A 69,280-nucleotide genomic window follows, 5' to 3' on the forward strand; every position below is an offset into this window, starting at 1 on the left:
TCAAAGTTTACAATTTATTAAAGGAATAGAGCTAAGAAAACAGGGCTGGGTGCGTCGGGAGTCTCTGCTCCACCTAGACGCACACCAGTTACATCAAGTAGCTGATTTTTATGCTCCTAGGCTAATACATATTCATTACTACTTCTAAAAAAATCCAGGTTACTATAATTAGCTTCCGGGATCCAAACCCTCCTACTGGAGCATGCGCATCAGTCTCCAGTGGTCCCCCTGGGACCTTTCATGCTGAAGGCTCGTAGTCTTCCTCTCAGTTTTTTTTTCTTGTCCTTCCACTTTGTACTCCTTGGCAGCATATCAAAAGCTTACACAGCGTCCCCTGCAAGTTTTGTCTTCTAGCCATCCTTCAGCTTCTTTCTTTCTTCTCCTTAATCTCCTGTTCACCTGGCCAGATATCAGGATCTTGCATAGTGTCCCATTCAGAAGTCATAACAGTTACTAGTTGTTAGCAGTTGTTCTGAAACCCCCAGACATCAGAGACTTCAAAGAAATAACATACAAATACAAATAGCTCTCTATTGACACTTCACGTGTTGTTAAAACATTCCTCACAGACCATTCACAGGGACACTCCAGTCACATCTATAGCAGTGCTAAATCAACCACAAAGAAGGCAAAAAGGCTGTAAATGTTAGGAATAAGAGTTCGGAATAATAAAAGCAAATACGCTCATGGATTTGAGGAATATTTCTGAAGATTTGATAAAATGACTATAATGAGGGGGAGACTGGGACACTGGTGTAGTGGGTTTACGTGGCAAGGTTTTGGTAGCAGGGGGCCATAGGGGTGGTTTCTGTGAGAAAGATCTAGAAGCCGCCCCATGTTTGGGAAGGGCCCCGTTGTTTTCCAGATCTGAGCCAATAAGCGATGTTGTTTTGCGCCTCTGTGAGAGCATATTTAAGACAGGGAAAAAACTGCTGCACCACACAGCAGCCGGGAGAGTCAAGGGAGTGAGAAACAGCCTTGCAGGTGCCAAGGTCAGTGTAGAAGGAGGGGGAGAGGTGCTCCAGGCGCCGGAGCAGAAGTCCCCTGCGGCCTGTGGTGAGGACCATGGTGAAGCAGGATGTCCCCCTGCAGCCCATGGAGTACCACGGTGGAGCAGGGTTCCACGCTGCAGCCCGTGGAGGAGACCACGGTGGAGCAGGTGGCCCTGCACCGACGGAGGCTGCCGCCTGTGGAAGACCCCTGCCGGAGCAGATTCCGGGCCGGACCTGTAGCCCGTGGAGAGGAGACTACGCAGGAGCAGGTGATCTGGCAGGAGCTGCTGCCCGTGGAGGAGCCAGGTTGGAGCAGTTTTCTCCTGAGGGATGGACCCCGTGGTACGGACCCATATCTGGAGCAGTTCTGGAAGAGCTGCTGCCTGTGGGAAGCCCACGCCGGATCAGTTCGTCAAGGACTGCATCCCGTGGGTGGGACCCCACAGCACAGGGGACGAGAGTGACCGAGAAGGAGCGGCAGAGAAGAAGTGCTGTAGACTGACCATAACCCCCATTCCCCCGTTCCCCTGCGCCGCTCGGGGGGAGGAGGTGGAAGAGGGTGGATGGGGGGGGAGGTGCTTTTGGTTTCTTTCCTTTGTTTCTCACTTCTCTAGCTTGTTAGTAATGAGCAATAAATCTTACTATCTGTCTTCTTATGCTGAGTCTGGTTTGCCCGTTACACTAATTATTGCGTGATTTTCTCGTCCTTATCTCAATCCTTGAGCCCCTTTCACATATTTTCTCCCCATTCCTCTTTGAGGAGGGGGAGTGAGAGAGTGGCTGTGGTGGAGCTCGGCTGCCCACTCGAGCAGAACCACGACAACTGGGAGGAAAAGGAAGAAACCACATCTGTGGAAGAATTAAATTGCCAGTTGTCCTGGTTTCAGTTAGAACAGAATTAATTTTCTTTCTAGTAGCTGGTGGAATGCTGTGTTTTGGCTTAGGATGAGAAGAGTGCTGATAACACCCCGATGCTTTAATTGTTGCAGAGCAGTGCTTATACTAAGCTAAGGACATCTCAGCCTTTTGCTCTGTCCTGCCAACGGGCAGGCTGGGGGTGCAGTAAGAGCTGGGAGAGGACAGAGCCAGGACAGGTGACCCAAACTAGCCAAAGGGGTATTCCATACCATCTGACGTCATGCTAAACAATATATAGGGGTGGCTAGCCGGGGGGAGGGGGCCGGACTGCTCGGGGTTAGGCTGGGCATCGGTCAGCGAGTGGTGAGCAATTGCATTGTGCATCACTTGTTTGTACATATTATTACTTTCCTATTATCACCATTGTATTATTATTATTATTATTGTTATTATTATTTTTGTTATTATTATTTTCCTGTCTTATTAAACTGTCTTTATCTCAACTCACGGGCTTCACTTTCCATTTCTCTCCCCCGTCCCAGAGAGGGAGGGGGGAGGGTGAGCGAACGGCTGCATGGTGTTTAGCTGCCGGCCGGGTTAAACCACGACAGGATGATGTCCAGCCTCTCAGCAGGGAAGAGATGTCCTCCAAACCCCTGTGGGAAGAAGGAGGAGCGAAGACATGCCTCACTGAGTGTCCCAAGGGTGCTGCTTAGCTGAGCAGCAAGGGCAGCTCTGGAGAGAGGGCCCTCGGGGGAAGGGGTGAGGATGGGGCATATGGGGCCAGAGTGCTGGCCCTGCAGGTAACCAGGGCTTGCTGGTGGCCAGGAGGGTGGAGCTGCTGCCGGGACACAGGGGAGCAGCCTTCGCATAGCCCCAGCCTGGGGACAAGAGGAACCCTCTCAGCAGGGCGAGTGAGGCCGTGCCAGCCCCACCGGTTCTGGACCCCTTTGCTCACACGAGATGCCTGCTGATGCTGCGGACAAGATCCCCAGCAAGGCCAGAGCTCATTACCTTGGCAATTTCACGGGGAACTGATGTTATAGAATATGGAAATTTTGAATCCTTCGATATCACACGGTGCAGCCAATAATTTCTCATGTCCTTTGTCTGTGAGCTTTCTAAACAGGGGCAAACACCAAAGAGTCAGTAGGGAAGAGCATCTTTGCCAACAAGCTTGCCAAATGGTGAAAAGCACTTTCACTAGGAATGGCTGAGGAGGGATGCTCAGACCCACGGCGAGGAGAGTGGTGGGCAGGGATGTAAAGCACAAGGTGAGGAGTGCTGGGAGCAAGAGGGACCTCAGGGATGATGCAGAAGGAGGAGAAGCAATGGCGTTGGGTGCCGTGGGGGTAGCAGCGTGTCACAGACCCCCTTCTGCTCGGGGTCAGGATGTGCAGGAAGCCCCCTGACACCTGCCTTTAAGACGGCAGGGAGCAAACAGTCAGGGAGCATTCTGGAGGGCGTCACCATCCCTGGTGATGCACGGCTGGCTCTGCTGTTCACTCCTCGGGGAAGATGCGGTTTGGGAAGTGCTCATCGATTGATGGCTTAGACTGGGGGACACCACAAATCAGTGTGGTAGGTGATCTGGGGAGGGTTGGGAAGGACAGCAGCAGAGAACTGCTCCTGGACGGCAGGTGAGCGTCTAGCTTCTGCGGAAAACGATAGCCAGAATGCTGCGGGAAGCTGCTGTGAGGAGCAGAGGAGGTCAGGGAACCTGGCAGAATTCCCAGGCAGAATAGCCCCAAAGCCAACCCTGAACTTCAGAGGGGCTCAGAGCCAGCTCCTGGGGGTGAGGAGGGCCACAGAAATAATTCGATGCTCTTCTGTCCTCCCTGCAGACTATGGATGCCTTGGACACCATGCTGGTGGCCTTCGTACGCAACTGTCCCAACACCAGTGTCAGCATAGAGTTGGAGAATATGTTGAAGGTTTGGCATTTGCAAAGAATTTCCAAAGAATCCTCTCCGGTCACATTTGCAGACCACTGTCAACCCAGCAACTTCTCTTCTCGCAGGCGCTGCTGGACTTTGCCCACTCCAAAAACCCAGCTGTGCGTGAGAGGGCTGTGAGGAGGGTTGAGAAGCTGGGTGATTTCATCATCAGTTATTTTGTGAGCGAGGTAAGGCACAAGGAACCCTCCACCCTTTCCTGCATCCCAGAGCATCCTGCCAATCAGGGGTGCCTGCGAGGCAAACCTGGATGCACGTGAGTGCCTCAGCACTGTGAAGCGAGGGTCTTCATCCCTTCTTCGCCCCTGCTCTTCCCTCCCCAGGCCCTGCTATCTCAGGGGCTGGCTCTGCCTCCACTAAGCCCTTTGTCTCTCATCCCTTCCTCACCCAGAACTCAGATGACTATGAAAAATACAAGCACAGCTACGATGATTCCAGAGAGCTCTACATCCCCACCCTGGGACAGCTGCTGGGCCACCTCTTCATTTTCTGCAGTGGCAATGAATCCATGAGAAACGCCGCTTTGGATGCTCTTTTTCGCTTCTTCAAAATCTTAAAGGAAACAAGAGGTAAGAAGGTGTGGTGGGCAGCGTCTGTCCGCACACAGACATCTCCTGGTATGTCTGCTTGTTCTCCTGAGTATTGTGAAGGATTGCTTTTGTGCTTGGTGGAGGCTGCGCACGGAATTCTGCCAGGTTCCCTGGCCTCCTCTGCTCCTCACAGCAGCTTCCCGCAGCATTCTGGCTATCGTTTTCCACAGAAGCTAGACGCTCACCTGCCGTCCAGGAGCAGTTCTCTGCTGCTGTGCTTCCCAACCCTCCCCAGATCACCTACCACACTGATTTGTGGTGTCCCCCAGTCTAAGCCATCAATCGATGAGCACTTCCCAAACCGCATCTTCCCCGAGGAGTGAACAGCAGAGCCAGCCGTGCATCACCAGGGATGGTGACGCCCTCCAGAATGCTCCCTGACTGTTTGCTCCCTGCCGTCTTAAAGGCAGGTGTCAGGGGGCTTCCTGCACATCCTGACCCCGAGCAGAAGGGGGTCTGTGACACGCTGCTACCCCCACGGCACCCAACGCCATTGCTTCTCCTCCTTCTGCATCATTCCTGAGGTCCCTCTTGCTCCCAGCACTCCTCACCTTGTGCTTTACATCCCTGCCCACCACTCTCCTCGCCGTGGGTCTGAGCATCCCTCCTCAGCCATTCCTAGTGAAAGTGCTTTTCACCATTTGGCAAGCTTGTTGGCAAAGATGCTCTTCCCTACTGACTCTTTGGTGTTTGCCCCTGTTTAGAAAGCTCACAGACAAAGGACATGAGAAATTATTGGCTGCACCGTGTGATATCGAAGGATTCAAAATTTCCATATTCTATAACATCAGTTCCCCGTGAAATTGCCAAGGTAATGAGCTCTGGCCTTGCTGGGGATCTTGTCCGCAGCATCAGCAGGCATCTCGTGTGAGCAAAGGGGTCCAGAACCGGTGGGGCTGGCACGGCCTCACTCGCCCTGCTGAGAGGGTTCCTCTTGTCCCCAGGCTGGGGCTATGCGAAGGCTGCTCCCCTGTGTCCCGGCAGCAGCTCCACCCTCCTGGCCACCAGCAAGCCCTGGTTACCTGCAGGGCCAGCACTCTGGCCCCATATGCCCCATCCTCACCCCTTCCCCCGAGGGCCCTCTCTCCAGAGCTGCCCTTGCTGCTCAGCTAAGCAGCACCCTTGGGACACTCAGTGAGGCATGTCTTCGCTCCTCCTTCTTCCCACAGGGGTTTGGAGGACATCTCTTCCCTGCTGAGAGGCTGGACATCGTCCTCACAGCCCTTGAAGTTTTACAAGACTCCAGCATCCATGACAAGCAGGGGGCCTGCAGCGTGCTGGACGCAGCCTTGGAGGACCCTGACTACTGGCTGACAGATGTAAGTGGCCTGTGGCCATGGCCCTGCCCTTGAGCTCTTCCAGGCATGGTTCCTCTCTCCGTCCCTGCCCCCCTCCCTGCCTCCCTCGCACATCGGGGTCTCTTGGGCTCCAGAAGCCACCTGAAGCCAGCAGAGAGCAATGGAAGGCGCCAAAGTTTGAGTGGCAGCTGTGGCAATGGCTGCGGTCTGCTGGCAACACCATTCCCACTTTGTCCCCCAAGGTGCCAACGATCATGGAGTGCATCAGGAGAAACCTGGGCAGCATCCACACGGCATCGGCGCGGCACTGCCTGGACTCCCTGCTTCTCGAGCTGACCAACATGATGTCCAGGGAAGAAGTCAAGAACCTGCTGCAGTTCTCTCCGCCACGTGACAGGTCCTGGCCTTAACATCCTTGAGGGCTTGTTCCGCGTCGGGAGATGCACCTGGAGACTCTCTGCTTGCCACACCAATGGCAAAGAGCAGGACATCCCCAAGGAGCACAGCCCTCCTTCCCACCAATGCGTTCCAGCCCTACTGGGCCAGCCAGGGCTGCAGCAGCCCAGCTGTCCAAGGCAGCCCAGAGTCCCCCTGCCCCAAGGGAACACCAGCTCAGCCCCCTCCTGCCTGCCCAGGCTGGGCCCTCAGTGCTCCCCAAGTCACAGGGGCTGCAGGACAGCCTGGGTCCTCTGGGGCTGGCCCAGTTTGTGGCCCTGCGGCTGAGGCAGCCTCACTGACAGAGGATTCTGGGCTTGCAGCACTGACCTGGCCATGTGGGAGGTGATCCTGGCCATGCCGAGGACCTTGGAGAAGATTTTAAACATCATGATGCAAGACTTGCCGATGCGCAACTGGTGCACCGTAGTCACCGAAGACACCTGCATCCGTCGCTTGGCTGTGAGTTCCCAGATGAAACCTTGCTCCCAGCAGGGCTATGTGTGCCCCTTCAGGCACACAGGCACAGCCCTGTGCCCATCTACCCCCAAACTGCCAGCTCCCGCAGGACGTACGGACACATGGTCCCTGGGGCCGGCAAGCCCCCGTAGCTCCCCGCGCCTGGTGCCTCTTTGGTGCCAGCTGGCGCTGCCCCATCCCTGCCCAAAGGTGGGAGAAGAAGAGGCTGCAGGGAGCCCTGCAGGCCCTGCCAGGCTCTCACTGCTCTTTCTTGCAGATGCTGGGCCGGAATCACTTTTTTTTTGGAGGACTTTGGTAACCCAGTGCACCTCCAGAGCTACCTGAGGCACCCAAGCCCAGAGATGCGCTTTTTGGTTCTGAAAGGGCTCTGCACCGTGTCAGAGAGCCCTGAGAAGGTGAGCGGGCCATCGTCAAGCAAAGCCATGTTGGCAGCCTGGGGCTTTGCTCTTCTGCCCTCCCGTCCCTCCCCGCTGCCAGGAAGCAAGGCAGGAGGCTGGTGCTCAGGAACCAGAGCCCTTTGCCCAGGGTGGTCTCTCACTGCCTCACGGAAGGGAAATGGTGTCTTTCCTACAGGCAAGGAAAATTCAGGTCTTGCTGCCAGACATTGTGGAGGCCCTGCAGGACACCAACACAGACATGGTGCTGAAGGCCCTGCTTGTGCTGAGAAACGTGATGGCTCATGTGGAGAGGAGGGAGGCCAGTGGCCTGGCTCTGCAGCTGGCTGAGAAGCTCCTGCCACTCTTTGACCACGTAAGTGTGCTGCGGGAGCCCGAGCCCTCAGCTGGGCCCCCTGTAACGAGGGCTGCCCTTCAGCCCGGCCCTGTGGGCAGCACTCAGGCAGGGCCTTCCCAGTCTCCTCGTCAGCCCAGGCGCTGGGGAGCTCTGCTTGGGCATGGCTGGTGCGGCTGGTGGCGAAAGTGGGGTGGCTGGCGGGCAGCCTGCGATGGCAACCGATTGCGTTGCCCTTCACGGGCACCAGGCCTTGCAGCTGCCCCTGAGCAGCTCCTCTGGGAAGGATCCGGTGCTGAAGCATCTCACAGTGCTGGGAGCTCCCTTCACATCGGCCACGCTAATGCTGAAATTCCTCCTGTCCTCCTCCCTGCCAGGCATCCAGCGAGGTGCAGGAGCACTCCATCTGCCTCTTCCAAGCCGTGGTGGAGGCTGTGCTGCGGCAAAGGACGAAGAAAATGAAGAGGACAGTTCACAGGAGCCTTCTCCCACTCTACTTTCACGTGAGAGACCAGAGTGAGAGCATAGCAAAGGTACAGATCTCAGAGCTGAGCAGTTATGTGGGCAAGGGTGTGCTGATGCCACAGGGTTGCTCTGGGGGATCACAGAATTTCTAGGTTGGAAGAGACCTCAAGTTCATCGAGTCCAGCCTCTGATCTCTTGCTGTGATCTCTGGGATCTCTCTCATTGTGAGCTGCCTCCGATGGTGGCTGTCCCGTGGCCTTGCCTTGGCCACTGAACCCAGTGCACGCTGCCCCCCACCACAGCCTCCCATAACGCGCTGGGAAAGGCTCGCAGCCCTGCCAAGAGGAGGGGACAGAGGGTCTCCTTCCCAAGGCTGTGCTGCTACCTCCCAACCTCTGCTGCTCCGCAGGCCTCTGGGGAAGCTCTCACCGTGGCTGCAGAGTTTCTGCGATGCAAGGAGCTGAAGCGCTTGGCCCAGACAGAACAGACGTGGAGGATCGGGGAGTGCTTGGTAAGGACCCAACTTGGTTTGCCCCAGCTGGGCAAACGCGCCCGGCCAGAGCCCGCTGCCTGCAGCCGCATCCTCGCTCCCTTCCTGCCAGCACAGAGCCCCAGGGGGCTCTTCTGCAGGCCCCTCTGCCCTCCCTGCCCCCAGGATGCTGGAGGAGACCCTGGAGAGGGTGTGCAAGCCCCGTGACCCTGCGTTCTCTCTCTCTCCAGCTGCAGCAGGACAGAGGCAGAGTAGAAGAATACCTGCAGCAGAGCCAGCCCTACCTGAAGGCCACTCAGACCCTTTTGCGACTTGAGGCCGTCAGATTCATTGGTGAGCCCAGCCCCTGGGTCCCTCTTGGGGCAGCCTTTGGCAGCCCCAGGCACTGCCCTGGCAGTGAGGCACAGCCCTGTTGCCCCCAGAGCCCCCCGACTGGGCCCTTGCTCCAGGGTGCAGGAGGGGGCACAGCCTGGCTGGCCAGGCCAGGGGCTGTGCTGCTGGGAGCGTGCTGGGGAGCGGGGCTCTGATGGGGTCTCTGTGTCTAGGTCTTGCTGCGCGCTACTGCAAGGACCAGAGCAAGGAGAAGCTGAATGAAATCCTCAGAGGTGAGTGAGGGCAGTGGGGGGTGTGCTAGGGCTGGGGGGACAGCGGCAGAGGCCCCCGTGCCTTGCCCTGCTCCAGGGAAATGCTTCGGGGCGGAGGAGCAATGCAGCCATAGGAACGAGGGAGAGGAGACGGGGTAGCCTGTGGTGTCAGGGAATGGCCTCCCAGCCTGGAGCTGGGCAGTGCCGCTGAAAGGGTTGAGTGTCCCTGAGGAAGAGTCAGGGGAAAGGGCAGTAAGGCTGACAGAAGGTGGGAGCCTGTTGTAGAGCACGCAACCAGGACGAAGAGGGAGATGAGACAGCCTACAAGCAGCTAGGAGCAGGGTCACGATTGCTAGCCCTTGCTCTCATGGGGAAGCACAATAGCGAGAGGAAAGAGTCCAGGAGATTCCTGGAGTGTGTGAATCCTCCCAAGGGATGGAGGCAGGTGGTGAGGGAACCAGCTTGTGAAGGTGCCCCACTTGACCTGTGGTGCGCAGGTGGGGAAGGACTGGTGGCTGCATTTGGGACATTGCTGAGCAGCAGCTTTCAACGGATTCCTTTGTCCCTCCTGCTCCTCCTGGCCTGGGGAAGAGTCGAGTGGGGCTGGCATGCTCTGCAGGGGATGCCTGGGGATCTCTGCAAGGAGTGGGTTTTCATCTCTGCTCTTTCTTTTGCAGTCCTCCAGCCTTCATATAAAGACCCGGAACCCATGGTCCGTTCCCTGGCAGTTCAAACCACCCTGATCCTGACGTCAAGGCATAAGGCAATGTCAGGACGGAGATTTCCACTGCTGTGTTGCCGCTAGCCCCGCAGCAGTCCTCAAAAGAGCAATATATATTTTAATAGAACTAGGTTGTTGTCTCGTTATTCCAGCAGCTCCTTCACAGTGACTCGGTGCCATGACGCTGAGCTAACTTGGAGGCCACCAAGGACCCTGAGAAGTTCCCTCTGTTCCCCTGAGAAGGCAACTTCCTTGTGAGGGGAACAGAGGGCCCTATTTGTTAGCCTGACCCTACCCGTAGGGAAGTCTGCTGCCTCCCTGGGGCTAGGGTCATGGACGTTGCCAGAAAGCTTCCCAACCTGGTTTTCCCCTCTGATTACTATCGTCTTTTGATAGTCCAGGCCGGCAGTGATAATACTGAAGATAGAAGCCTGAAGACTATCAAGCGGGACTTTAGGGGACTGGGACGGGTAGTGGATGGAGTGGGAGTTCAGGTGGTGTTTTTGTCCACCCCTACAGTGGCAGGGAGGGGTACAGAGAGGAGTCACGACTCACTGGGATCCAGCAACTGCAACTCCTTCTTGCTGTCCTCTGTCAAACCTCTGTTCTCTACCACTAAGCTGTCCTCTGCTGGTCTCCTGTCCTCTGCCAGGCTGCTGTCCTCTACCGGGCTGCTGCCCTTTGACAGCAAGCTGTCCTCTGCTGGGCTTCTGTCCTCTGCCGGCAAAATGTCCTCTACCGGGGTGCTGTCCTCTGCCAGCAAGCTGTCCTCTGCTGGCCGGTTGCTGCCCTCAGAAGACCAGGTCTCCTGCCAGGCCAGCCTGGGCTGCCTGGGGGGCATGCCTGAGAACTCTCCCACTCCAGAGGCTGCTTCTGAAGGGGATGAGGAGGGAGGCATGCCCCCCAGGCAGCCCAGGCTGGCCTGGCAGGAGACCTGGTCTTCTGAGGGCAGCAACCGGCCAGCAGAGGACAGCTTGCTGGCAGTGGAAAGAACCCCAGTCGAGGCCTTTTTGCCGGAAGAGGACAGCAGCCCGGCAGAGGCCATTGCTCAGGCAGCGGGCAGCAGCCAGGTAGAGGAGAGCCAGGACGACGTACAGTGGCTGGATCCCAGTGAGTCAGGGTCTTCGGGATGGGGTGGGGAGGGTTGGGGACACAGAGACCCCTGCCTGACTCCAGGACTCCTTCCCTGGGTAAAGCGGCGCTTGGGCTGACGGGGCCGAGCTTCCTCCGCAGCACCACAGAATGCCGGGACGCTTTGGGCTGGGGGGGACCTCGGCGATCATGATGCTTCCCCCCAGCCCAGGCTGCCCAAAGCCCACCCAGCCTGGCCGTGGGCAGTGCCAGGGAGGGGGCACCGCAGCCTGCGCCAAGGCCTCACTGCCCTGGGCGTGAAGGAGAGAAATCCCTGCCTGTCCGAAAGAAACCTGCCCTCTTTGAGGTTAAAGGTGTCACCCTTTAACCCTTTGGGATGGGTTTGGGGTGGTGATGGGATTTGGGATGGGGATGGGGATGGGATTGGGATCGGGGTGTGGATGGGGACAGGGATGGGCTGGGGATAGGGTCAGGATGGTGCCAAGGTGCAGGGGGGGTGACGCCTCTGTCCCCCCCCCCAAGCCGAGCACCGAGCCCTCTGCCCCCACGGGACCGGCCAGACCACGGGGCCCCAGGGCTCAGCAGCAGGTCAGTGCGGCCGCGGGGGGGGCACAGCGATGGGGCCCCCCCCATTTGGGGGGCTCCCTCCGTTTAGGGACTCCCCCCCCTACTCAGGGGCTCCCCCCTGTATTTAGCGGTTCCCCAATGTTGGGGATGCCCCCCCATTTTGGGGATGCCACCCCTGTTTTGGGGCTCCCCCATTTATGGGATGCCCCCCGTTTTGGGGACTCACCCCCCCTAATTTGGGAATGGCCCCCATTTGGGGGACTCACCCCTCCCATTTTGGGGATGTCCCCATTTTTCAGGGTGCCCCCTCAATTTGGGGATGCCCCCCCTATTTTGTGGGGTTACGCTCCTCCCCTTTTGGGTGCATCCCGCCTATTTTGGGGCAATACCCCCCCTATTTTGGGGTTCCCCTCCTATATAGGGGCTCCCCCGTTTCGGGGGTGCCCCCCCCAATTCCGAGGACCCTCCCCCTGACGTCGCCCCCCCCCTTACCCCCTTACCCCCCAGATGTGGACGAGTGCCGGGTGTTCGCGCCGCAGCTGTGCCGGGGGGGGGTCTGCATCAACGCCGCCCCCGGCTTCAGCTGCTACTGCCCCAGCGGCTACTACTACGAGCAGGAGCACCTGCAGTGCGTGGGTGAGCACCCAGCACCCCCAGCACCCCCCCAGCACCCCCCCAGCACCCCCAGCACCCTGACCTCAGCACCCTAATTGTGCCCTGGGTGCACCCTGCCTGCACCCTGAGCACCCTGAGCACCCTAATTGTGCCCTGAGTGCACCCTGAGCACCCTCTTTGCACCCTGAGCACCCGACTTGTGCCCTGACTGCACCCTGAGTGCGCCCTACCTGCACCCTGAGCACCCTGACTGCACCCTCAGCACCCTAATTGTGCCCTGAGTGCACCCTGGCTGCACCCTGAGCACCCTACTTGCACCCTGGCTGCACCCTGAGCATGCTACCTGTACCCTGCCAGCACCCCAAGCACCCTGCTCACACCCTGCCCACACCCTGAGCACCCTGCCCACACCCTGAGCACCCTGAGCACCCAACTTGTGCCCTGCCAGCACCCTACCTGCACCCTGAGCACCCTGCCTGCACCCAGCCAGCACCCTGAGCACCCTGAGCGTGCCCTACCTGCACCCTGGGTACCCTAATTGTGCTCTGAGTGCACCCTGGCTGCACCCTGAGCACCCTAATTGTGCCCTGAGTGCGCCCTACTTGCACCCTGCCTGCACCCTACTTGCACCCTGAGAGCACCCTGAGCACCCAGCCAGCACGCTGAGCTCCCTACCTGCACCCTGAGCACACAACCTGTACCCAGAAAGCACCCTAAGAGCACCCTGGCTGCACCTTGAGCACCCTCTTTGCACCCTGAGCACCCAACTTGTGCCCTGCCAGCACCCTACCTGCACCCTGAGCACCCTGCCTGCACCCAGCCAGCACCCTGAGCACCCAACTTGCATCCTGAGCACCCTGAGCACCCTGCCTGCACCCTGAGCACCCTAACTGTGCCCTGAGTGTACCCTGGCTGCACCCTGAGCACCCTACTTGCACCCTGCTCACACCCTGAGCACCCTGCCCACACCCTGAGCACCCAGCCAGCACCCTGAGCACCCTGACTGCACCCTGCCCACACCCTTCCAGCACCCAGCCTGCACCCTGAGCACCCTACCTGCACCCAGACAGCACCCTGAGAGCACCCTGAGCACCCTGCCCACACCCTGAGCACCCTGAGCACCCTACTTGCACCCTGCCAGCACCCTGAGCACCCTGCCTGCACCCAGCTCACACCCTGAGAGCACCCTGCCCACACCGTTCCAGCACCCAGCCAGCACCCTGAGCACCCTGAGCGTGCCCTACCTGCACCCTGAGCACCCTAACTGTGCCCTGAGTGTACCCTGGCTGCACCCTGAGCACCCAGCCAGCACCCTGAGCACCCAACTTGTGCCCTGAGTGCACCCTCCCTGCACCCTCAGCACCCCAAGAGCCCCCTGTGCACACCGAGCCCCCTTCCAGCGCCCCCCCCCGTGCCCCCCACCCCCTTGCCGACCACCACCGCCCCCCCCCCCCCCCCAGATATTGACGAGTGCCAGGACGAGGACGCGGAGCCGTGCATCGGGGGCCGCTGCGTCAACACGGTGGGCTCCTACTTCTGCTCCTGCGCCCCCCCCCGGTGCTGGACGGCTCCCAGCGCCGCTGCGTCACCAACGACACCCGCGCCATGGGTGAGGCCACCCCCTGTCACCCCCCCCCCGTGTCACCGTCACCCCCCCCGTGTCGCCCTGTCCCCACGTGTCCCCATATCCCTGCCCTATGTCCCCGTGGCCCCCCATCCCCGTGTCCCGGCAATGTCCCCTGATGCCCCCCCCCCCCCGTGTCCCCATGTCCCACATCCTGATGTCCCACGTCACCGTGTCCCCACGTCCTGTGTCCCCATACCCCCATGGCGCTGTATCCCCCATGTCCCCAAATCCCCGTGTCCCCGTGTCCCCATGTCCCACGTCGCCTCCCCTTGTCCCACATCCCCCTGTCCCACGTCACCATATCCCCGTGTCCCCAGGTCCCCATGTCCCCGTGTCCCCGTGTCCCCATATCCCCACGTCCCCGTGTCCCCATGTCCCCATGTCACTGTGTCCACATGTCCCTGTGTCCCATATCCCCACGTCCCCGTGTCCCTCTGTCCCCATGTCCCCCGTTGCCTCCCCACGTCTCACGCTGCCTCTCCGTGTCCCCACACCCCCCGTCACCATATCCCCACGTCCCATGTCCCCATGTCCCTGTGTCCCTGTGTCCCCGTGTCCCCATACCCCACGTCCCCATGTCCCACGTCCCTTTATCCCAGTGTCCCCTGTTGTCTCCCCACATCCCACGTCACCTCCCCATGTCCCCATGTCCCCGCATCTCACATCCCCATGTCCCCATGTCCCACGTCCCCATGTCCCCGTGTCTCCATGTCCCCATGTCCCTGTGTCCCCATGTCCCCCGTTGCCTCCCCACGTCCCACGCCACCTCCCCATGTCTCCACGTCCCCCTGTCCCCACATTACCATGTCCCCATGTCCCTGTGTCCCATATCCCCATGTCCCATGCCCCACGTCCCCGTGTCCCCATATCCCCATGTCCCCACATCCCCCTGTCCCCATGTCCCCATGTCCCCATGTCCCCTCGTTACCATATCCCCATGTCCCCACGTCCCCTATCCCCACATTACCATGTCCCCATGTCCCTGTGTCCCATATCCCCATGCCCCACGCCCCACATCCCCATGTCCCCATATCCCCCGCCGCCTCCCCGCCTCCCCACGCCCCCCGTCACCGTGTCCCCGTGTCCCCCCGTCCCCAGAGGAGGACCCAGCTGTGTGCTGGCAGGAGGTTGGCCCCGACCTGGTGTGCGGGCGCCCGCGGCTGGACCGGCAGGCGACCTACACCGAGTGCTGCTGCCTCTACGGCGAGGCCTGGGGCATGGACTGCGCCCTGTGCCCCGCGCGACACTCAGGTGCCACCGCCGTGTCCCCGATGGCCCCGTGTCCCCAATGTCCCCATATCCCCCATGGCCCCCTGGCCCCATGTCCCTATGGCCCCATAGCCACGTGGCCCGGTAGCTTCGCATCCCAATGGTTCTGTGTCCCCCCCATGGCCATGGCCCCGTGTCCCCGTGACCCCATGTCCCCATGTCCCCGTGTCCCCTACGTCCCCATGTCCCCGTGTCCCCATGTCCCCATGTCCCCACGTCCCTATGACCCCACAGCCACGTGGCCCCATAGCCTCATGTTGCCATGCACCCCTGTCCCCTACGGCCCCTTGTCCCCATGTCCCCGTGTCCCCTTGTCCCCGTGTCCCCGATGTCCCCATGTCCCCCACAGCCCCCTGGCCCCATGTCCCTATGGCCCCATAGCCACGTGGCCCCATAGCTTCGCATCCCAATGGTCCTGTGTCCCCCCATGGCCATGGCCCCGTGTCCCCGTGTCCCCACGTCCCCATGTCCCCGTGTCCCCTACGTCCCCATGTCCCCATGTCCCCGTGTCCCCATGTCCCCACGTCCCTATGACCCCACAGCCACGTGGCCCCATAGCCTCATGTTGCCATGCACCCCTGTCCCCTACGGCCCCTTGTCCCCGTGTCCCCGTGTCCCCGATGTCCCCATGTCCCCCACGGCGCCCTGGCCCCATGTCCCTATGGCCCCATAGCCACGTGGCCCCATAGCTTCGCATCCCAATGGTCCTGCGTCCCCCCATGGCCATGGCCCCATGTCCCCGTGTCCCCATGTCCCCGTGTCCCCACATCCCTATGACCCCACAGCCACGTGGCCCCATAGCCTCATGTTGCCATGCACCCCTGTCCCCTACGGCCCCTTGTCCCCTTGTCCCCATGTCCCCATGTCCCTAAGGCCCTATAGCCTCACATCCCCGTGTCCCCATGTCCCCCCATGTCCCTGTCCCCCCCCCCATGCCCACGTCCCCATGCCCCCTCCCATGCCCACGACCCCCCCATCCCCTATACCCATGTCCCCATGTCCCCATGTCCCCAAGACCCCACACAGGGGGACCCCCACCCTGCCCCCCTCCTACCCCAGCAATAGGGACCCCCCCCAGACCCCCATAATGGGGACCCCATGGGCACCCCCCAGAGTGGGTCCCCCTTAGACACCCCCCCCCCATGATTGGGACCCCTTGGACCCCCCCCATAACAGGGACCCCTTTGCCCCCCCCAATAACGGGAACCCCTCCCACCACCCCACAACGCCCCCCCCCCAATGGAGACCCCTTGGGCACCCCCCATATAACAGTGCCCCCCCCACCTCTTTACACCGCCCCCCCCCCTTAGCATCCCCAATTTTTAGGACCCCACCCCACAACCTGCCCCCCCCCATCTTTTTTTCTCCCCCCCCCCCCCCCCAGATGACTTCGAGTTCCTCTGCAACGTCCTGCGCCCCCCCGGCCCGGGGCTGGGCCCCCCCTACGAATACGGCCCCGAATACCCCCCCTACTATGGGCTGCCCTACGGCCCCCTCCCCTTTGGGGGTCCGGGCCCCCGCCTGCCCCCCCCGGGGCTGCACGCTGACTACGACCCCTACAGGCTGGGGGGGGGCTACGACCCCCGCGGGGACGCCCTTTACGCCGCCCCCCCCCGCTACGAGGACTTGGAGGATTTTGAGGGGTCCCGCCGGGGCCCCCCCCGCTCCTCCCGGCCCCGCAGCCCCCCCAGCGCCCCCCAGGACCCCCCCCCCGTGGCTCTTCCAGCCCCACGGCGTGGCCGAGCGGCCGGGGCGAGCCAGCGAGGACGGTGAGTTTGGGGGAGGGGGAGGGGGATTGAGGGGTTTTGGGGGGGGATTTTGTTTTTTTTTATGGGGAGGGGGCTGACGGGGACCCCCCCCCGCAGACCCCCGGGACGAGGCGCTGCCGCCGGAGCTGTGCGGGGTGCTGAGCGGCTGCGAGCACGGGCGCTGCGTGCGGGTGCCCCAGGGTTTCACCTGCGCCTGCGACCCCGGCTACCGGCTGGACGCGGCACGCGTGGCCTGCGTGGGTGAGACACGGCCTAATCCCGGCCTAATCCCGGCCTAATCCGGCCTAATCCGGCTTAATCCCGGCCTAATCCGGCCTAGTCCCGGCATAATTCGGCCTAATCCCGGCCTAATCCGGCCTAGTCCTGGCATAATCCCGACCTAATCCGGCCTAATCCGGCCTAGTCCCGGAATAATCCCGGCATAATCCGGCCTAATCCGTCCTAATTCGGCCTAGTCCCGGCATAATCCCGGCCTAATCCGGCCTAATCCCGACCTGATCCCAGAATAATCCCGGCCTGATCCCGTCCTAATTCCTTCATAATCCCGGCCTAATCCCGGCCTAATCTGGCATAATCCAGGCCTAATCCCGGCCTGATCCCGGCCTGATCCCGGCACAATCCCGGCCTGATCCCGGCATAATCCCAGCCTGTTCCCATCCCAATCCCATCCCATCCCAAACCCCAGTCCCAGCCCAAATCCCACCCCATCCCATCCCCAATCCCACTTTAATCCAACCCCCAATCCCACCCTAATCCAACCCCAAATCCTACCCCAATCCTACCCCAATCCTACCCCAAATCCCGATCCCATGCCCACTCCATACCCCCAATCCCAATCCCACCCCAATCCCATCCCCACCCCCCCCAATCCCATCTACAACCCCTTCCCACCCCAGTCCGACCCCAAATCCAATCGCAATCCCACCCCAAATCCCAACTAAATACCAATCCCGCCCCAAATCCCAACCAATCTCAGTCCCACCCCAAATCCCTTCCCATCCCAACACAAACCCATCCTAATCCCACCCCAATGCCATCCCAAATCTCACCCCAATCCCATCCGCAACCCCTCCCCACCCCAGTCTAACCCCAAATCCAATCCCAACCCCAATCCCACCCCAAATCCTACCCAATCCCAATCCAACCCCAATCCCACCCCAATCCCCCCCTAAATCCCCCCCAATCCCAATCCCACCCCAATCCCTCCCCAATCCCCCACAATCCCAATCCCACCCCAAATCCCACCCCAATCCCATCCCCATCCCCCTCAATCCCACCCCAAAACCCACACAATCCCAATTCCACCCCACCCCAATCCCACCCCAATCCCATCCCAATCCCATCCCAATCCCCCTCAATCCCACCCCAATCCCCCCCAATCCCAATCCCACCCCAATCCCCCCCAACCCCCCCCCAATCCCACCCCAAATTCCACCCCATTCCCCCCCAATCCCCCCCAATCCCCCCAAAACCCCCCAATCCCACCCCAATCCCACCCCAAATCCCCCCCAACCCCCCTTAATCCCCCTCCCCGACCCCCCCTGACCCCCCCCTTTTCCCCGCAGACCTCGACGAGTGCTCGGAGGCCGCCCTGTGCCGGGGGGGGCGCTGCCTCAACACCCCCGGCTCCTTCCGCTGCCTCTGCCCCCCCGGCTCTGTCCTGGCGCAGGGACCCCCCCGCTGCGTCTCCGCGCGCCCCCCGGCCTGAGCCCCCCCCTCCCCATCCCGGGGGGCCCTGTATTTATTGTCTGCATATATCGGAGCTGGGGGGGGGGGGCGGATGGAGAGACACTGGGGGGCACCGTCCGGCATCCCCCCCCGCCCGCTGTGGGGTGAGGTGGGGGGGGGGCTCCTGGGGGTGCCCATGGGGGTGCCCGGCCCCCCGCTCCCTCCCCCCCCGTCCATGTGAGCCCCCCCTCACTTCCCCCCCAATTTTTACAGAATAAAGGTTTTCTATAAAATGAGCTGGGGGGGGGGGAGTTCTTTCATCCTAATAGGGTCGGGTGGGGGGGGGGCTGTGGTGTCACAGGGACTGGGACCCCAAATGGGACCCCCCCCTCATGAGTCTGGACCCCCCTACTTGGGACTGGGACCCCTCTATGGGTTTTGGACCCCACCCCAGTGGGACTGGGACCCCCCCCATGTATCTGCTCCCCCCCTCAATGTGTCTGCCCCCCCCCCCCCCCCAATGGGACTGGGAGCCCCCCATGTGTCTGGGACCCCTCCATGGGTTTGGGGACCCCCCCCAATGGGATCAGGATCCCCACCCCAATGGTGCTGTGACCCCCCCCCCCCCCATGGGTCTGTGACCACCCAATGGGACCGGGAACCCCCCTATTGGATCTGGGACCCCCCCCCCATGTGTCTGGGACCCCCCCCCCCATGTGTCTGGGACCCCCAACCCCCCCCAGTGACCACAGCGAGCCCGTCGCGCTTCGAGCCCCCCGTTTATTGCCCCCCCTCGTCCAGCAGCCCCCCGTCCTCCTCGGGGGGGTCCGGGGGGGGGGCGCAGCACGGCGCTGACCCCGTGCAGCTCCAGCAGCTGCTGGAAGGCCGCCAGCAGCAGCAGCGCCGCCGTCACCCCCAGCAGCAGGTAGGCTGGGGGGGGGGGGACACAGCGGTCAGAGACCCCCACCCCCCCGTGGAGACCCCCACCCCATGGAGAGATCCCCATGGAGACCCCATCCCCATGGAGACCCCATCCATGGAGACCCCATCCATGGAGACCCCCCCCCAATGAAGACCCAATCCGTCATGGTGACCCCATCCATGAAGACCCCGCCACCATGAAGACCCCACCCCAATGGAGACCCCACCCCAATGGAGACCCAACCACCATGAAGACCCCAACCATGAAGACCCCAACCACCATAAAGACACCACCATAAAGACCTCACCCCAATGGAGACCCCAACCACGGAGACCCCAACAATGGAGAACCCAACCACCATAGAGACCCCAACCATGAAGACCCCAACCACGAAGACCCCAACCATGAAGACCCCGCCACCATGAAGACCCCGCCCCAGTGGAGACCCAACCACCATGGAGACCCCAACCATGGAGACCCAACCACCATAAAGACACCACCCCAATGGAGACCCCGACCACGAAGACCCCAACCATGGAGACCCCAACCATGAAGACCCCACCCCAATGGAGACCCCGCCCCAGTGGAGACCCAACCACCATGGAGACCCCAACCATGGAGACCCAACCACCATAAAGACACCACCCCAATGGAGACCCCAACCACGAAGACCCCAACCATGAAGATCCCAACCATGAAGACCCCAACCATCTAAACCCCAACCATGGAGACCCCAACCATGAAGACCCCAACCATAAAGACCCCAACCATGAAGACCCCAACCACCATGGAGAACCCAACCATGAAGACCCCCAACCACGAAGATCCAACCACCATGAAGACCCCAACCATGAGGACCCCAACCATCTAAACCCCAACCATGAGGACTCCAACCATGAAGACCCCAACCATGAAGACCCCAACCACGAAGACCCCACTACCATAAAGACCCCACCCCAATGAAGACCCCCCCCCCACCAAGAAGACCCCAACCACGTAGCCCCAACCCCCACATAACCCCAACCCCAGATCCCCAAACCCCAACGCCCCTCACCCCAACGCCCCCCCCCAATCCCCCGCCCCCGCTCACCGGCCAAGGCCACCTGGTAGAGGTGGCGCGGGGGCTGCCCCTCCGGTGCCCCCGCCGCGTCCCCCAGCCCCACGGTGGTGACGGCCATGCCACAGAAGAAGACGGCATCCAAGAAGCTCCCGGAGCCCCCCAGGGCCCACAGGGCGGCGGCAGGCAGCAGCACGAAGCCCCCCGCCACCGCCCCCGCCAGCAGCCCCAAATGGAGCCCGGCGGCCCCCCGGGGGCTCCAACCCCACCGCGTCCTCAGGTAGCGCCGGGGCCACCAGGTGACCGGCACCAAAAGCCACCGGGCCACCACCGCCAACGTCAACACCGTGAAGGGGACGCCCAGCGCCGCGTAGGCCAAGCAGAAGGCTTTGCCCCCCGGGGACAGGGGGGCTACGGGGCCGTAGCCTGGGGGGGGGGAGAAAGTAAATTTAGGGGGGGACCTCCCCGCTAAGTGAAAGGGGATGGGGGACCCCTGGGGGTGGTGGGGGGAGGTTGGGGGCTTGGTGGTGATGGGGGTCCTGGGGGAACTGGGGGGCTCTGTGGGCTGGGGGGGTCCTGGTGGGGCTGGGGGGGGGCCTGGGGGTCCCAGTGCTAAAGGGGGTCCCAAAACCCATGGGGGTCCTGAGGTTCTCAGGGGGCTCGGTGCCTATGGGGGGCCATGGAGGGTCCTGGTGCCCACGGGGGTCCTGGTGTTCATGGGGGTCCCGGTGTTCTTGGGGGGGTCCCGGGGGGGCCAGGTGCTCAGAGGCGTCCTGGGGGAATTGGTGCTCATGGGGGTCCTGGGGTTCATGGGGGTCCCGGGGGTCTCAATGCCCTTGGGGGGGTCCCGGTGCCCATGGGGTTCTTTAGGAGGGTCCCAATTCGGAGGGGGGGTCCCGATTTGGGGGCGGGGGGGCTCCTTACCCACAGTGGTGAGCAGGGTGGTGGAGAAGAAGAAGGCGGAGGCCAGGTCCCACCGCGGGGTTCCGGAGGCATTGAGGGTCCCGGGAGGGGGCCCGAGGGTCCGCGCCCCCCCCTCCAGCACCCAGAGCCCCAGGGTGCCCAGCAGCAGCAGCCCCCCCTGGGCCACCAGCAGCAGCCCCAGCGCCACCCCGCGCCCCATGGCAGCGCCCCACGGCCGGCCCCATAGCGGGCCCCATAGTGGAGATCCCACCCCCCGGACATGGCTGGGGGGGGGCCCCGATTCTGTGTGTGTGCCCCCCCCCCCGCCCCCCCCCGTCAACGCCATGGGGATGTCACGGGGCCGGTCACACGCTGCCACCATGGGACCCGCGGTTTCCTCCCGATAGCCCCGGGGCGGTGGTGGTGACATAGGGGGGGACATGAGGGGGGGAGGAGGAGGAGGATGGGGGCGCCTTGGGGGGGCTCTGGGGGCCGGGGTTGGGGGGGCATGGGGACAAGATGGTCGCCATGGCCAAGCCTACGGCCATGACACCTCAGGGACAGCCCTAGGGCCACCACGGCCACCGTGTGGCCTTGGGGACGTGGTGGCCATGGGGACATGGTGGATATGGGGACATGGTCATCCTGGGGACATGGTGGCCACGGAGACATGGTGGCCATGGGGATGTGGTGGCCATGGGGACATGGTGGCCTTGGGGACAAGATGGCCGCTGTGGCCAGGAAATGGCCACGACACCTCAGGGACAGCCCTAGGGCCACCACGGCCACCGTGTGGCCTTGGGGATGTGGTGGCCACGGAGATGTGGTGGCAACAGGGATGTGGTGGATCTGGGGACATGGTGGTCTTGGGGAAGTGGTAGCCCTGGGGACGTGGTGGCCTTGGGGACAAGATGGCCGCCGTGGCCAGGAAATGGCCACGACACCTCAGGGACAGCCCTAGGGCTACCATGGCCAACGTGTGGCCTTGGGGATAAGATGGCGCTGGGGACATGGTGGATATGGGGCCGTGGGGGCTATGGGGCCATGGGGGCTATGGGGACGTGGTGGCCCTGGGGACATGGTGGCCTTGGTGACGTCATGGCTTTGGTTGCCATCATGGCTTTGGTGACGTGGTGGCCTTGGTGACGTCATCACCTTGGTGGCACGGTGGCCTTGCTGACATCACACCCTTGCTGACGTCACGGCCCCGCGCGCCCGTCCCCATAGCAACCGCCACTTCCGGCCCCGCCCCGCCGCTCCGCCAACAGCTTCCTCCCGCGCTCCTCACGTGACCGGAAGCGGAAGCGCCATGGAGCCCCCGGGAGCGGCGGCGGGGCTCGGTGCGGACCCCCCGGCGCCCCCCCCCCTCCCCCGACCCCCCCTGACTCAGGGGGTGCTCTCAGGGTGTGAGCTGGGTGCAGGCAGGGTGCTCAGGGTGCTGGCAGGGTGCAAGTAGGGTGCTCAGGGTGCTCAGGGTGTGGGCAGGGTGCTCAGGGTGCTCTCAGGGTGCTGTCTGGGTGCAGGTAGGGTGCTCAGGGTGCAGGCTGGGTGCTGGAAGGGTGTGGGCAGGGTGCAGTCAGGGTGCTCAGGGTGCTGGCTGGGTGCTCAGGGTGTGGGCAGGGTGCTCAGGGTGTGAGCAGGGTGCAAGTAGGGTGCTCAGGGTGCAGCCAGGGTACACTCAGGGCACAGTTAGGGTGCTCAGGGTGCAGGCAGGGTGCTCAGGGTGCTCAGGATGCAAGTTGGGTGCTCAGGGTGCTGGCTGGGTGCAGGCAGGGTGCTCAGGGTGCAGGTAGGGTGCTGGCAGGGCACAAGTTGGGTGCTCAGGGTGCAAAGAGGGTGCTCAAGGTGCAGCCAGGGTGCTCTTAGGGTGCTTTCTGGGTACAGGTTGTGTGCTCAGGGTGCAGGTAGGGAGCTCAGCGTGCTGGCTGGGTGCTCAGGGTGCTCTCAGGGTGCAAGTAGGGTGCAGGCAGGGTGCAAGTAGGGCGCACTCAGGGCACAATTAGGGTGCTCAGGGTGCAGCCAGGGTGCACTCAGAGCACAATTAGGGTACCCAGGGTGCAGGTAGGGCACGCTCAGGGTGCTCAGGGTGCTGGCTGGGTGCAGGCAGGGTGCTCAGGGTGCAGGTAGGGTGCTGGCAGGGCACAAGTTGGGTGCTCAGGGTGCTCAGGGTGTGGGCAGGGTGCTCAGGGTGTGGGCAGGGTGTGAGCAGGGTGCTTGGGGTGCTGGCAGGGTACAGGTAGCATGCTCAGGGTGCAGCCAGGGTGCAAGTAGGGTGCTCAGGGTGCAGCCAGGGTGCACTCAGGGCACAATTAGGGTGCTGAGGGTGCAGTCAGGGTGCTCAGGGTGCAGGTAGGGCGCACTCAGGGTGCAGTCAGGGCACAAGTCGGGTGCTCAGGGTGCAAAGAGGGTGCTCAGGGTGCACTCAGGGCACAATTAGGGTGCTCAGGGTGCTCAGGGTGCAGGCAGGGTGCACCCAGGGCACAATTAGGGTGCTGAGGTCAGGGTGCTGGGGGTGCTGGGGGGGTGCTGGGGGGGTGCTGGGGGTGCTGGGTGCTCACCCACGCACTGCAGGTGCTCCTGCTCGTAGTAGTAGCCGCTGGGGCAGTAGCAGCTGAAGCCGGGGGCGGCGTTGATGCAGACCCCCCCCCGGCACAGCTGCGGCGCGAACACCCGGCACTCGTCCACATCTGGGGGGTAAGGGGGTAAGGGGGGGGGCGACGTCAGGGGGAGGGTCCTCGGAATTGGGGGGGGCACCCCCGAAACGGGGGAGCCCCTATATAGGAGGGGAACCCCAAAATAGGGGGGGTATTGCCCCAAAATAGGCGGGATGCACCCAAAAGGGGAGGGGCGTAACCCCACAAAATAGGGGGGGCATCCCCAAATTGAGGGGGCACCCTGAAAAATGGGGACATCCCCAAAATGGGAGGGGTGAGTCCCCCAAATGGGGGCCATTCCCAAATTAGGGGGGGTGAGTCCCCAAAACGGGGGGCATCCCATAAATGGGGGAGCCCCAAAACAGGGGTGGCATCCCCAAAATGGGGGGGCATCCCCAACATTGGGGAACCGCTAAATACAGGGGGGAGCCCCTGAGTAGGGGGGGGAGTCCCTAAACGGAGGGAGCCCCCCAAATGGGGGGGGCCCCATCGCTGTGCCCCCCCCGCGGCCGCACTGACCTGCTGCTGAGCCCTGGGGCCCCGTGGTCTGGCCGGTCCCGTGGGGGCAGAGGGCTCGGTGCTCGGCTTGGGGGGGGGGACAGAGGCGTCACCCCCCCTGCACCTTGGCACCATCCTGACCCTATCCCCAGCCCATCCCTGTCCCCATCCACACCCCGATCCCAATCCCATCCCCATCCCCATCCCAAATCCCATCACCACCCCAAACCCATCCCAAAGGGTTAAAGGGTGACACCTTTAACCTCAAAGAGGGCAGGTTTCTTTCGGACAGGCAGGGATTTCTCTCCTTCACGCCCAGGGCAGTGAGGCCTTGGCGCAGGCTGCGGTGCCCCCTCCCTGGCACTGCCCACGGCCAGGCTGGGTGGGCTTTGGGCAGCCTGGGCTGGGGGGAAGCATCATGATCGCCGAGGTCCCCCCCAGCCCAAAGCGTCCCGGCATTCTGTGGTGCTGCGGAGGAAGCTCGGCCCCGTCAGCCCAAGCGCCGCTTTACCCAGGGAAGGAGTCCTGGAGTCAGGCAGGGGTCTCTGTGTCCCCAACCTTCCCCACCCCATCCCTAAGACTCACTGGGATCCAGCAGCTGCAACTTCTTCTTGCTGTCCTCTACCGGGTGGCTGCCCGCTGCCTGAGCAATGGCCTCTGCCGGGCTGCTGTCCTCTTCCGGCAAAAAGGCCTCGACTGGGGTTCTTTCCACTGCCAGCAAGCTGTCCTCTGCTGGCCGGTTGCTGCACCTAGAAGACCAGGTCTCCTGCCAGGCCAGCCTGGGCTGCCTGGGGGGCATGCCTCCCTCCTCATCCCCTTCAGAAGCAGCCTCTGGAGTGGGAGAGTTCTCAGGCATGCCCCCCAGGCAGCCCAGGCTGGCCTGGCAGGAGACCTGGTCTTCTGAGGGCAGCAACCGGCCAGCAGAGGACAGCTTGCTGGCAGAGGACAGCACCCCGGTAGAGGACATTTTGCCGGCAGAGGACAGAAGCCCAGCAGAGGACAGCTTGCTGTCAAAGGGCAGCAGCCCGGTAGAGGACAGCAGCCTGGCAGAGGACAGGAGACCAGCAGAGGACAGCTTAGTGGTAGAGAACAGAGGTTTGACAGAGGACAGCAAGAAGGAGTTGCAGTTGCTGGATCCCAGTGAGTCGTGACTCCTCTCTGTACCCCTCCCTGCCACTGTAGGGGTGGACAAAAACACCACCTGAACTCCCACTCCATCCACTACCCGTCCCAGTCCCCTAAAGTCCCGCTTGATAGTCTTCAGGCTTCTATCTTCAGTATTATCACTGCCGGCCTGGACTATCAAAAGACGATAGTAATCAGAGGGGAAAACCAGGTTGGGAAGCTTTCTGGCAACGTCCATGACCCTAGCCCCAGGGAGGCAGCAGACTTCCCTACGGGTAGGGTCAGGCTAACAAATAGGGCCCTCTGTTCCCCTCACAAGGAAGTTGCCTTCTCAGGGGAACAGAGGGAACTTCTCAGGGTCCTTGGTGGCCTCCAAGTTAGCTCAGCGTCATGGCACCGAGTCACTGTGAAGGAGCTGCTGGAATAACGAGACAACAACCTAGTTCTATTAAAATATATATTGCTCTTTTGAGGACTGCTGCGGGGCTAGCGGCAACACAGCAGTGGAAATCTCCGTCCTGACATTGCCTTATGCCTTGACGTCAGGATCAGGGTGGTTTGAACTGCCAGGGAACGGACCATGGGTTCCGGGTCTTTATATGAAGGCTGGAGGACTGCAAAAGAAAGAAGAGCAGAGATGAAAACCCACTCCTTGCAGAGATCCCCAGGCATCCCCTGCAGAGCATGCCAGCCCCACTCGACTCTTCCCCAGGCCAGGAGGAGCAGGAGGGACAAAGGAATCCGTTGAAAGCTGCTGCTCAGCAATGTCCCAAATGCAGCCACCAGTCCTTCCCCACCTGCGCACCACAGGTCAAGTGGGGCACCTTCACAAGCTGGTTCCCTCACCACCTGCCTCCATCCCTTGGGAGGATTCACACACTCCAGGAATCTCCTGGACTCTTTCCTCTCGCTATTGTGCTTCCCCATGAGAGCAAGGGCTAGCAATCGTGACCCTGCTCCTAGCTGCTTGTAGGCTGTCTCATCTCCCTCTTCGTCCTGGTTGCGTGCTCTACAACAGGCTCCCACCTTCTGTCAGCCTTACTGCCCTTTCCCCTGACTCTTCCTCAGGGACACTCAACCCTTTCAGCGGCACTGCCCAGCTCCAGGCTGGGAGGCCATTCCCTGACACCACAGGCTACCCCGTCTCCTCTCCCTCGTTCCTATGGCTGCATTGCTCCTCCGCCCCGAAGCATTTCCCTGGAGCAGGGCAAGGCACGGGGGCCTCTGCCGCTGTCCCCCCAGCCCTAGCACACCCCCCACTGCCCTCACTCACCTCTGAGGATTTCATTCAGCTTCTCCTTGCTCTGGTCCTTGCAGTAGCGCGCAGCAAGACCTAGACACAGAGACCCCATCAGAGCCCCGCTCCCCAGCACGCTCCCAGCAGCACAGCCCCTGGCCTGGCCAGCCAGGCTGTGCCCCCTCCTGCACCCTGGAGCAAGGGCCCAGTCGGGGGGCTCTGGGGGCAACAGGGCTGTGCCTCACTGCCAGGGCAGTGCCTGGGGCTGCCAAAGGCTGCCCCAAGAGGGACCCAGGGGCTGGGCTCACCAATGAATCTGACGGCCTCAAGTCGCAAAAGGGTCTGAGTGGCCTTCAGGTAGGGCTGGCTCTGCTGCAGGTATTCTTCTACTCTGCCTCTGTCCTGCTGCAGCTGGAGAGAGAGAGAACGCAGGGTCACGGGGCTTGCACACCCTCTCCAGGGTCTCCTCCAGCATCCTGGGGGCAGGGAGGGCAGAGGGGCCTGCAGAAGAGCCCCCTGGGGCTCTGTGCTGGCAGGAAGGGAGCGAGGATGCGGCTGCAGGCAGCGGGCTCTGGCCGGGCGCGTTTGCCCAGCTGGGGCAAACCAAGTTGGGTCCTTACCAAGCACTCCCCGATCCTCCACGTCTGTTCTGTCTGGGCCAAGCGCTTCAGCTCCTTGCATCGCAGAAACTCTGCAGCCACGGTGAGAGCTTCCCCAGAGGCCTGCGGAGCAGCAGAGGTTGGGAGGTAGCAGCACAGCCTTGGGAAGGAGACCCTCTGTCCCCTCCTCTTGGCAGGGCTGCGAGCCTTTCCCAGCGCGTTATGGGAGGCTGTGGTGGGGGGCAGCGTGCACTGGGTTCAGTGGCCAAGGCAAGGCCACGGGACAGCCACCATCGGAGGCAGCTCACAATGAGAGAGATCCCAGAGATCACAGCAAGAGATCAGAGGCTGGACTCGATGAACTTGAGGTCTCTTCCAACCTAGAAATTCTGTGATCCCCCAGAGCAACCCTGTGGCATCAGCACACCCTTGCCCACATAACTGCTCAGCTCTGAGATCTGTACCTTTGCTACGCTCTCACTCTGGTCTCTCACGTGAAAGTAGAGTGGGAGAAGGCTCCTGTGAACTGTCCTCTTCATTTTCTTCGTCCTTTGCCGCAGCACAGCCTCCACCACGGCTTGGAAGAGGCAGATGGAGTGCTCCTGCACCTCGCTGGACGCCTGGCAGGGAGGAGGACAGGAGGAATTTCAGCATTAGCGTGGCTGATGTGAAGGGAGCTCCCAGCACTGTGAGATGCTTCAGCGCTGGATCCTTCCCAGAGGAGCTGCTCAGGGGCAGCTGCAAGGCCTGGTGCCCGTGAAGGGCAACGCAATCGGTTGCCATCGCAGGCTGCCCGCCAGCCACCCCACTTTCGCCACCAGCCGCACCAGCCATGCCCAAGCAGAGCTCCCCAGCGCCTGGGCTGACGAGGAGACTGGGAAGGCCCTGCCTGAGTGCTGCCCACAGGGCCGGGCTGAAGGGCAGCCCTCGTTACAGGGGGCCCAGCTGAGGGCTCGGGCTCCCGCAGCACACTTACGTGGTCAAAGAGTGGCAGGAGCTTCTCAGCCAGCTGCAGAGCCAGGCCACTGGCCTCCCTCCTCTCCACATGAGCCATCACGTTTCTCAGCACAAGCAGGGCCTTCAGCACCATGTCTGTGTTGGTGTCCTGCAGGGCCTCCACAATGTCTGGCAGCAAGACCTGAATTTTCCTTGCCTGTAGGAAAGACACCATTTCCCTTCCGTGAGGCAGTGAGAGACCACCCTGGGCAAAGGGCTCTGGTTCCTGAGCACCAGCCTCCTGCCTTGCTTCCTGGCAGCGGGGAGGGACGGGAGGGCAGAAGAGCAAAGCCCCAGGCTGCCAACATGGCTTTGCTTGACGATGGCCCGCTCACCTTCTTAGGGCTCTCTGACACGGTGCAGAGCCCTTTCAGAACCAAAAAGCGCATCTCTGGGCTTGGGTGCCTCAGGTAGCTCTGGAGGTGCACTGGGTTACCAAAGTCCTCCAAAAAAAAGTGATTCCGGCCCAGCATCTGCAAGAAAGAGCAGTGAGAGCCTGGCAGGGCCTGCAGGGCTCCCTGCAGCCTCTTCTTCTCCCACCTTTGGGCAGGGATGGGGCAGCGCCAGCTGGCACCAAAGAGGCACCAGGCGCGGGGAGCTACGGGGGCTTGCCGGCCCCAGGGACCATGTGTCCGTACGTCCTGCGGGAGCTGGCAGTTTGGGGGTAGATGGGCACAGGGCTGTGCCTGTGTGCCTGAAGGGGCACACGTAGCCCTGCTGGGAGCAAGGTTTCATCTGGGAACTCACAGCCAAGCGACGGATGCAGTTGTCTTCGGTGACTTCCTTGCACCACTGGCACAGCGAGATGCCTAGCAACATGATGTTTAAAACATTCTCCAAGGTCTGCGGCATGGCCAGGATCACCTCCCACATGGCCAGGTCAGTGCTGCAAGCCCAGAATCCTCTGTCAGTGAGGCTGCCTCAGCCGCAGGGCCACAAACTGGGCCAGCCCCAGAGGACCCAGGCTGTCCTGCAGCCCCTGTGACTTGGGGAGCACTGAGGGCCCAGCCTGGGCAGGCAGGAGGGGGCTGAGCTGGTGTTCCCTGGGGGCAGGGGGACTCTGGGCTGCCTTGGACAGCTGGGCTGCTGCAGCCCTGGCTGGCCCAGTAGGGCTGGAACGCATTGGTGGGAAGGAGGGCTGTGCTCCTTGGGGATGTCCTGCTCTTTGCCATTGGTGTGGCAAGCACAGAGTCTCCAGGTGCATCTCCCAACACGGAACAAGCCCTCAAGGATGTTAAGGCCAGGACCTGTCACGTGGCGGAGAGAACTGCAGCAGGTTCTTGACTTCTTCCCTGGGCATCATGTTGGTCAGCTCGAGAAGCAGGGAGTCCAGGCAGTGCCGCGCCGATGCCGTGTGGATGCTGCCCAGGTTTCTCCTGATGCACTCCATGATCGTTGGCACCTTGGGGGACAAAGTGGGAATGGTGTTGCCAGCAGACCGCAGCCATTGCCACAGCTGCCACTCAAACTTTGGCCCCTTCCATTGCTCTCTGCTGGCTTCAGGTGGCTTCTGGAGCCCAAGAGACCCCGATGTGCGAGGGAGGCAGGGAGGGAGGCAGGGACGGAGAGAGGAACCACGCCTGGAAGAGCTCAAGGGCAGGGCCATGGCCACAGGCCACTTACATCTGTCAGCCAGTAGTCAGGGTCCTCCAAGGCTGCGTCCAGCACGCTGCAGGCCCCCTGCTTGTCATGGATGCTGGAGTCTTGTAAAGCTTCAAGGGCTGTGAGGACGATGTCCAGCCTCTCAGCAGGGAAGAGATGTCCTCCAAACCCCTGTGGGAAGAAGGAGGAGCGAAGACATGCCTCACTGAGTGTCCCAAGGGTGCTGCTTAGCTGAGCAGCAAGGGCAGCTCTGGAGAGAGGGCCCTCGGGGGAAGGGGTGAGGATGGGGCATATGGGGCCAGAGTGCTGGCCCTGCAGGTAACCAGGGCTTGCTGGTGGCCAGGAGGGTGGAGCTGCTGCCGGGACACAGGGGAGCAGCCTTCGCATAGCCCCAGCCTGGGGACAAGAGGAACCCTCTCAGCAGGGCGAGTGAGGCCGTGCCAGCCCCACCGGTTCTGGACCCCTTTGCTCACACGAGATGCCTGCTGATGCTGCGGACAAGATCCCCAGCAAGGCCAGAGCTCATTACCTTGGCAATTTCACACGGAGTTGATATTATAGAAAATGGAAGTTTTGCATACTTCAATTTCTTGTGTCTCTCTGCATATTTTACCATGTCCGCTCTCAATATGCATTCTAAACAGGGGGAAACAGCGAAGAGTCAGTAGGGAAGAGCAACTTTGCCAACAAGCTTGCCAAATGGTGAAAAGCACTTTCACTAGGAATGGCTGAGGAGGGATGCTCAGACCCACGGCGAGGAGAGTGGTGGGCAGGGATGTAAAGCACAAGGTGAGGAGTGCTGGGAGCAAGAGGGACCTCAGGGATGATGCAGAAGGAGGAGAAGCAATGGCGTTGGGTGCCGTGGGGGTAGCAGCGTGTCACAGACCCCCTTCTGCTCGGGGTCAGGATGTGCAGGAAGCCCCCTGACACCTGCCTTTAAGACGGCAGGGAGCAAACAGTCAGGGAGCATTCTGGAGGGCGTCACCATCCCTGGTGATGCACGGCTGGCTCTGCTGTTCACTCCTCGGGGAAGAAGCGGTTTGGGAAGTGCTCATCGATCGATGGCTTAGACTGGGGGACACCACAAAACAGCGTGGTAGGTGATCTGGGGAGGGTTGGGAAGCACAGCAGCGGAGAACTGCTCCTGGACGGCAGGTGCTCCTGGACGTCTAGCTTCTGTGGAAAACGATAGCCAGAATGCTGCGGGAAGCTGCTGTGAGGAGCAGAGGAGGCCAGGGAACCTGGCAGAATTCCGTGGGCAGCCTCCACCAAGCACAAAAACAATCCTTCACAGTACTCACAGAATCACAGAATTTCTAGGTTGGAAGAGACCTCAAGATCATCGAGTCCAACCTCTAACCTAACACTAACAGTCCCCACTAAACTCGGGGAAAACAAGTAGACAAATCAGTAGATGTTTGTTTGCAGACGGACGCTGCCCACCACACCTTCTTACCTCTTCCTTTTCTGATGATTTTGTATATGTGAGAAAGAGTTTCTAAAGCTGTGAATCTGTGGTGGTTTTACCGTACTGGGCAACTAAACCCCACAACCGCTCTCTCACTCCCCCTCCTTTAGATGAGGAGGGGGAGAAGTAAAGCAAAGAACAACTCACGGGTTGAGATAAGGATAGTTTAATTAAAGGGAAATAATTATAATAATTAAATAAAGACTACCATGAACTAACAATTTAACTAAGGGGAAATAAAAAGGGAAAGGGGAAAGGGAGGGGAAAAAAAGGAAAATAAAAAAGAAGGGAGGAAAACAAACAAACAAAATAAATGAAGGCTATATGGAAGTGCAGAGGAAAGAAATTACTCTCTACTTCCCACAAATGAGCGATGATTGACCACGTCCTTGAAGCAAGGCCTCAACGCACGCAGCCGGTGTTCGAGAGGAGGACCGACGTCTTCCAAACGAGAGCCCACCCCTCCCCTCTTCTTCCTGTTTCCACCTTTTATTGCTGAGTGTGACATCACATGGTATGGAATATCCCTTTGATTGGTTTAGGCCAGCTGCCCTAGTGATGTTTCTCTCCTCACCTTTTGCCCACCCCCTAAGAGGGTTAGAGAAAGGCCTAATACTGTGCCACTGCTGCTCAGCAGCAGACACAACACTGGTGTGATAACACTGCTGTTCCAGCTACAACTGCAGAGTACGGCACTGTATGGGCTGCTGCTGGGAAAGTTAACATTCCAGCCAGACCCAATACAACCTCCACCCCTTATTCCATAACATTTGTGTCACACTCAGATCCCCATACTTTAGCATACAAGCATCCTCATCATTATTCCTTGTCTTTTAACAGGACAAGGATTTAATAGGACAAGATTGATAGGCAGGTGTATCTTCTCATTCCATAGGTCTTTCTTGGAAAACGTTCATAAGAACTGTTGATGATTAGGTCTTCATCTGCCAAAGTGGCCACTCAAGGCAGGTGGAGTTGGATGTCTGGACGCGAGCACCAGCTTAGCTCAAGTCCTTGTTGCACTGCCCGGCTCCTTGCAACGTTGACCTGTCGTTGATCCTACAGCATCTTCCTACAACATATAACTTAGATTACAGATTAGTTTTCTCTCAGTGTCAAATCTCCTTGAGGCACACACTTGATATCCCCATTCCTTTGCATGACCCACCAGGTATACCCTGGTCCTTGGGCGAAGACAATCCCACGAGTGGGTTTGCCTTTTCCCGAGGCAGGAGCAACCCACACTGCCTTCCCCATCCACCTTCCTACATGCACTACGGGAACTTTAGCTCCTTTCACAGTGTGTAGGGGTTTTGTTTCGGCAGGACCAGCACGGCTGTCAGACCCCCTATTGTTAACTAGCCAAGTGGCTTCTGGTAGATTTGTGTCCCATTGTTTCCATGTCCCAGCACCTAATGCTCGTAACATAGTCTTTAACAGTCCATTGTACCTCTCAACCTTCCCAGAGGCTTGTGGGTGATAAGGGATGTGGTATACCCACTCAATACCATGCCTCTTTGCCCAGGAGGTAATAAGATTGTTTCGAAAATGACTCCCATTGTCAGACTCAATTCTCTCTGGTGTACCATGACGCCACAATACTTGTCTTTCCAGGCCCAAGATAGTATTTCGGGCCGTGGCATGGTTTACAGGGTATGTTTCCAACCACCCAGTAGTTGCTTCTACCATGGTGAGTATGTACCGTTTGCCTTGGCGGGTTTTTGGAAGTGGTCCAATATAGTCAATTTGCCAGGCCTCACCATATTGAAACCCTAGCCATCTCCCCCTGTTCCAGGGAGATTTTACCTTCATGGCTTTCTTGATTGCAGCACAGGTCTCACACTCATGGGTAACTTGTGTGATGGCTTCAATGGTCAAGTCCACCCCTCGATCACGAGCCCATCTGTAAGTGGCATCCCTCCCCAGATGTCCTGATGTTTCATGGGCCCATCGAGCTACAAACAGCTCACCCTTACGTTCCCAGTCTAGGTCCACCTGAGCCACTTCAATTTTCGAAGCTCGATCCACTTCTTCGTTGTTCCGATGTTCTACAGTAGCGCGACTCTTGGGCATGTGGGCATCTACATGACGTACTTTAACATCCAGGTTTCCTACCCGAGCAGCAATATCTTGCCACAGGGTAGCAGCCCAGATAGGTTTACCTCTGCGCTGCCAGTTGTTCTCTTTCCATTGCTGCAGCCACCCCCACAGAGCATTTGCCACCATCCATGAGTCAGTATAAAGATACAATACTGGCCAATTTTCTCTTTCGGCGATATCTAGGGCTAGTTGTATGGCTTTTACTTCTGCATACTGACTCGACTCACCTTCCCCTTCCATGGCCTCCACAACTCGTCGTATGGGATTCCACACAGCAGCTTTCCATTTCCGATGACTCCCTATCACACGGCAGGATCCGTCAGTAAACAACGCATACCGCTTTCTGTCCTCTGGCAACTCATTGTATGGTGGTGCCTCTTCAGCACGGGTTACCTCTTCTGTTGGTACTCCGAAATCTCTACCTTCCGGCCAGTCCATAATCTCTTCCAGGATTCCTGGGCGATTGGGTTTTCCCATTCGAGCCCGCTGTGTAATTAGCGCTATCCACTTACTCCATGTAGCATCAGTTGCATGGTGTGTAGTGGGAATTTTCTCTTTGAACATCCAATGTAACACAGGTAACCGCGGTGCCAAGAGGAGCTGTGCCTCTGTACCCACAACTTCTGAAGCAGCTCGAACACCCTCATATGCTGTGAGTATTTCTTTTTCAGTTGGGGTGTAATTGGCTTCTGATCCTCGATAGCCCCGACTCCAGAAGCCCAGAGGTCGGCCTCGAGTTTCTTCTGGGGTTTTCTGCCAAAGGCTCCAGGTGAGGCCATGCTCCCCAGCTGCAGTGTACAGTATATTTTGCACAGCTGGTCCAGTACGGACAGGCCCAAGGGCTACTGCACGAGCTATTTCTTGTTTGATTTGTTCAAATGCCTGTTGTTGCTCAGGGCCCCACTCGAAATAGTTTCTCTTTCGAGTCACTCGATATAGAGGATTCACAAGCTGACTATAGCCTGGCACATGCATTCTCCAGAATCCCACGAGGCCTAGGAAAGCTTGCGTTTCTTTTTTGCTAGTTGGCGGAGACATTGCTGTTATTTTATTGATCACATCCATTGGAATATGGCGACGTCCATCCTGCCATTTTACCCCCAAGAACTGGATTTCCTGTGCAGGCCCCTTGACCTTGCTCTGTTTAATGGCAAAACCAGCTTTCAGGAGAATTTGGATTATTTTCTTCCCTTTCTCGAAAACTTCTTCTGCTGTGTTGCCCCACACGAGGATGTCGTCAATGTACTGAAGGTGCTCAGGGGCTCCCCCTTGCTCCAGTGCAGACTGGATCAGTCCATGGCAAATGGTAGGGCTGTGTTTCCACCCCTGAGGCAGCCGATTCCAGGTGTATTGGATGCCCCTCCAAGTGAAAGCAAACTGCGGCCTGCATGCTGCTGCCAAAGGGATGGAGAAAAATGCATTAGCAATATCAATTGTGGCATACCACTTGGCTGCCTTTGACTCTAGTTCGTACTGAAGTTCCAGCATGTCCGGCACTGCAGCACTCAGTGGTGGCGTGACTTCATTCAGGCCGCGGTAGTCCACTGTTAGCCTCCACTCGCCATTAGACTTTCGTACTGGCCATATAGGACTATTAAAGGGTGAGCGAGTCTTGCTGATTACTCCCTGACTCTCCAGTCGGTGAATCAACTCATGGATGGGAATCAGGGAGTCTCGGTTGGTGCGATATTGCCGTCGGTGCACCGTTGTAGTAGCAATTGGTACCTGTTGTTCTTCAACCTTCAGCAATCCTACAACAGAAGGGTCTTCTGAAAGGCCAGGCAAGGTAGACAGCTGCCTAATCTTTTCTGTGCTCAAAGCAGCTATGCCAAAAGCCCACCGGTATCCTTTTGGATCCTTGAAGTACCCTCTCTTGAGATAGTCTATGCCAAGGATACATGGAGCCTCTGGGCCAGTCACAATGGGATGCTTTTGCCACTCATTCCCAGTTAGACTCACTTCAGCTTCCAGTACAGATAGTTGTTGGGATCCCCCTGTCACTCCGGAGATACAGGTGAGTTCTGTCCCTTGGTAGCCTGATGGCATTATGGTACATTGTGCGCCAGTGTCCACTAAAGCTTTGTATTCTTGTGGTTCTGATGTTCCAGGCCATCGGATCCACACAGTCCAATAAATCCGGTTATCCCTCTCCTCTACCTGGCCAGAGGCAGGGCCCCTCTAGTCCTGGCTGGAGCGTCTGCCACTTAATTCTTGCAAATGAGAGGTAGAGGTCTCTTCATCAGGGTCAAGAATAACATCAGCTCTTCTACTGCCTCTGGGGTACTGCCCCATGGAAACTGGAGCAGCATTTCTCTTAGGAACCCCTCTTCTTGCTGCTGTATTTCCTTTCAGTTCACGTACCCGAGCAGCTAGGGTTGAAGTAGGTACACCATCCCATTTCCTCATATCTTCCCCATGGTCACGCAGAAAAAACCACAAGGTGCCACGTGGTGTACGTCTTGGGTACTCTCTCTCTTGAGCGCGCGAATGCTGATTCTTAGTGGCTGAAGTATCACTCTGTCTAAATGAGGGGGAATATGCTCGTTCCACTCGTTCCACGAGCTTGTCAAGTCCTTTAGACAGTTTCTCCACAGCTGAGACACTGGACTGTAGCGGAGCAGAGAGATTGTCTTCATATTTTTGAAGCTGGCAGGACATATCATACAATGTTGGTCCCCTCCCCTCATCCCAGTTAATTGATGCCAGGGTACTGGCATGTGCTGGTGGTGCACTCCGCACAAATCTACGCCACATGGATGTTGTGCACTGGACTTCATCGGGGTCTTGAGGTGTCTGGGCATTGTCCAAATCACTATAAATCATCTCCCGCACAGCTAATTCCCGCAGATGCTGGAGACCTTTATCTATAGTGGTCCACTTGCCTATTTGATATACAATATCTTCCTTATGGGGATATCTTTCTCTCACAGCCACCAGGAGTCGTCTCCAGAGGCTGAGGGCCTGTGCTCCTCTCCCGATTACTTTGTCGATTACCCTTTCTCTAGAGAGGGATCCCAGCTGCTTGGCTTCACTGCCTTCTAATTGTAGGCTATTGGCCCCAGCATCCCAGCATCGAAGCAGCCAAGTGAGGATGTGTTCACCTGGGCGTCGACCATAATCCTTTCGTATTTCTCGCATCTCACTCAGGGATAAGGATCGAGTGATTTCTGATTCCTTTATGATTTCTGTCTCGTCTTCCTGCTGTTTTTGTGATGGCCCTGCTTTAGAGGTGCTTGCCATTTCCCCTTCTTCCTCCTCCTTAGGAGAGCCTTCTTCCCTTACTAAACGAGCTGACCTCCGTTTCCATTTTTTTGACTTGACTATGGGGGCGACTGATACCATAGTTGGTTGGTCTTTTGGGTCAGCCACATCGTGTGTTACTTGGTCATCAGATTCAGAGACTTCCTCCCTCTCTTCAAGTTGCTGGATGATGTTAAACAGTGTTTGATAGGAATAAGCCAGGACCCAGCACAATGCTGCAAGCTGTCGTTCTCCGGCATTATCAGGGTCAGGACATACAACTCTCAAACATTCTACTAATTTTTTAGGATTTAGCACTTGCTCAGGGGTGAAGTTCAAAACTATTGGAGGAGACACTCGTGACAGGTATCTGCTAACATCATCCCACATACCTAGCCACTCACCACAAGACTGTTTCGGGACAGATTCCCAAGTAAGTTTTCTAAACAATCGACTAATCTTAGAGAGAAAATGAAACTGGTTGTTCAGAATTAGAAATAGCAATACATGGGTTACAGATGGATCTTCAAAATACTCCCAAACGGTTGTAATTAGCCCACTATGAAAGGAGGGAAAGGTACCATTCTTAATATTATTAATAAACTGGTGTCCAGATGAGAAAAGGAAGGCAGTGTAGTTCTGAATATTCTCTGAAAGATAGTTTCCATGGGACCCAAATGATAACAGTGCAGAGCCTGAATTCCAGATTAAAACCAAGGTCAGTGCTTGGCAGCACAGCGAATTAAAAAAAGTGAACACAGATTGTAGCACTTTGTCGGATCGGATATATAGGAGAAAGGAGAATATGACACGGATTGCATGACATAGGAACAAAGCTATTATTATTAACAGGGCAATGTACATGGTTACTAGCAAGCAAGCGTGTTAGTTATATGCGTTTAATCAATTCTATTGTTATCTCAACCCTTCGAGCCCCACGTTGGGCGCCAAAAAGGACTGTGGTGGTTTTACCGTACTGGGCAACTAAACCCCACAACCGCTCTCTCACTCCCCCTCCTTTAGATGAGGAGGGGGAGAAGTAAAGCAAAGAACAACTCACGGGTTGAGATAAGGATAGTTTAATTAAAGGGAAATAATTATAATAATTAAATAAAGACTACCATGAACTAACAATTTAACTAAGGGGAAATAAAAAGGGAAAGGGGAAAGGGAGGGGAAAAAAAGGAAAATAAAAAAAGAAGGGAGGAAAACAAACAAACAAAATAAATGAAGGCTATATGGAAGTGCAGAGGAAAGAAATTACTCTCTACTTCCCACAAATGAGCGATGATTGACCACGTCCTTGAAGCAAGGCCTCAACGCACGCAGCCGGTGTTCGAGAGGAGGACCGACGTCTTCCAAACGAGAGCCCACCCCTCCCCTCTTCTTCCTGTTTCCACCTTTTATTGCTGAGTGTGACATCACATGGTATGGAATATCCCTTTGATTGGTTTAGGCCAGCTGCCCTAGTGATGTTTCTCTCCTCACCTTTTGCCCACCCCCTAAGAGGGTTAGAGAAAGGCCTAATACTGTGCCACTGCTGCTCAGCAGCAGACACAACACTGGTGTGATAACACTGCTGTTCCAGCTACAACTGCAGAGTACGGCACTGTATGGGCTGCTGCTGGGAAAGTTAACATTCCAGCCAGACCCAATACAGAATCTGATGGAATCTTTGTCACTGGTGAAAATGAAGAGGATGCCCAGCAGCTGTCCCAGGATGGGGATGTAGAGCTCTGTGGGCTCATCATCGCTATAGTTTTCATAGTCATCTGTGATCTGGGTGAGGAAGGGAGGAGAGACAAAGGGCTTAGTGGAGGCAGAGCCGGTCCCTGAGAGAGCACGGCCTGGGAAGGGAAGAGCAGGGGCGAAGGAGGGACGAAGACCCTCGATTCACGGTTCTGAGGCACTCACGTGCATCGAGGCTTGCCTCACAGGCACCCCTGAGTGGCAGGATGCTCTGGGATGCAGGAAAGGGTGGAGGGTTCGTTGTGCCTTACCTCGGCCTCAAAATACAAATCACCCAGCCTCTCAATCATCCTCACAGCTCTCTCACGCACAGCTGGGTTTTTGGAGTGGGCAAAGTGCAGCAGCGCCTGCGAGGAGAGAAGTTGCTGGGTTGACAGTGGTCTGCAAATGAGACCTGAGAGGATTCTTTGGAAATTCTTTGCAAATGCCAAACCTTCAACATATTCTCCAACTCTGTGCTGAAACTGGTGATGGGGAAGTTGCGTACGAAGGCCGCCAGCATGGTGTCCATGGCTTTCATAGTCTGCAGGAAGGACAGAAGAGCATCGAATTATTTCTGTGGCCCTCCTCACCCCCAGGAGCTGGCTCTGAGCCCCTCTGGAGTTCAGGGGTGGCTTTGGGGCTAAAAAGCTGCTGTGTGCAGACCTCCTGCAGCACAAGATCAGGTCGGGGAAGGGGAAAGGGTGAGGCTGGGAAAGCAAATCTGGGCCCCGGCCCTGCACTGGTCTCTGGTTGTGTCAGCACGGGGAAGCAAGGCAGCAGCTCAGCAGGACTGGGGGTGCTGGTACCTCACCCAGCACATACCTCAGTGAAGAGCGCTCTTTCTGTCTCTGGCACATCTGACTCGGGAGGCAGAAAGAAGATGCTCTTGCAGCACACAAGCAGGAGTCTCTTCTTTTTGCCACGCAGTGCTGTCGGTACGGTGTTGCTGAAGGAGAGAGAGAGAGGAGCCTGTTGGACGCAGTGCCTCGAGGCTTATGAAGGAGGACACGGACCTCCCTTGGCCAGGCATCCCTGGGAGGGACGGGCAGCCTCCCTGCCAGCTTCAGGGCCACCAGGACATTGCCACCAGGGGCTGGGCACGCACCTGAGGAGGGCGACAGTCTCCATGGCCTTCTGCCGGAATGCTGTGCGCAAGCTGTCCACGGGCTCCTTTTCCAGCAGCGCCTGCAGAGCACAAGCAGGATGAGACCTTGGAGCCGCCGGCACCCAGCAGCAGCAGAGCCAGCGCTGCCCCAGCCCTCGCCTCCCAGGGGGCTGGTGCCGGGGGGCCTTGCCCCTTCCCCAACCCGCTGCGCATCCTCTCACCATGATGTTCTCCACCAGCTTATGTTTGCTGCAGAAGCCATGCAAGTTCATTGGCACACCCCTCTCTGTGACACATCTGCACAGATCGCAGATTTTGCTGAGGAACAGCATCTTCTGCTCCTCGTCGTCCTGGCAGCCACAAAGACACCAACAGAGCATTAGGGGGACACCCACGGCCAGCAGGACCAAAGCCTTGAGGGGTCTGGGGCTGTGTGGGACCCCTGGAGGGCAGCGCCAGGAGCACAGCTGTGATGCAAGCGGCTGCCATTACCTTTTCTGTGCCTCTGACATACGCCCTGATGAATTTCACGGCCGAGTCTTTGCACAGTTTCCATGCCTTACCTGGAAAGGAGGAAAGCAAAGAGTGCTGCAGAGAGGGGCTGAATGCAGGGGTGAGGAGAGGAAGGGCCCCAGCCCCAGAAGGCCGTGGGGAGGCCGCGGGGATGCCCAGAGGCTGCAGCAGCTCCGCTGGGAAGAGAGGCTGAGGGAGCTGGGCTTGTGGAGCCTGGAGAAGGCTGCGGGGGGACCTTGCTGCGGCCTCCCCGTGCCCAAAGGGGCCTCCAGGAAAGCTGGGGGGAGATCTTCATCATGGACTGCAGCGACAGGACAAGGGGTGACGGCCTTAACCTCAAAGAGGGCAGGTTTCTTTCGGACAGGCAGGGATTTCTCTCCTTCACGCCCAGGGCAGTGAGGCCTTGGCGCAGGCTGCGGTGCCCCCTCCCTGGCACTGCCCACGGCCAGGCTGGGTGGGCTTTGGGCAGCCTGGGCTGGGGGGAAGCATCGTGATCGCCGAGGTCCCCCCCAGCCCAAAGCGTCCCGGGATTCTGTGGTGCTGCGGAGGAAGCTCGGCCCCGTCAGCCCAAGCGCCGCTTTACCCAGGGAAGGAGTCCTGGAGTCAGGCAGGGGTCTCTGTGTCCCCAACCCTCCCCACCCCATCCCGAAGACCCTGACTCACTGGGATCCAGCCACTGTACGTCGTCCTGGCTCTCCTCTACCTGGCTGCTGCCCGCTGCCTGAGCAATGGCCTCTGCCGGGCTGCTGTCCTCTTCCGGCAAAAAGGCCTCGACTGGGGTTCTTTCCACTGCCAGCAAGCTGTCCTCTGCTGGCCGGTTGCTGCCCTCAGAAGACCAGGTCTCCTGCCAGGCCAGCCTGGGCTGCCTGGGGGGCATGCCTCCCTCCTCATCCCCTTCAGAAGCAGCCTCTGGAGTGGGAGAGTTCTCAGATAGAAACCGGCATCTCCTCTGGGCGGGCGGTTGCGGCATTGTGGGACGTGGGCTATGCTCGGGGACTCCTCGAAGGCCCTGTGCTCCTGCCCTGTCTGTCACTGCCGTGCACCGACACTGAGGGTCCGAGCCACGGCTGCGCTCTTATAAGGCGGAGCCCTGGGATGTCACCAAGTGACGTCACAATGGGTGCCACTGTGACACGCGCCTGGGCTGGGTGGGCACCCATTGTGACGTCACTTGGTGACACCCCAGGGTGCTGCCTGACGCGAGCGCAGCCGTGGCTCGGACCCTCAGGCCCTGCTTCCCAGGACGTGGCTGAACACCGCTCGTTGATGGGAAGTAGAGAATAATTTTTTTTTTCCCTCTCTCCGTGCTCCCGCGCGGACTGATTGTTTCTTTTGTTTCGTTTTTTTTTTTTTCCTCCCCATTCCCTTTCCATTTAATTAAACCTTTCTCATCTCAAACCTCGAGTTCTCTGTGTTGTATTTTCTCCCCCTTCCTCTTTGAGGAGAGGGGGAGTGAGAGGGCGGTTGTGGTGGAGCTCGGCTGCCCACCTGAGTAAAACCACCACACTTTGTCCCAGCAGCTGCGGTGCCTTGTGAGGGGCTGGGGCTGGGGTGGCCGTGCCCAGAGCCCTGCAGCAGCCTGTGGAGGGCATTGCCCTGGGGCCAGCCCAGCCTGGGCTGCTGGGCTGGGCTGGGCTGGAGAGAGGGCAGGGTGGTGGGGAGAGGTGGGCAGGGGCCGGGCTGGGCTGGGCAGTGCCCGGCAGAGCACTTTGTTGACTTTGATGACTTTCACCTATTTCTTTGAGGACTGTAGACACCCGTCTCTGTTCACCACCTTGCTCTCATCCCAGCATTTCCATCATTTCACCAGTGTCTCATCAACCCTCCCCAGCTGCTCTTTCTCACACAAAGCCATGCTCTGATCACAGACGCTCTTTGGGTGACCTCTGGCAACGCAGCACAACACTCTGAGGGACAGTTCTTCCTCCTCGTGGCCAGCACCAACATTCCAAAGTGCACTTTGTGGCAGTTTTTTCTCTCCTACTCTTTTCTACTACAAAAGAAAGCTCCATCAGGGTGGAACCCCCTCCTAAAGTAGGCATCCCAATCCATCAGGCTCCTTGCGGCCTGTCAGCCAACCAGACAGAAGTCACCACACCAGCATCTTCCAAGCCATGGGCCTGCTGCTGTCCAGTCATGGACTCAAGCAGAAGGGACAGGACAACCCATATGTGGGCCTTCTTTCTGCATGGGTCCTCCTGGGTATGTAGGCAGAGGGGATCCCACAGTCAGCATGCCAGCCAGGTGCCTTTTGCTGGCCTACCAGGGCCACTGGCAGATGTCAGCCGAAAAGTACCGATCCCAGCTCTAAGTCAAGGGTGACCTGCCACCTACAGACTGAAGTGACCTCTCAGTCCCTTTCTGTGACATGTTCCTGCTGCTGCCCTATCTTCTGCAGGGACAGAAGTGACCTTACCGTCACTGCCACAGTCACATTGCTCCTGCTGGTGCAGGACTTCCTGAGGCAGAGCTGAGCTCATCAGAGCATTCTCCCCTGTCTCCTCCTTGTGGCCCACAATCTGATGAGATCCATGGCCCCTCACATTCAGCTTTGAGTGCCATGACTGCAGAGCAACCTCATGGTTCCTGCCCTGTCCCAAGGGATGACGGGCCTAAAGTTAAGGCTTAGTAGAGGGGCTGAAGGTGAGGAGGTTAATGCACAGGAACAGGGGTTTTGGGTGTTAGGTGTTCATGTATATGACTAGGGACTAGGGCCCACCTTACTGGGTTAAAGATTAAGCAAAGTTTGAATGGGAATGTTTTGGTATTCTTATGTGGGTATCAGGTCTGTGTTTAGGGTATGGACAAGCTTTGTGGTTTAGGGTTTTGTTTAGGTCTCTCAGGCAGTTTTCTAGGGTTAAAAAGAGCATTTTAATGCTAGTGTTAAGGTCAGGGATCAGAGTGATTAAGAGAGTAAAAACAAGGGGAAGGGGCTATGTGATGAATTTTGGCTTCAAGGGATGCGTTGAGGTCAGGCATTAGAGTAGTGGATTCCTGACAGTGTGTACAGTAGCATTTAGGTTTAAGGATTAATGTTGCTGGTTAAAATAGGGCAAGGTCTTTACATGACTCTTTTAAGTCAGTGCTACAGCAGAATCAACATTGCCTGAACCTTCTAGCCTCCCAGAAATCATTGATTCCTGCTGGCCTCTTCTCTCTCCCAAATCTCACATTTCTCCTGGCCAGGCTTCTTCTGACCTCCCCATATCAGTCATCTTCTTAGGGGTAGTTTTCTGATGGCTTTCATGATCTCACAGTGTCTGTCTTACCTCTGTTGGCTACTCCTTTCTTAAGACAGACGCAGCACCGAAGCCAGGATGGAAAAGAACATAAAGGCTGCAGGAACACCCTGCACAATGTGCCCTGCAGCTCCGTACCACGCTAAAAATTTGTTTCCTGCCTCCAACTTTTGGATATAGAATGGCTCCTATGCAGCCAGGGTAACTTTTTCCAGGCCCTCGTGCATGGTTCAGTTTACCCCAGGCATCTTGGAGGCAGTGGCCCCCTCTGTGTTGAAAACTGAAAGCAGTCCTGAAGGATGACTTCAGGCAAAAGCTGACACCTCTGACATGACAAGCCCTATCCAAGACCTCTTCCTTTATGGGGCCTACCAGGTACTCGGAAAGAGCGGATCTCACAAACTACAGGCACAGCAAGTGCCTTCTGCTTGCCTTTCAGGTACTTTTGCAGATATGAGCCTAATGGCATAGATCCCAGCCAGGAGTCAAGGGATGAGCTGCCAGCTATTTCTCCAAGAAGCCACCTCAAAGGCCATTTAACAGCCATTCACTTCCTGCTGGACTTAGAATTTCTGAGGCACCACCGCCTCATAATATCATACCTACAAAACACCCCCTTTTTGGCCTAGGACCTGCCCAGGTAGAAGTGATCTGATTGTGATCCTTCAAGCCCATGGCACTGCTGCTGGGCTCCCAGACCCTCTGATGCATGTGAACCAGTTCCGTGCCAGTTCTGGGAGGTGCTAGGGCAGGTGGGACCTTGCAGGCAATGTTCCAGCCCCATGACTGTTGTTGGTCTCTCAGCTCCTTGCACACAGCAAAGATCACTCTGACATCCAGATGTTGTGTGCCTGAAGCTGGCCTAGAAGACACTCTGGGAAGCGCCCTCCCAGCCCCTGCCCCAGCCCGAGCTGGCGGTGCTGCTCTGCAGAGCAAGGGGGCTGTGGTGCCCAGGGCACGGGGACACTCTGCAGGGCCATGCTGGGCAGGCTGGGAGGCAGACCCAGCTCATGGGGTCACTGTCATTGCCCAAGGCTGCAAGGAATCAGTCACCAGCCTCCTTTGCTGGGGCTACTGCGTGTCCTGGGGCTGCAGAGCTCTCCTCTGCCTGTTGGCAGCAGCTTGAGCACTTGAGCTCTGCTAAATTCACCTTGCACAGGCTCATGCTCTGCGGGCTCCACCTGTTTTATGGGCTCATGCTGCTCCGGCCAATACCCTGGACTCTGCTGGCAGATGCTAATTCCCTCTGCAAGAAACATTAACCTGCCAGCAGTCCCAGCACAGCCCCACAACAGCACTGGCACCAAGCTCCAGGAGCAGCCGGGCCTGGCCCCACCAGCAGGAGAGGGCGGCAGAGGCAAGAGAGCAGCTTGGCATGCCCCAAGCGCTGGTGCTCCCTGGCTGTGCTGCTGGAATGGGACTCTTTTCCTCTGCAAATGGGCACTGCCCCAGCAGAGCCAGACCAGGTCTCAGAGGAAGGACATCAGACAAAGAAGGCAGTGTAGGCTGTTTTATTTCGTTAAAAGTTCACAGAGACCATAATTCCACATGGACAGAGACTCAGTACATACACTAAACACACATACAGAATTGGGAGTGGGACAAAAATGACATTTTATTGGGCAACCTAAACTGAAAAAAAAAAAAACAACAACAAAACAAAACACAAAACTAAGTAATACCAGTACTAAAAATACACACTCACACACACAAAAACAACAAAAAAGGGAATATAGGTTGTTCTGTGTAAGTGATATTCTGAGTAATCTGCAGAAACAGACTGTGAAATTATTGCTTCCGAAGCAAATCAAGTCATCAGTTTCCACAAGGCATTCTTGAGGTCCTTGTTCCTCATGCTGTAGATGAAGGGGTTCACTGCTGGAGCCACCACCGAGAATAGAACGGCCACCAACAGGTCCAGGGATGGAGAGGAGATGGAGGGGGGCTTCAGGTAGGCAAACATGCCAGTGCTGACAGTCAGAGAGACCACAACCAGATGAGGGAGGCACGTGGAAAAGGCTTTGTGCTGGTCCTTCTCAGAGGGAATCCTCAGCACAGCCCTGAAAATCCGTATATAGGACAACATAATGAAAACAAAACAAGCAAAGATTAAAGAAAGAGTAAATAAGAGTACAGCAACTTCCCTGAGGTAGGCATCTGAGCAGGAGAGCTTGAGGATCTGGGGGATCTCACAGAAGAACTGGGCCACTGCATTTCCAAGGCAGAGGGACAGGGAAAATGTATTGGCAGTGTGCAGGACAGCATTGAGAAAGCCACTGCCCCAGGCAGCTGCTGCCATCTGGACACAAGCTCTGCTGCCCAGGAGGCTCCCGTAGTGCAGGGGCTTGCAGATGGCAACGTAGCGGTCGTAGGCCATGACGGTGAGGAGGGAATACTCTGCTCCAACCAAGAAGACAAAAAAGAAGACCTGTGCAGCACACCCGTGATAAGAGATGGCCCTGGTGTCCCAGAGGGCATTGGCCATGCCTTTGGGCAGAGTGGTGGAGATGCAGCCCAGGTTGAGAAGGGCGAGGTTGAGGAGGAAGAAGTACATGGGGGTGTGGAGGCGGTGGTCGCAGGCTACGGCGGTGAGGATGAGGCCGTTGCCCAGGAGGGCAGCCAGGGAGATGGCCAGGAAGAGCACGAAGTGCAGGAGCCGCAGCTCGCGCGTGTCTGCGAATGCCAGCAGGAGGAACTCGCTCACAGAGCTGCTGTTGGGCATTTGCTGACTTTGGACACAGGTATCTTTGAAGAGGAGAAAAAAAAATAGAACAGACTTCAATGAGGAAAACCTATTTCATCTCCTGGAAAGCCCGCAGATAAGCCTCTCTCTTTGCATGAGAACCTTTCTGCAGCTCTCTTGCTTGAGCTCTGGGTGGTGCTGGCTGCGTGTGACACTGGGAGCAGGGGCTGCTGTGGGCTCCAGAGGAGTCCTTCCTGCTGTGCAGCAGGAGGGAAGCAGGACCATGGGGGAAACTCAAGTGCAGTCCACTTGTCAGATCAATGAGCCATGCAGTCTTTTTGCAAACAACTCATCCGACCACACTGTAGAGCAAGAGAGATTTTATTTGCTGTATTTTCTTATAATTACCCCTGTAATGCTTAGGACACTGATCATACTCGTGTTACGCTGAGAAAAAAACGGAGACAGCTGAGAGCAGAGAAGCCCCAGTCCGAGTGAGGCTGGACAGAATCCTTACCTTGGCCCTGGGGGCCTGAGCAGGATCTCAGCTCTTCCCCCCTAGCCAGGGCTGCCGAGGCCTCACTCCAGCTGCCCACAGACAGACATCCAGCAGCACGGACATGACCTTAGCAAGGAGGTGTCTTCTCCTTGGGACGCCTGGATGCCACAAGGATGCCACAAAAGAGCTGCATCCTGCTGGAGAGCAGCCTGAAGCCCAGGAAAACACCCCACAGACAGGTGAATATCCACACGCTGGGGTATTCCAGTATCCCAGGCACACAACATGCTGTACCTAGAGGATTCTTGGCCACTCTGTTCCTGCTGATCTTGGCCAAACTCTTCTTTCCCCCGCCTGTGCTCACAGACCCCATCCCATGCGGCTGTGCTCAGCGCTGCCCTGCAGCACCCTGCCACCAACAGGGCCCTGCCAAGGGGCACCTCCATGCAGCAGGAGCTATGGGGCAGCTGACAGAGAGCCCTGCATCACCAGCAGGGTGTTCGAGGCTTCTAGGGTGTCAGGGGCACCTGGCTTAGGCCACTCCAAGGGGCTTCTGCCAGACTTCCTCACCTCGCAGTGCAATCCAGCAGGACTCTCACAGCCTACTGCATTGCCCACCGCCCTCCCAGAAACAAGACCCAGCACGAGACCCTTCCAGGAGCTGCAGCTGCATGGCCCTGCAGCCAGAGACTTACCTTGTCAAGGGCTGTGCAGGTTTCTCCTGCAGGCAGCTCTCAGCACCCTCCCACTCCCAACTGCCTCCAACCCCTCTCTCCTCTCCTCTCCTCTCCTCTCCTCTCCTCTCCTCTCCTCTCCTCTCCTCTCCTCTCCTCTCCTCTCCTCTCCTCTCCTCTCCTCTCCTCTCCTCTCCTCTCCTCTCCTCTCCTCTCCTCTCCTCTCCTCTCCTCTCCTCTCCTCTCCTCTCCTCTCCTCTCCTCTCCTCTCCTCTCCTCTCCTCTCCTCTCCTCTCCTCTCCTCTCCTCTCCTCTCCTCTCCTCTCCTCTCCTCTCCTCTCCTCTCCTCTCCTCTCCTCTCCTCTCCTCTCCTCTCCTCTCCTCTCCTCTCCTCTCCTCTCCTCTCCTCTCCTCTCCTCTCCTCTCCTCTCCTCTCCTCTCCTCTCCTCTCCTCTCCTCTCCTCTCCTCTCCTCTCCTCTCCTCTCCTCTCCTCTCCTCTCCTCTCCTCTCCCCATGGGGGTCAGAGCCCCCAGCCCTTCTGCGCTGTGCAGAGGAGCTGCTCCTGGGCAGAGCTGTCTCTCTGCACCAGGGCCCTCTTGCCAGGAGCTCTCCCTGTCCCAGGAGCCCAGCCCAGATCAGCAGCAGAGGCATTGGAATCAGCCCTCTGGGGGCTTTGGTGATGAGCCCATGAACCTCAGGCACTGAGAGTGCGTTGAAGAAATCTCTCAAGAAATCCAAGGCAGATGCAAGTTTCCTGCAGTGTCCCCCTGAGGGGGGACTCTGCTGGCACTGACACAGCCTCCCTTGGAGCTCATTAGAGCAGAACACTGGAGGCAGTGAGGACAGGTAGACAAATGTGAAGGTGACACTGATGTATTGAAAAACAGGCTTTGACCCCAGGCTCCTGGGAAGGGAGATCCTTTCCCTTCACACAGGAGCTCAGGGCTCTTCCTGGGCAGTAGGAGATGGGGATGTCCATGGCCCAGTGCAGGAGAAGGGTACGACTCCTGCCTGGCTCATGGCTGGTGAGGAGGCAATGAGACCCTGGTGCTTTAACAAGAAGCTGCCTCCTCATAGGCCTCGCTGTCAGAGACAACAGCCCTAGCCATTGACACACAGACCTCAGGCCTGTTGGGACTTTCAGCCTTTCCAGTGTGCTTGCTCCTCTCCACACCAGGCTGTCCGAGAGATTCACAGACCTGCACCTCTTTCCCTGCTGGCTGTGTGGTGTCTCATCAGATCGGAGCCGAGCATGGTAACTTACATTTTCTTGGTGGCCATGCTCCTCATAAGGCAGCTCTGTAGGAAGTTGGCCTGGTTCCTGGTGAGCTCCTGGTGAGCTCGTATGGCATCCCTCGTGGTGCCCAGGCCCTCCTCCTCCTGGGCACTGCTCACTCAGCAGGGTCCCAGTCTGCCCTGATGTGTGGGGTTCCTCTTCCTCTGGTGCAGGATGAGGCTTTTCTTCTTGTAAATGTCAAGAGGTTTCTGTAGGCAAAATCCTGCAGTTTCTCAAGGTTCCCCTGGGCAGATGCTCCATTCTTTCATCTGTTAATTTCTGCAGGAAGATGGCTCACCCTGATTGTGCTGTCTCTCACAAGATAGCATCAATGAGGTGTTAGTAGATATTGTGGACAGTAGAGGAGTAACCAGTTGAACAGAATTGCAGCACAGACTCACAGAAGGCTGGTGGATGGAAGGCTGCCAGATTCCACCTTTTCTGTGCTTCTCATGTATGCTGTCATTTTGTCTGAAGCTGTGTCCTAAATGTTGTTAGGGTGGGCAAGGACAAAATTGGAAGGGCCAGACCCTAGCGGAGATCAATCTATCTATTGCTGTCAGAGACAATAAGAAAGGTTTTTATAATGAAAGGAGAGCAGAGGGGAAGGGAGGGGAGGGGAGGGGAGGGAAAAGAGAATCTTCATCCTTTATTGGATGTGGGAAAACAGAATTAGAAGAGATGTGGAAAAGGCTGAGGTACTTAATGCATTCTTTACCTCAGTGTTTAGCAGCAAGACCAGTTGTTCCCCTAGTACTCAGCCCTCTGAGCTGGTAGATAAGGACCTTCAGCAGAATGAAGCTCTCATGAGGAAATGTTGAGAAAACTGCTACTGCACTCAGATGTGCACAAGTCTAGGGGGCTAGATGGCATCCACCCGTTGTTACTGAGGGAGCTGGCTGAAGTGCTCTCCAAGCTGCTTTCCATCACTGACCAGCAGTCCTGGCTATCAGGGGAGGTCCCAGTCACCCGGTGACTAGCAAACGTGACGTCTGTCTACAAGAAGGGCCGGAAGGAGGATCCGGGGAACTACAGGCCTGTCAGTCTGATCTTGGTGCTGGGGAAGCTCATGGAGCAGATTGTCTTGAGTACCATCACGCAACGCTTCCAGGACAAGCAGGTGAGCAGGCCCAGTCATCATGAGTTTATCAACGCCAGGTCCTGCTTGGCAAATCTGATCCCCTTTGAAGATAAGGTTATGCTTTCAGTGGACAAGGGGAAGGCTGTGGACGTGGTCTACCTAGACCTCAGTAAGGCTTTTGAAACCATTTCCCACAGCATTCTCCCAGAGGAACTGGCGGCTCAAGGCCTGGATGGATGTATGCATCAATGGGTCAAAAACTGTCTGGGTGGCCAGGTCCAAATTGCTGTGGTGAATGGAGCTAAATGCAGCTGGAGGCCAGTCACTAGTGGTGTCCCACTGGGCCCAGTACTGGGGCCACTTCTTTTCAATATCTCCATCAGTGATCTGGACAAGGGGATCAAGTGCACCCTCAGTGAGTTTGCAGATGACACCTAGTTCAGAGAGAGTGTTGATCTCCTTGAGGGTAGGAAGGCTCTGCAGAGGGAAATGGATAGGCTGCACCCATGGGCTGAGGCCAACTGGATGAAGTTCAACAAGGCAAAGTGCCGGGTCCTGCACTTGGGCACAACAACCCCATGTAATGCCACAAGCTGGGGGAAGAGTGTGTGGAAAGCCGCCCAGCAGAAAGGGTCCTGGGGATATTGGTAGATAGTCAGCTGAATATGAGCCAGCAGTAACTAGGGGTAATGGTTTTAAACTGCAAGAGGGTAGATCCGGATTAGATATTAGAAAGTTGTTTACTCAGAGAATGATTAGGCACGGGAACAGGCTGCCCAGAGAAGCTGTGGCTGCCTCATCTCTGGAAGCAGGGCCAGGTTGGATGGGGCTTTCAGCAACCTGGTCTAGCGGAAGATGTCTCTGCCCATGGCAGGAGAGTTGGAATTATGTGATCTTTAAGGTCCTTTCCTACCCAAACTGTTCTGTGATTCTGTAAATACGAAAGGCAGCAACATACCAGCTACTAGGAAGAAAAATGAACGCTATCGCAGCCAAAACTAGGGCAATATCCACCCCTAATTCCATACCATATACGTCATGCTTAGGTCCAACACTTTTCAATTAATCACCACCACCTTTCCTGTCTTTTGATTGTTGTCTCTCTCCGTGCTACCCCAGCCCGAGAGACAACATCAATTGGCTGCCTGGACGTCTGCTCCCCAAGCAGGGACACCAGAGACAGACACACCGTGTCTAGCTCAAGTGCCAATTTATTGCTGCGTAGCATAGCTTCTTATACACATGACTGCCCCAGATCCCCGTGACCCTTTGCCCCACCCACGGTCCCTCCCAATCCTCCCCCCCACATTGATGTGCACACAAAAGTATCATGCCCTTACTCTGTTGGTGTCTGTTTTGGCTTAGGATGAGAAGAGTGCTGATAACACCCCGATGTTTTAATTGTTGCAGAGCAGTGCTTATACCAAGCTAAGGACATCTCAGCCTTTTGCTCTGTCCTGCCAACGGGCAGGCTGGGGGTGCAGTAAGAGCTGGGAGGGGACAGACCCAGGACAGGTGACCCAAAGTAGCCAAAGGGGTATTCCATACCATCTGACGTCATGCTAAACAATATATAGGGGTGGCTAGCTGGGGGGAGGGGGCCGGACTGCTTGGGGTTAGGCTGGGCATCGGTCAGTGAGTGGTGAGCAATTGCATTGTGCATCACTTGTTTGTACATATTATTATTATTTCCCTATTATCACCATTGTATTATTATTGTTATTATTGTTATTATTATTTTTGTTATTATTATTTTCCTGTCTTATTAAACTGTCTTTATCTCAACTCACGGGCTTCACTTTCCATTTCTCTCCCCCGTCCCAGAGAGGGAGGGGGGAGGGTGAGCGAACGGCTGCGTGGAGTGTAGCTGCCGGCCGGGTTAAACCACGACACCAGTGCAGGACCCAGAGACAGACAGAACTGCTCTCTATTGACACGAATTGTTAAAATATTCCTTTGCAAGGTACAAGAACTGTATACATTAACCATTCTGTTTTTCTTAGACTTGTGGTTATAGAAGGGTATGTAAGACAGAAGGTCACATTCATCATACCATGCGGCCCTAGCACTGTCTAATGATTATAACAATTTATTTTTAAAACACTGTGGTCAGATCTGTCATCTCAACCTTTGTGCTCCACGCTAGGCACCAAGAAGACTTGCTGTGGTTTGACCCTGCAGGCAGCTCAGCACTACAAACCTATTCATCCAATGGGACGGAGGAGAGAACTCAGAAGAAAAAAAAAAAAAAAAAAAAAAAGTAAAAGTTCATGGGTTGAGATAAAGGCAATTTAATAGAACGCAAAAGGAATTATTATTATTACTATTATTATTATTATTATTATTATTATTGACACAAATCAACTAAGGTCATGATATTTTTGTGTGTGTATCAAAAGACAGGAAAGGTGGTGGTGATTAATTGGAAAGTGACAGAACTGAGCATGACATAGATTGTATGGAATAAGTGCTGCAGATTTTCTTAGTTTTGTCTGAGATGGAGTTAATTTTTCTTCCTAGTAGCTGGTGTGGTGCTGTGTTTCATTACAGAATCACAGAATAGTTTGGGGATGAAAAGACCTTACAGATCACATAATTCCAACTCACCTCCCATGGGCAGGGACACCTTCCACTAGACCAGGTTGCTGAAAGCCCCATCCAAACTGGCCTTGAATGCATCAAGGGATGGGGCACAGATCTAATAGATCCATGTCCTTCTTACACAGGGAGCCCCAGAGCTGAATGCAATCCTTGAGGTGTGGCCTCACCAGGGCCAAATACAAAAGGACAATCACTTCCCTACATCTGTTGACCACAGTATCCTTGGTACAAGGCAGGCCTTCTTGGCCAACTTAGCACACTGATGGCTCATATTCAGCCGACTATCCACCAATATCCCCAGGTCCTTTTCCCCTGGGCAGCTGTCCAGCCGCCCTTCCCACAGCACTGCATGGGGTTCTTGTGCCCCAAGTGCAGGACCCAGCACTTGGCCTTGTTGAACTTCATGCAGTTGGCCTCAGCCCATGGGTGCAGCAATCAACAAGACAGAAGTCACCTCAGCAGCATTTTTAAAGCCATGGGCTGACTGCTGCTCTTGCAGCTTCTTGGCTACATGCAGTTGTGATATATGTTCATCTGATTCATGTCATTATGGAACAATGCTAGGGCCGCATGGTATGATGAATGTGACCTTCTGTCTTACATACCCTTGTATAACCACAAGTCTAAGAAAAACAGAGTGGTTGATGTATATAATTCTTGTATCTTGCAAAGGAATGTTTTAGCAATTCGTGTCAATAGAGAGTTTGAAGGGAAATGTATTTGTAGGCTTTTCCTTGGAGTCTCTGATATCTGGGGGGTTCAGAATAACTGCTAACTATTATGACTATTGCATGGGACACTATGCAAGTCTCTGATATCTGGCCAGTAGATTAAGGAGATGGGAAGAGCTGAAGAACAACTAAAAGACAAAGCTTGCAGGGGACGCTGCACAAGTCTCTGACATACAGCCAAGTTGGACAAAGGAGAAGGATAAGAGGGAGGAAGACTATGAGCCTTCAGCATGAGAGACCCTCAGAGACCCCCAGAGGGACCACCGGAGATACGCATGCTCCAGTAGGAGGGTTTGGATTCCAGAAACTAATTAAAATAACCCTGTTTTTTTAGAAGTAGTAATGAATTTGTATCAGCCTAGGAACATAAGAATCAGCTGCTTGATGTAACTGGTGTGCATCTTGGTGGAGCAGAGACTCCCGGCGCACCCAGCGCTGTTTGCTTACCTCTATTCCTTTAATAAATTGTAAACTTTGATTATAGTCCTATTTTGAAGACAGAGCCATTTATTACACAGCCAAGGCTTGTGCCTCCTGCTGTCCAGTCGTGGACTCAAGCAGAAGGGCATATGTGGGCCTTCTTTCTGTCTGGGTCCTCCTGGGTCTGGAGGCAGAGGGGATCCCACAGTCAGCATGCCAGCCAGGTGCCTTCTGGTGGCCTTCCAGGGCCACTGGAAGATGTCAGCCCAAAAGTCCATGCCGAGGGAGAAGTCAAGGATGACCTGCCAGCTACAGACAGAAGAGACCTCACAGTCCCTTTCCATGACACGTTCCTGCTGCTGCCCTATCCACTGCAGAGACAGAAGTGACCTCACAGTCCCTGCCACAGTCACATTCCTCCTGCTGGGGCAGGAGATCCTGATGCAGAGCTGACCTCTCTAGTCCCTTAGAGACTAGGGCTCACTTTTCTGGATTAGAAATTTAGCAAATGTGTCGTTCTGCTTGTGGTGTCAGGTCTGTGGTTAGGCTATGGGAAAGCTTTGTGGAATAGTTTTTTGTTTTACATCTGCCTAGAAGTCTGGGTTTAATAGAGCATGTTAATGCTAGTATTGAAGGCAGGGATTAGGGTGAGCACAAGAGTAAAGGCAAGGGCGAAGACTATGGGCTGAATTTTGCTTCATGGAACACTTTGAGTTCAAGCATTAGAATAGGGGATTCATGTCAGGGTGTTGGAGTAGCATTTAGGTTTAGGGATTACTCTTTAAAACTCTTTAAAATTGGGTACTCTACAAATTGGTTACTCTTTAAAATTGGTTACTCTTTAAAATTGGCTAATGGCCTTACATCAGTGTTTTAATTCAGTGTTAAAGCAGCATCAACATTACCTGCAGCCTCTTACCTCTACGAAATCGTTGTAGAGGATCGCTCACCCTCCTCCCTCCCTCTCTAGGGATGTCTGGATCAGGCCCTGGCTTTGTGTTTCATGGATTACTGAGGGCAGATTGAGAGACATCAGTCAAGGCAGGGAGGTGCTCAGGTGAGAGCAATGTGGGGAAGTGAGGTGGATATCTATGTCCTGCAGGGAAACAGGTGCAGACATGTGACAGTATAGGACAGCCTGTGGTGGTGTCAAGGTGTCAAGGATCTTTTGCAAGATGAAAGCCCCCGATGGAGCCAACAGCTTTGTCTGCTGGGCTCTGGCCCTTGTGTCTGTCAGTGATGCCTATGATGAGACACCTCATCCTTACAGCAGTAGGACCTCAGTGCCTCCTCATCCCCCTCCAGGAGCCTAGGAGATGTCCTCCTGTAGCCTTGTACTTGGCACTGCCCTTACCCACTGTGCACTGACCCAGGAAGAGCCCTAAACCCTGCTGGAGGGACAGGATCTCCCTTCCCAGAGGCTGGGGTCAGGGCCCGACTGTTGGACTTCATGGGACACATCAAGGTTTCCTCAGCATCAGGGCCACCTTTCCTGGGCCTTAGTCTCCCCGTCATCACTGCCTGCCCTTTTCTGCTCTAACAAGTCCATGGGGAGGCCTTGACAGTAATGTCCCTCAGTGGGACCATTAGCACTGTGAGAGGCTTTGGAGTTTGCATCAGACTTGGACTACTTGAGAAGCTGCTTCAGCCACCCAGATAAAGCTCCTCTGCCAGGCACAGCATTGCTGGGGGCACTGCGTGCAGCTGGCATGGGGAGAGGAGAGAAGGGGGAGAGAGGTTCAGGGCAGCCTGAGGCAGGGGAGAGCTGGCAGAGGGAGAAATCTTCCCAGCCACCTCCCCATGGTAAGTCTCTGGGTGCAGGGCAATGCTGCTGCACACCCTGCCACGCTCTCCTGGAGCTGGCCCAGCCCTCAGCTGATGGGAGCTGTCAGGAGGACGCTCGGTGTTGGAGTTGAAGGGCATGCAGGGCTTGTGTGCTGCAGGGTCAGCGTGCAGGGCCTGAGGGCTCCCTTCTCTTGAGGCCGGCTGCAGGCTGTGAAGCCGGGGATGCAGGCAGGGGTGGCCAGGGCTGTGGTGCAGAGCAGGGTCCCTGCTGTGCCCCAGAGGCTGTGTGCCGTGGCAGGGCCTCTGCTACCTGCCAGTCTCCACAATCAGCCTGCCTGGGGAGCTGCCCAGGGGCTGCGGGGAGAAGCTGCAGGTGGTACCGCAGGGCAGGGCAGGGTCCTGCTGCTGCCCAGAGCCTGCTGCCTGGGGCAGGCTGCTCACAGCCCCACACCTCCCCAGGGCACTGCACTGCAGAGAGTTACCGGCAAGAGTTACCTGAAGGCAGAGCACTTTTTAGAATCTGCTTCATTTTCCTGCCCATGTGCTGAGGCAGAAGGATGGTAATGGAGTAAGAACATCTTTAGTAGAGACAAAGGCTCCTTGAGCATTGCTGCTTCTCTGAGGCACCTCACACACCTCAGCATACAGACACCACCTTTGTTGTTTCTTAAGGAGTTATTTGACCTTCTCCTGTCCTGCAGGCAGGGACATGTCCTTGCCCAGTGGACTTCTCAGATCACTCAGGGTTCCCTTTTACCTGTCTACACCAGGACTGACTGCTGCAGAGCCCACAGCACAGCCCCCTGCTTCTTTTGGCACCCTCAGAGCACCAAGGTAAGCCAAGCAGCTGCAGAAAGCTCTTCCTGTGAAAGGAATGGGAAAGAATGTGTTCTGTGTGACTGTTCTATGAGATGTGCAAAGTATTTTGGTCAGAGAAGTCCTTAAATTTTACAATGTCGCTTCTTCTTTTGGACAGACTACCTTGCTCAGGGGCAATAAATGTGTAACAACAGCTCCATCACCGAGTTCCTCCTGCTGGCATTCACAGAAACACGGGAGCTGCAGCTCCTACACTTTGGGCTCTTCCTGGGCATCTACCTGGCTGCCCTCCTGGGCAACGGCCTCATCCTCACTGCCATAGCCTGTGACCACCGCCTGCACACCCCCATGTACTTCTTCCTCCTCAACCTCGCCCTTCTCGACCTGGGCTGCATCTCCACCACTCTGCCCAAAGCCATGGCCAATTTCCTCTGGGACACCAGGGCCATCTCCTATCATGGATGCGCTGTACAGCTCTTTTTTTTATTCTTCTTGATGTCAGTAGAGTACTGCCTTCTCACCATCATGGCCTATGACCGCTATGTTGCCATATGCCAGCCCCTGCACTACGGGAGACTCCTGGGCAGCAGAGCCTGTGCCACCATGGCAGCAGCTGCCTGGGGCAGTGGCTTTCTCCACGCTGTGCTGCACATTGCCAATGCATTTTCATTGCCTCTCTGCTGTGGCAATTCCCTCAACCAGTTCTTCTGTGAAATGCCCAAGATCCTCAAGCTCTCCTGCTCAGACTCTTACCTAAGGGAAGTTCAACTTACTACAGTTACTGCTTTTCTATTGTTGGGGTGTTTTGTTTTCATTGCTCTGTCCTATGTGCAGATCTTCAGGGCTGTGCTGAGGATCCCCTCGCAGCAGGGACGGCAAAAAGCCTTTTCCACATGCCTCCCTCACTTGGCTGTGGTCTCCCTCTTTCTCAGCACAATTATTTTTGCCCACCTGAAGCCCCCATCTATTTCCTCCTCTTCCCTGGATGTTGTTCTGGCATTTCTGTACTTGGTGGTGCCTCCAGTAATGAACCCCTTCATCTACAGCATGAGGAACAAGGAGATCAAGGTTGCCATGTGGAAAGTGATGACTGGGTGTTTTTCTTGACCAATATATTGCCTGCCTTTTTCTGTAAACCACTTGTAATTTTATTCATGATAGGCGAAGCCAGTGGGTCTTATGTTCTTGTGTTGTCATGGTAGTTTTGTTTTATTCTCAATTTTATTTTATTGGATGTTTTCCACAAAGAAATATAATTCTTTATTTTGCTTGAGTATTTACATGAATTAAAGTGCCTTTTTTGTCTTATATCCTTCCTCTGAGATGTTTCCTGTGTCTGCAGAGGCAGTGCCTGTGTGCAGAGGTGGAGGGGAAAAGAGTAATGGCCCAGCAGTCCAGCCCGAGAGCACTAGCGCTGGGTCCATGCAGAGCTGCTCTCCTGCCACTGCCACCCTCTCCTGCTGAGCCCTGCTGGCGGAGTAAGGCCTGGCTGCTCCTGTAGCTTGGTGCCAGTGCTGCTGTGGGGCTGTGCTGGGACTGCAGGCAGGGACAGGCAGTGGGCACATGGGTGACACAGCTGGCCTCCAGAACAGCATTTCCCTCCTAAAAGGGCCGTGCCTGAAGGCTCACGCCATCTTTCGGAGTTGCCTTCACATCAGAACGTTCTCAAAGAGAGTCCCAAAGGCTCCCTGGCACATAGGATGTGCTGGGAGAAGAGCAGGGCCTGTCCAGGTGCAGGAGATACACAGAAACAGAAACCCTTTGCTGCTGCTGCTACCTGCAGGCACATTGTATGCACATGGAGGGAGGAACAAGAGCAAGCACAAAGGCCATCGGCTATCCCTCGGGGTATCATGAAGGCCAGTGGGGCAGAGTGTCCTCAGGATCATTCTTCCTGAAAGTAACAACCATGGGGCATCTGCCTGAATAGCAGAGAATAGTCCAGGGGGAAGGCACCTTCAGAGACCATCTAGTCCAAAGTGCAAGACCTGAATGCAGCTCTGCAATGTGTTTCCTTGAACCCCCAAGGTCCCTGTGCCCATTTCTCATGCTTTGGGGCATCTCAGAGGAGGACAGAGCAAGGTGATGCACCCACCACAGGGCTGAGGTGCCTCCCAGTCTCTGGCAGTGGCTGCAGGTGCCAGAGGGACCCTGCAAGTGCTGCAGTGCACTGCCTGTATTTGTGTAAGGCAAGGACTAGTGTCTCTGTGCAGCCCAGTGTGGATGAGCAGTGCACGAGGCCAGCTCAGATATGGGCACCTCACAGAGCCTTGACCATTTCTCTGTGTAGAACTCCAGTAATTATCCCCAGTGTTCCCATGAGATTTTTGTCACCCTCCTTGCACAGGTTCATTGCAAATGCCTCTCTCTGACATGTCATTCTACTCTGCCTTTTGGACTGGTGGTGACAGCAAACTGGTGGCTGTTGGTGACAGCCAACATGGCTTCACACAGGTTAGATTGTGCCTGACAAATCTGGTGGCCTTCTACGATGGGCTTACAGCATTGGTGGAGAGGGGAAGAGCACCTCACATCGTGAACTTTGACTTGTGCAAATCATTTGACACTGTCCCACACGATAGCCTTGTCTCTCAATTGGCGAGACATGGGTCTGATGGATGGATCACCTGGTGGGTGAGGAATTGTCTGGATGGTCACCCTCAAGGAGCTGGAGTCTACAGCTCAATGTCCAAGTGGAGGTCAGTAAAGAGTGGTGTTCCTCAGGGGTCAGTATTGGGGCCAGCACTGTTTAACACTTTGTCAGTGACATGGACAGTGTGACTGAGTGCAGTCTCAGTGAGTATGCTGATGACACCAAGCTGGGTGGTGCAGTCAATACACTGAAGGGAAGGGATGATATGCAGATGGACCTGGATAGGCTTGAGAGATTTTCCTGTGGGAACCTCATGAGGTTCACAAAGGCCAAGTGCAAGGTCCTGCAGCTGGATTGGGGCAATCCCAAGCACAAATACCAGCTGGGTGGAGAATGGATAGAGAGCAGCTTTGAGGAGAAGGACCTGGAGTGTTGGTGGATGAGAAGCTCAACCTGTGCCAGCAATGTGAGTTTGCAGCCCAGAAAGCCAACTGTATTCTGGGCTGCATCAAAGAAGTTTGGCCCAAAGGTTGAGAGAGGTCATTCTCTCACTCAACTCTGCTCTTGGGAGACCCCTCCTGGATTACTGCATTCAGCTCTGGGGCCCCAAACTCAGGAAGGACATGGAAGTATTAGAAGTAGTCTAGAAGAGGCCAAAAACAGGATAGAGAGGCTGGGGCACCTTTTCAATGAAGACTGGCTGAGAAAGGTGGTTCTCTTCAGCCTGGAGAGACCCTATTGCAGCCTTCCAGTACCTAAAGGGGGCCTTTAGGTAATGTTTTAAAACTAAAAGAGGGTGCTTTAAAATTAGGAATAAGGAAGACATTCTTTCCTTTTGGGGTGGTGGTCAATGGAACAGGTTGCCCAGAGAAGTTGTGTCAACCCATCCCTTGCCCCTTCAAGGCCAGAAGCCTCCCATGCCAAACCATGATGGACACCCCCCCTGCAAAGTTGCTGTTTAACCTCATCTTTTCTGCATGGGGCCTCCTCTGCACCGCAGAACCCAATCTCAGCTCCTACTTTGCCACATGTGCTCTGCATGGGCGCTACAAGGCCTAACTCTACCATGTCCTGCCCTGGCTCTGCCATCCCACTGGGCAGGGGAGAGGGTGACAGCGGCAAAGGGATGTGTTTGGGTGTGGAACGTGGGGCCTGGCAGAGACAAGGAGTTGAGGGAGAGGACAGGGCGAGGCAGCAAAGGCAGCATGAGCAGTGGTGTTGGTGCGGGGCCACGTTTATACCAGGATCCTCAGTTGGCAGCAGCTGGCAGGAGGCAAAGGTGATACTGTAAAAGCCAGTCAAAATAACTCTCTAAGACTCAATTTGGAGTTTTAGAAAACAGGCGTTCTTTTACTGAGGTGATGGACACACAGGGGATCACTCCAGTGCTTACAGAACTGTTTGAGCTATAGGGGTTATATACAAGCAAAACAAACATGTTAATCAGATTTCCCCAAAACATATTCATACTACTTCCTGTAACTCATTAAAATCAGTAAGTGTCGCTGACACATGCACATTTGTTTCCCCTGTCTTTCAAGGGTCTCTGGTGGTCATCGGTAGTCTTCCTCACTATATTCATCAGTTGAATCCAGTTCTTGTCCATGCTCAAGTCATCGAAATCTTTCTTCTCTTATTCTTTCATCTTAGGCATGCATACAAAGCTTAGGTGGTTACACATCCAAGGATATATGCATAGCATGAGTTCCTCACCTAATCTTCTGACACATGCTCTAGGCCTGGGTCACCTTGCCCTCATTCTGAGATACAAGTCTGTAGGCTCTTATAAATAAAGCTGACTAATTAGTGACTAAGGACTTTCTAACTAACTTTCATCAGGGATGAAAGTTTCTAAACTTCCTTTTCTAACAGAACCTAGAAAAGGTTTCACCTATCTGCTAATGAAGTTTATCACATTTGATGCCATTGTTCTGTCAAGGAAGAGACCATTTTTCCTTTGATCTTGGTATCGAGGGAAGGCCAGGAAGTGCCTCCTAAGGCTGCTCCTGCCAGCAGAGACAAAGCCGGGGATGAGGGGAGGAGAGGGGAATGGAAAGGCGGTGGTGAGGTCCCTGCCGCTGTGCGGCCTGGTTGCCCTGCAGGAGATGTGCTGGCCAGCAGGCCTTGTGAGGTCACCCAGTGCCTCACAGAGCACCCCAAGGCAGCAGGGATGGCACTGGAGAGGCGGCTGGCAGAGCCCAGCCAGGGGCTGCCTGTGGGTCCCCTCTGCTGCAGCCACCTGATGGAGCGTGGCAGGAGGAGGGCAGGCAGGGCTTGGGGCTACCATGCTCACAGTTCCCAGTTTCTTTACATGGTTCCTAACCTGAGACTTGTCCATCGACGGTAAGTGTTCCTTGCAGACGACCTTGTGAAACACTGGGATTTGGTGAATAAATCTCATTCTGTTTTCCAAGGAGAAGAGAGCCTCTCTTTCCCATCTTGTGATGCTCTGCTCTGCATCAGGGTCAGAACAGCTCCATACATCACAGCAGGCTTAGACCAGACTGCAGGAAGAGCAACCAGGAGAAGAAAGCTTGGGCACAACCAGGGATGCCATATGAGCCAGCAGTGTATACACGGATATGGTCACATCCACATTGGGATGCTCTAGGAGGAGTGTGTCCACCTGGGCAAGGGACTTCTCATCTTCCATGACTCCACACTGGTGTGGCCCTAACTGGAAGAGGGCTTCCCAGTGTGAGGCTCCTTTTCTGAAGGACTAGGGAGGAAAGGAGAGGGTTCAGAGGAGGTGTGCCAAGACAGGGCTAGGGGTCATGTGTGTGGAGGCTGAGAGCCCTGCGCTTCGTAGGCCTGGTGAAGCACAGGCTCAGGGCACCCTTGTAGGAGCTCCTGACAGATGGAAATCTGCTTTCAGAGATGATGGCACATTTTGGGTAGGGGTAAAGAGCATGAGAAAGGAAATCCAGCAAGAAGTGGCTGTTTTGGAGGTCCAGAGTGGTGATGAGGAGAAAGAAATGCCACTCCAAGGGCAGTGCTGTAGTGACTCAGAGGGTGTCTGCTTCAGCCCATGGCTTGTGTTTCAAGTCAGAGGCAGTGAGCACAAGGAGTCCCTAGTATGGGTAGGGAGATGCTGTGGTGGGGAAGAAGGTTGGATGTCCCCAAGCAGCAGAGAAAATGGTTCAGGCATGCGACAGGATAGGACAAGCTGTGGGGAGATGTCCAAGGGCACTGGCAGGGCTGGAAGGCCCTGACACAGCAGAAGTCTTTGTCCCCGTGGCTCTGGCTGTTGTCTCTGCCGCTGGGGCCTATGAGATGACACATGGTGCTCCTGGCACTGGAACCATGTGGCCTCCTTGCAGCCCTGTGCACTGGAGTTGTACTGTTGTCCTTTAGTTGCCATCACACACCCCAGATCCCACTGCCCCTTGAAGAGCAGCGTGAGGGACAGAAGCACTCTTCCCAGAGCTGGGTGTCAGGCCTTGGTGCTTGCTTTGATAAAACACATCAAGGTTTCCTTGCCATCAGGGCCACCTTTACTTTGCCTTTGCCTGCCTATCATCACTGCCTCCCGTTTCCTTTCCTAGCAAGTCCATGGGGGAGCTGTGGTGGTAATGACCCCCAGTGGGACCAATTAACACTCCCAGAACCTTCAGCATTTCTCCTGGCCTTAACCTCTTGAACAGCCTGCACTATCTCCTCTCAGCATCAGAGGTGCATGGACTTAGCGCCAAATACACCCTGGGGCTCGGCACAATGCAGAGAGCCCTCCTGTGCCCTCTTTCTGTCCAGCAGTTCCTTCAAGGCTTCAGGGCTTTTACGTCTAATTGGGGAGATTTCAGAAAGCTAGTGAATGAGGCACATTTCAATGAGCAGTTGATAATAAGGGAGTTTTCCCTTCAAGCTGGATTCTTTATTGATTTGTTTCAATTCCCTGCCCTCTTCCTTTGCTATTGATCCAGAGGGTCTCCTAAGGAGGCCTGGTCAGCTTGGAAAGGCAGTCCCTTGAGGCCAGGCACTCTGTGGGCAACCTTGCTCCTCACCTTCCCAGCCCCACCATTTCTCTCAGGAGCCACCTGGGACTTGCAGCACTTCTGCTCCCATCAGACTTCTCCAGTCAGGACTGCAGCTGCATGTTACAGCTCCTTTGCACCAACTCCCAGCCCTTTTCCCCACAGAACTGCCTGCACACAGGCACAGAAGGACTGCTCCCCATTGAAAACCAACCAAAGTTAAGTGTGGTGCAGTTCAGTAAACAGTAAAACACTCTCCTCAGCTGTGTGCCCAGTGCAAACTGCAGCTAATGAAGTTCACCTTCCCCAAGGGATGGCCATATAAGGACTGTTCTAGGCAGAGTGTTTGAAGTGATGAACACATGCTCTTTTATTTATATATTTATTTATTTTTATTTTCTTTCCTATGTTGGAATAATTTGTTGACCTCTCCAGGCAGACCTTGCTAGGTTCAGGGGCCCCTATGTACTGAAGGTGTTTTCCTGGGGCCAGCAGCTGTCAAGAGGACCTGTGGGAGACCGGAGGCCCTCAGGAGCTGCAGGTGGAGGCTGGGCAGTGTGTCTCAAAGGATTGATACCGGCCATTAATAAATATGAAAACAAAGGAAAACAAAGTCGCAAAAATCATAAAAGTGGAAATGTGCATCCATAAATTATCAATGCTTTAGAAGTTTGCCTTTATTTCTGTTTATTTATTTTTTTTTTTTTTAAACGACATTTCAAAGCATTTCTAGTATTGTTAGGCCAACACCATCAAGTAAGATCATTCTGCATCTTGTACAAAGCCCTGTGCCCCCCAGAAGAATCATATCATATCCATGACAATTCACAGTCTTTGCAAAAATGTACATAACACTGAGATGTGGACCTTGCTGCACAGATAGAAGAAAGCAGGACCACGAACATGCACGCAATATTCACTTTTCCAGGTGACAGATCCAGGAGATGTGGAAGTGTGGCAAAAGTAGAAAACATGCTCAGCTTTATGGCCAGGACAGAGTATGCATTTCCCTCCAGGTAGGAAAGACAATGAAAAATGAGACCGTCTCCGAGAGGAGCAGCGTGCAGAGGGAAAGAACTAACACCCCAGAAAAGCCCAGATCTCTTCCCACACCTCAGAGCACATCCAGGCAATGGACTTACAGGTGCTTACAGCTGGAAGACAGGACCTGGAGGTGTAATGCAGAGATGGCTGAGGCAGTGCCTCCCAGGCTACAGTAACAGCCAAGGGAGAAGAGGAGATGTTCACCTGCCTGGCGTTAGATGGTCCCCTACAGCACAGGAGGATTCAGGCCCCACAGCATCTCCTCTGTCACCACCAGAAACTGGGCCTGAGGTCAAAGGACCATAAGGCACGTTGGCAGGGACCTCAGGAGGCTGCAGCCCAAGCTGTCACAAGCACGGTCAGAACAGGCTGTTCAGGGCTTGATCCTGTTGCATTCTGCAAAACCAGCAAAGATGGAGACTGCACAGCCTCTGGGTGACGCCTGGCTGAGCTCATGGTGAGAAGGCTTTTTGCCTTCTCTCCAGCCTGAAGCTCTCCTCTTTCACCTTCACAGCTGTTGTCTTTTGTCCTCCCACCCTGAACCCAGCTGAAGATCCTGGCTCCGCATCCTCCACAACCCCCTCAGAGATACAGCCAGAGGAGGTCCCCCTCGCCCTGCCCTTCCCCAGGCTGGACAAGCCCAGCAACCTCAGCCTCTCCTCACAGGCAGAGTTCTCCAGAGCATCTTGGGGACCCTATGCTAAACCTGCTACAGGTTGCTGACATCCCTCCTGTCCTGAGGACCCAAAATCTGGGTGTTGTCTTCTGGATCATCCCTTCCCTGCATTCCCGGGCCATTCCCGGCTCACACAGCCCAATACACTGCTGGCTGTCCTTGCTGGTTACAATTCTTTTGTTATTATCCTCCCTTCCTTTTCTGTCCTCTTCAACTGTTTTTACCTTAACTGACTATTTCTTTCCATTTTCTGATTCTTTCCCGTATCCCTGAGCACAGAGGAGAGGGAGATTTTTGGCAAAGACTGAGGAAAAAGAAGGCACTGATTCCCTCAGCCCCATCTGTGCCCGCTGCTATGAAATGACCTCTTTGGCACTGAAGAGACACGGGGGGATGCCTCCCATGACTGGCATGTTGGAATGGAAGGACGTGGGCCCTTTAGGAAGGACAGACTGGGGACACAAGGAGGGGGCATTGCCCTCCCTGTCAAGGAGCAGCAAGTAGCATCCATCCCTGCAGTTCTGCCTGGGGATGGATGTGTTCATTTCTCAAATGAGTTCATTTTTCATACTTCAGAGAAAGGAAAGGCTTACATTTCAGACAATCTTTTATTACAAATCATTCTATTGCATCTATGGTCATAATTGCAAGTCGGCTGCCTCCAATGCAGCAGGGAAGGACATGATCCTCTTTATAGGATAGTTGCTGCCACAAACAAAGCCACTGATGCATTTCATTAGAGAAGCTGTTGCAGCAGTGTACGGCCCTCTAAAAAGCATGTTTGCAAGCTAGGCTACAGACATGTACAACAATGAAACCTGGAATCTGCTTCCTTAGGAAGACAGCTTTAAAAAGTAGTTATGCCTCTACAAATTAGGTCACAGCTTAAGAATGTGACAAAAATTGTGTTGACAAGACCCCTTACCAAAGGGGATTCTTATCTGGTCACATTCTCCCCATGCAGGACTCTCGCAGCACATAAACAGCAGCCCTTATCTGCTTTAGGCCAACCTGCAGGACTCCTAGCAATTTTCCTCAATTCTAATTTCCTCATTCTAATTGCTAATTTCCCTCATCCTGCACTCTTCTCAAGATGGTCCTTACTCATGCCCTCTCCAGCTCATGCAAAGGAACCTTTCACCTCACGTACATAGGGCCACTCTTTCCCATTTCCCCTGCTGGAGCCTAAGATAACCACTTTCCTCCGGAAAGGGACTGGCAAACCCTTATTACACTACAATAGCATGGATGAGAATTTCTAAGACTGCATTTGGATGCAATTTCAGAAAAGTTGTCGCTTATCCATGGCTAGCTGGTTTATGTCAGCCTACAGAAATTGACACGAGGTGTGGAAACTAAACAGTAACAGTGCATTATAGGTTGAATACTTCACAATCTGTATGTCCTTCCAATTAATTGTTTTATTTGGTATTGGTTAACTGACTTAATTTGCAAGTGTACAGGTCACAAGAGGTCCTACATGAGTATTAAGAAAAAGCTGAAATTAGACATACTTTGAGCTCATAGTGATCCACAGTAACCACATTGTCTGGCTCCGTAGAAACTTGCACAGTGTTCTCAACACTCATCTGTTGCTGTTCTACCTGAGGATGTCCAGCAGGAGTCATGTGAAGTGTCCAGAAACTGGAATGACACAAATTTCTTCAGCCAGGTTTCCTGTTTATCTAGAATACAGTCTCAATGAAGTACCCTCTACCTGTAAAACACTCTCTTTCTACAGAAACAGAGTCAGAATTGTTGTCGTCTTCACTGAGAAATACTTGGCTTCTCCCTTCTTTCCACCTAAAGTCACTGCTCCATAAAAATTAGAAACTAAGACAAAAACCAAACAAACCAAAAAACCACAATCAATCAAAAAGCAGTAGAGAAAAGGGTAACAGCTTAAAAAAATAGTCATGTTGCCAACTCAGGTTAGGAAACACATCTTACACTGCTACACTAGGGCTAAAGTCTCCTGTTCCACATGTTACTTTGGATCCGCACATGTTGAAGTGTAGCTTTTTAACTGCACATTTCTGCTGCTTGTTACTGGAAAGTGCCTCGTATGATAAAAGAACGTCAGTGATTGCTGCTTTTCAGTTAGGTACTGTTCGAAAAAACAGACTTTAAAATCAAAAAAAACAGCACCTCCAGAAACACGTGGGCTTGGCTTGCATAATTAGAGGAGCAACATCACTACGGAATAAGCCATGGGATGATTTTTGGGAGCTGTAACAGAAAAAAAAACAGAGTGAAAGTGAAGGCTAAAGCTAATCGTCTTCGTCGAGAAGAAGGTGCTAACCAACCTGTTGGACTTTTCACTCACCATTTGAAGTTTGCCCTTCAGGATGGAGTTTCCCACCTTAGTGCTGAATGCCTAGGAAGCTCGGCACTCTCCATTTCAGCACCAGGCTGAGTCCCATCCAAGTCTCCCCCGCTTCTTTCCCCATCTCTCCCAGAAAATGTGATTTCCTTGCTCCATGCCTGCTGTTCCGGCCTCCCCTCCCCTTTTTTTCCTCCCCTCCCTCTCCTTAGGGGCCAGGACGCCTTCTGTAAGCAACTCAATATCCCAAATCCAATGAAGTTCCAGCCATTTAGCAAAATGCCCAAAACCACAACATCCCCCCTTTGAAGGGGGGCAGAGCACAAGGCTGAGGAGCACCCAAGCCGCTCCACACAGCCTGTGAGGGTGGGGAGCGGGGCGGCAGTGGGAGAGCTTTGGTTTGTTTTCTTTCATGGTGCTTTTCCCCTGGTTGCAGAACTTTCCCATGCTTTGAGGCACAGAGCCATTCCTGGTTCATTTGGAGGACCGCCAGGCTTTGCTGAAGCACTCAAATTGTGGAGACATGTAGAAGTGCCCTAGATGACAGAGGTGATGATCTTGCTCCTAGCTGCACATTCAAGTCCAAATGTCTCTTCCCTAACTTTGTGATGCACAAAGACTTGGTGGTAGCAGCTTTTGCAGTTTCCCCAATATCAGCAAGCCATTTATATCCAGTTATTCCAGGAGTAGAAGAATCTTTTCTATTTTCTGACTTTAGAGTGAAATTTAGTTTGACATCCTCTTAATGAAACTTCATTTTGTAAGCAGAATGAGCCCCCCCTCGAGGTTATCACAACTTCCCTCCTGTAGTAAAAATTATAGTACTCATCCTTGTAGGAGCAGCAATATGACGAAGCTCAACAACAATAAGAAGGGTTCTATGCTTTGGTGTAATGAACCTTACTCTTTTCTGGAGAGAGCTCCTCATAAACATATTTAGCAAGGTAGGGAGATGGGAGAAAAACTCTAATTAGATTTTAATTCTGCGATGAATAATGTCAAGCTTGACTGTTCCACTGACCACTTGAATTTGAAGTGTGTTTTGCTGTTGTTGGTTTTTGTTTGTTGTGTTTTGTTTATACATGAAACACCGAGTTTATGTGAAAAGTTCTGCTGGAATATCTTTTTGCAAAGGATATTAAGCTTAAGTTATCTGCAAGAAAATGGTTAGCTGATTTTTTTTTTTCCCTGAAAATCCCAGACTTTTTTTCCCAGAATGCCACAATTTTCTTTGCATACTATGGAGCACTGGCTTATAAACGTGGTGAAATTTCCCATTCTCAATGGGTCTAATCCAAGAATTCTTTTCTTCCATCTCTCCTCTGTCCTCTTCTTAATGTAGGCAGTTGACAAAGCCAAAATCAGACCGAAAAAGAGAATCTACTGCAGGTAAGAGGCTGTAACTCCCTAGGATACCTATTCATGCTGGTTATTGAAAAGGATGGCACTTGGTCACTCCATCTATTTCGTTTGGCCCCCAAACCTTCTAACCTTGTCAGCTCATTCGCTCATCAGTGACTTTTCTGTGAAGAGAGGTAGGTGCAAATAGGAGGATATTTTATGAATTCCTTGAAGGCTTGGGGAGAGAGCAGTGTGAATTCCATCTTGTTCGTAGGCACAAAGGAATGTGTTGTTTCCCAAATGTCTTATGGGAAACAATGGGCAGAGTTTTTTCTAAAAAGCAAGAGTTGGAGCTACCTGGTATTTGGGTATTTCTCTTGAAACAGTTCTTACCTCCTTGAGCTGTTAGATCATAATGCAGGAAATGAAAGTGCTGCATGCAAAAACAGGGTAATAAAATGTATACACCTTAGGAAGAGACTTAAAATGGAATAGTTTTTTTTTGAACACTGTCAGTTAGAGTTCTACATGAACAGAGTGAAAACAGCTTAGAGAAAGGTGTTGCTTGTTTTCACTTTTCCAAACAAGAAGTAACTGGAGTAAACTTCCCTCCTGTGTGGCACAAACATCGCACATTAGTTTTTGTCAGACTAGCTTTCAGTCTATGAAAAAGTTTCTCTACAGATCGTGCTTTTAAGTAGTTAGTTCCAACGTGCAGAACGATAAAAATGTGGAACGCAGTGGTCATGACAAGGACTTCTGATTTGGTATTTAAAGAAAAATCAATTTGTTTCAGTGTGTCTCTTGTTTGTTTGTTTGTTTGTTTACGTTTTACCAGAGCAACGGTGAAATCAAGAGAACCCCATCTTTACTGTCTCAAAATATTGTCTATGTTTCTGCATTTCAGTCACCAGAACGCTGAGGACCAGAGCAGATGAGAAAGCTGAAAGATGAGTTCATGGAGAAAATGGGGATTTGGAGGTCCGCCGAAGCTGCAGACTTCGATGAAGTCGTTACCGTACTACAAATCCATCCCTTCTGCTTGACAAATATATAAGAAATTGTCCTGGTTTCAGTTAGGACAGCACTCTTCTCATCCTAAGCCAAAACATAGCATTCTACCAGCTACTAGGAAGAAAATTAACTCTGTCCTAACTGAAACCAGGACACAAAGTAAGTCTCCTTTTCCTGCAGGCCTACTCAAATGATCTTTCTGAGCAAGCCTTTGTGCTATGGCACGATGTTGGCCTTGACTCGCTCGCTCTTTTGACAACAGAGAGGTATTGTCACTCCTGGCATTGAGAGTTCAGTGTGTTTAGGGGTAGGCTGAGACCTCCTTACATGCCCCCCTGTGTATTATTCATTGCTACTGGTAACTACTGGCCACCAGTGACCGTTACTGGTCAGGTATCAGAGGCTTTGGGAGTGTTTGGTCTGAGCATTCTACTGCTTAGCAGTTTTCATGGCTGGTGAGCGTAGGTGGTGCTCTCTTCACCATTCTACTAACGGTCAGCTCTTTCCTTGGCCTACACTGGTATGTCCTGCTCTCCTTGGTAATAATTGATTCCT

At 55.4% G+C, this 69,280-nt stretch overlaps 3 protein-coding genes across 3 annotated transcripts; 1 reads left to right on the forward strand and 2 right to left on the reverse strand.

Annotated features, from left to right (window-relative positions):
- The first annotated feature begins 11,065 nt into the window (after positions 1-11,065).
- On the forward strand, positions 11,066-18,500 carry LOC119714701 (latent-transforming growth factor beta-binding protein 4-like). The gene is made up of 8 exons (XM_072031833.1): positions 11,066-11,069; positions 11,212-11,277; positions 11,764-11,892; positions 13,332-13,480; positions 14,597-14,749; positions 16,494-16,536; positions 16,633-16,776; positions 18,102-18,500. Exons 1-8 carry the CDS (start codon positions 11,066-11,068, stop codon positions 18,242-18,244), a joined length of 831 nt encoding a protein of 276 aa, XP_071887934.1. The 3' UTR covers positions 18,245-18,500.
- On the reverse strand, positions 18,278-21,713 carry LOC119714711 (potassium channel subfamily K member 6-like). The gene is made up of 4 exons (XM_072031834.1): positions 21,108-21,713; positions 20,217-20,609; positions 18,939-19,134; positions 18,278-18,299 (listed from the first exon to the last, which is right to left on the reverse strand). Exons 1-4 carry the CDS (start codon positions 21,526-21,528, stop codon positions 18,278-18,280), a joined length of 1,032 nt encoding a protein of 343 aa, XP_071887935.1. The 5' UTR covers positions 21,529-21,713.
- Positions 21,714-30,421: 8,708 nt separating this feature from the next.
- On the reverse strand, positions 30,422-40,924 carry LOC140000865 (maestro heat-like repeat-containing protein family member 1). The gene is made up of 8 exons (XM_072031835.1): positions 40,893-40,924; positions 40,618-40,775; positions 39,934-40,004; positions 39,663-39,791; positions 39,442-39,521; positions 39,159-39,282; positions 38,606-38,701; positions 30,422-30,433 (listed from the first exon to the last, which is right to left on the reverse strand). Exons 1-8 carry the CDS (start codon positions 40,922-40,924, stop codon positions 30,422-30,424), a joined length of 702 nt encoding a protein of 233 aa, XP_071887936.1.
- Between the last annotated feature and the right edge of the window lie 28,356 nt (positions 40,925-69,280).

This window comes from Anas platyrhynchos, chromosome 34, assembly GCF_047663525.1.
Source record: "Anas platyrhynchos isolate ZD024472 breed Pekin duck chromosome 34, IASCAAS_PekinDuck_T2T, whole genome shotgun sequence".
Lineage (NCBI taxonomy): Eukaryota > Metazoa > Chordata > Aves > Anseriformes > Anatidae > Anas > Anas platyrhynchos.

Excerpts from the sequence above, each read along its gene's own strand:
- LOC119714701 (XM_072031833.1), top strand. Across the intron at positions 11,893-13,331 it reads GGAGCACCTGCAGTGCGTGG|ATATTGACGAGTGCCAGGAC; the intron begins GTGAGCACCCAG and ends CCCCCCCCCCAG. Across the intron at positions 14,750-16,493 it reads GTGCCCCGCGCGACACTCAG|CCCCACGGCGTGGCCGAGCG; the intron begins GTGCCACCGCCG and ends TGGCTCTTCCAG.
- LOC140000865 (XM_072031835.1), bottom strand. The coding sequence starts at position 40,924 with ATGCCGCAACCGCCCGCCCAGAGGAGATGCCG. Across the intron at positions 40,776-40,892 it reads CCCGCCCAGAGGAGATGCCG|CAACCGGCCAGCAGAGGACA; the intron begins GTTTCTATCTGA and ends TTCTGAGGGCAG. Across the intron at positions 39,522-39,662 it reads AGCTGGTGGAGAACATCATG|GCGCTGCTGGAAAAGGAGCC; the intron begins GTGAGAGGATGC and ends TGTGCTCTGCAG.
- LOC119714711 (XM_072031834.1), bottom strand. The coding sequence starts at position 21,528 with ATGTCCCCCCCTATGTCACCACCACCGCCCCGGGGCTATCGGGAGGAA. Across the intron at positions 20,610-21,107 it reads CACCCTGCTCACCACTGTGG|GCTACGGCCCCGTAGCCCCC; the intron begins GTAAGGAGCCCC and ends CCCCCCCCCCAG. Across the intron at positions 18,300-18,938 it reads CGCTGTGGTCACTGGGGGGG|CTCCGATATATGCAGACAAT; the intron begins GTTGGGGGTCCC and ends CCCCCCCCCCAG.